Here is a 72,089-nt window from a genome sequence, read left to right as displayed (position 1 = left end):
TGAGTCAATGGATCCCTCATTAAGACGGAAACTTGCTGCCACCTACTGATGGCTTTAGTATCATATTTATTTATCCACACCACATTGCACACCCCTTAAATAACCTAGCATCATCTTTAAAAAAAGTTGTCCTAGAACTTTTTTGTTTGTATGGTTTATATTAATGGAATTGTGAGCAAACTAGGGTTTAACAAAATATAAAATATAATTTGGCCCACACAAGGGGACATTTTCTCTGATCTGGCCCTCAACCTTAAATGAGTTTGACACCCCTGTCCTAGGAGGATAGGAACACACCTACCCTCAATGGATTTACTTAAGAACTGTTACAAACACAAATTTGTTCTGTGCTTGACAACTGGTGGAGCAACTGCGGTCAAACCAACCCACCTTTAAAAACTTACTGCCAATCCACCCAACTCTCACCCCTACCTACTATCCCTGTGTGCTTTTTCTCCCCATGTGCTCCGTGACCTAGTTTTCCTTCTTGTTTGATTAGTCAGTGTATTCACCTGTGTCTAGTTAATTACCCTCGTTTAGTTGAGTACAGTGTGTCTGCCACATAATTCCTTTGTCCAGTTTTGAACGTCAATGTTGTGCTACATTTATGTTCCTGCCTGCCATGTGTTACCCTTGTTTGGACTAATATAGACTGTTGTTTGTCATTATCCTTGTCTCCTCATTCCTTGCTCCTCACAGTAGGCATTGCTGACACCTCCCTCGTTTTTTTTTTTTTTTTTTTTTGGTTTGTGTGTCTAATCATGCACTTACGATATGGGTGCTGGAAGCAGTCATAATGAATCTAGGTATCATTCGTTCATTTTTTTTTCTCTTGAAAGAAGAAAATTTAAGAGGAAAAAATGCCTTTTTCATTTTATTTTTTTTTTTTTTTACAAAAATTCAGCTTAAATTTTAATTTTTAAGTTCAGGGGTAGAAAAAAATGAATATCAATTTCTACATCTGAGCAGGAATTAATAATAATAATAATAATTATTATTCTACTTTAAATTTTTTGGGAAAAAAAAACAAAATGAAAAAGGAGCCGTTTTATCATTTTCTACTTTCACTAATTAAAAAAAAATTTAAATGTTATACTTTTGCTGATATTTTCAATGGATTACAGTTCACGGTCATCCAAAATATTACTGCATAAATTGTAATTTAACCCTAAAAAGACCATAAAGTGAATATTAAATTACTACTATTTTCCATCACGGCATAAATACAATTTCATATTTTAACATGACTTTTATTAATGTTTGTAAATTCAGTATTTTTTACATTAACGTCTGTATTGTTTATTGATTAATATACATGATTTATTAATGTTAATAATAATGTTAATTATTATACAAACCCGATTCCAAAAAAGTTGGGACACTGTACCAATTGTGAGTAAAAAAGGAATGCAATAATTTACAAATCACATAAACTTATATTTTATTCACAATAGAATATAGATAACATATCAAATGACATTTTGAAATGTCATGCCAAATATTGGCTCATTTTGGATTTCGTGAGAGCTACACATTCCAAAGAAGTTGGGACAGGTAGCAATAAGAGGCCGGAAAAGTTAAATGTGCATATAAGGAACAGCTGGAGGACCAATTTGCAACTTATTAGGTCAATTGGCAACATGATTGGGTATAAAAAGAGCCTCTCAGAGTGGCAGTGTCTCTCAGAAGTCAAGATGGACAGAGGATCACCAATTCCTCCAATGCTACGGCGAAAAATAGTGGAGCAATATCAGAAAGGAGTTTCCCAGAGAAAAATTGCAAAGAGTTTGAAGTTATCATCATCTACAGTGCATAATATCATCCAAAGATTCAGAGAATCTGGAACAATGTCTGTGCGTAAGGGTCAAGGCCGGAAAACCATACGGGATCCCCGTATCGATCTTCGGGCCCTTAGACGGCACTCCATCACATACAGGAATGCTACTGTAATGAAAATCACAACATGGGCTCAGGAATACTTCCAGAAAACATTGTCGGTGAACACAATCCACCATGCCATTCGCCGTTGCCGGCTAAAACTCTATAGGTCAAAAAAGAAGCCATATCTAAACATGATCCAGAAGCACAGGCGTTTTCTCTGGGCCAAGGCTCATTTAAAATGGACTGTGGCAAAGTGGAAAACTGTTCTGTGGTCAACAGACAAATCAAAATTTGAAGTTCTTTTTGGAAAACTGGGACGCCATTATTTTTCCCTTAAAATGATACATTTTCTCAGTTTAAACATTTGATTTGTCATCTATGTTGTATTCTGAATAAAATATTGAAATTTGAAACTTCCACATCATTGCATTCTGTTTTTATTCACAATTTGTACAGGTTCCCAACTTTTTTGGAATCGGGTTTGTACATCACATATTAGTGTTATTTATTTAATTTTTTTCATATTAATGTAAATGGCAAATATAACTGTACACACACACACACACACACACACACACACACACACACACAGATAGACTGATAGATCGATTGATCAATAGATAGATAGACAGACAGACAGACAGGCACTTGCACTTGTGGTTTATGGTGACTCTCCCAGTGGTATAGTCTAGTTTTGTTTTTTTTTTTTTGTTTTTTTGTAGTGGGTATACTTTGATTTTTCCCTCCCAACCTTTTACTCACCATCCCAAAATGACACCCCATAAGCACCACCAAACTCAATTCATACAATATGGATCTATGTAGAGCGCATTCTGAAAGACTGCTTGTGTGATATCAACATGTCAGTTTATTATACGCAACAGAATACTTTAAAGCTGCAGTCGGTAACTTTTGGGGCTCGCGTCTGGCGGAAGAACATTGTAGCCAGAGCTACTTCTCTCCAATATAAACAAAATCCACCGCTCCCGGCTCTTCTGGTCCAATCACCGCAGGGCTGTGCCACAGTGTTGTTTTGTGTTGAAAATGTAAAAAATATATATAATGAGCAAGTACATAATGAATCCATTTTCCAAACCATGTTTTTGTCTTATCCTAAATCACTACGGTACACCTATAATAAGTGTTTATATTCAGACTTTTTTCGTCTGGTTGGGGTCGGAAACGCTGCAGAGTAGCACAGTACCTGCGTGACTTGCCATAGATGTAAACAGAGAGAAGTAGCTCCGGCTACAATGTTCTTCCACCAGACGCGAGCCCCAAAAGTTAGCGACTGCAGCTTTAACCACCAATTACATTTACAACTGGGGAGACTGGAGTGATTTTCTACAGTTTAGTGTTAATCACTTAACTTTCAGACCACAAGGCTGGTCAGGAGTTCGCAACTCTCTCATCATCTGAAACAAGGAGATATAAACATTGTGTTCAGTTTTTATCAGACAGTATGTGTGTTATCAGGGGGGAAGTCATGCCCTAGTGGTTAGAGAATTTGACTGCTAAGGTTGTGGGTTCGAGTCAATATCATTGACCTCTTCCCAGAAGCCCTTCCCACTGGGGAAGAATTTTCCCTCTCTCTCAACCTGAATCTGACGCCATGAAAGCGTACATCGAGGAACAACTCTCAAAGGGATTCATTAGACCATCCACCTCCCCTGCTTCCGCAGGATTCTTCTTCGTGAAGAAAAAGGATGGAGGTCTATGTCCCTGTATCAGAGAACAGAGAACTCCTGGCCATGAAGGCCGCATTCAAAGAATGGCGGCATTGGTTGGAGGGAGCTCTCCTGCCCTTTGTGGTTCTGACAGACCACCGTAATTTAGAGTACATTAAGGCCGCTAAACGACTGAACCCCAGACAGGCTAGTTGGTCCCTCTTCTTTACCCGGTTCAACTTCAAAGTCACATATCGCACAGGCTCAAAGAACGGCAAGGCCAACACTCTGTCTCATCAGTTTGACATTTCTCCTAGTCCCCCCACGTCTGATCCAGTACTTCCTGTGACACTCATTCTAGCGCCGATACAGTGGGATATCATGACCGAGATTTCAGCAGCACAGAGGGGAGAGCAATAAATGCCTGAATGCCCCCCAGAACGCACATACGTGCCACTGTGCCTTCGCACACGCGTTTTACAATGGGTGCATAATACTCCCAGTGCAAGACATCCTGGGATCACTGCCACCACTCACCTCATGACGAACCGTTTCTGGTGGCCTATGCTCCAGGCAGATGTTATCACCTTCGTGCACCAATGCACCACTTGCAACATATCCAAATCATCCCATCAGAAACCAGACGGATTACTTCGGCCGCTACCTGTGCCATAACGTCCATGGTCCCATATTGCTATTGACTTAGTCACAGATCTGCTCCCTCCCAGAACTACACTAACATTCTGACGGTGGTTGATCGATTCTCAAAGGCTTGCATATTCATTCCCTTGGCCAAACTACCCACAGCTTTGCAGACAGAGGAGGCTTTAATACAGCAGATCTTCTGACTTTATGGGTTACTTGAGGATATTGTCTCGGATTGGGGTCCCCAATTCACCTCCCGGGTTTGGCAGGCGTTCTGTGGTCAACTCAATATCAATGTCAGTTTAACCTCTGGATACAGTATCATCCACAGGCTAATGGACAGGTGGAGAGGCTCAATCAGGAACTCACATGCTTTCTACGCAACTACTGTCATCAGAACCAGCAAGACTGGAGCCGTTTCCTCATGTGGGCGAATACGCCCAGAACTCATTACTCAAACCCTCTACTGGCCTCACCCCTTTCCAACTCTCTGTTTCCCTGGTCCGGGAAGCCTACAGATCTCCCGGCCATTAATGCATGGTTACAGAGAAGTGAGGAGACATGGAACAATGCTCACGTACACCTACAACGAGCGGTTTGCAGAGTCAGAGAACAGGCTGATCGTCATCGGAGAAGGGGACCCGAGTATGCTCCTGGACAGTGGGTGTGGCTATCATCCAAGGACCTAGATACGTGGGTCCTTTTAAGATTCCCAGACAAATAACCTGTTTCATATTGTCTACCCTTGCCATCCACTTATCGCATTTCTCCTACATTTCATGTTTCCTTGCTCAAACCTGCCGGTGGTCCGAGAGGAGAGAGGGACCAGGATGAGGTCACGGAAGAGAGCTCCCCTCCCATCATCATCGACGGCGAGGAGGCCTACCAAGTAAGAAAGATTCTAGACTCAAGACGCAGAGGCAGGGAGTTATAGTACTTGATCGACTGGGAGGGGTATGGTCCAGAGGAGAGATCCTGAGTGAGATCATAGGACATGCTGTTCTGAAAAAATGGTATCGTTGCATCCCTAATTTGCAGGTCTTGTCTTTTTCTCCTACAGATGACTTGCAGGACCCTATATGGTATGGTACTAAATTAGTTTAAATCGTTTAAGCACAGAGTCTTGTCTCCATTGGCAACACGCATGATTTGGGTCGATTGCAAGTGACGTCGCAGGTAGCGGAGAGTGCAAGTGACGATTACAAATGACTTTGTGATTCGGCTACTGTTTTGTAATTCGGCTTTGCTTACTGAAGGCCTTGTCTGAAACCCCACAGTATGCTACTGCCAATTAGCATGCTAAATTAACTAGCATAAATCAACAAGCACAGGCACGGTCTAATTTGAACAGGTATTCAAATAAAATAAAAATTAAATATATATAATAGTATATACAGTATATAAAATTATGTACAGTCTATTTCTTTGCTAGTAGCAGCAAAAAAAAAAAAAAAAAAAACTTTTTAATTTACTTCATTATGGCAGACAGGCACATTGATGAAAAATGACAAATTATATATTGTCAGAATTGGCAAAAGCCAGGCAATGAAAGGATACAAAAATAACAAAAGTTGGACAATGTTCTCAAAAGAATTTTTACAAAAATTGTTATATCTCTGGAATGCTAGCTGGCATTATGTTCAAACTTCTCAGGTACCTGTGGGACATGGTATCAATGGTCCCTACCGATTCTTGTGCATATTATATCAAATGGTTTAAAAAATATTGTGATTCATGACAAATTTCAAAATGGTAGACACATGGTCCAGCTGATCAAAAATATCCACAAATTTGGCATGACCCAAGGAATCCATAGACACAATATTGTAATTTTCTGACAAACTTTTCAAAAGTTATCAGTAAAAACATGCATCTCATGATCCATAGGTGGCACTGTTCTCACTGTTCTTTGACATATCTCCTCAGTTCATGGGGTCGATGAAGTTTACTAAGTTTCGTTTTGATTGATCAGCGTTTGGCTGAGATACAGCCTCAGAAACAATTTCGGATTGACCTCATTAACTTCACAACATAATAACTTTTTTTTTCACCAGTAGTTCAAAAAATTCTGTTCAGTCATCTCTGTGCGTCTTGTTCCAAAGATCATCTCTGCCAGTTTTAGAAAGAATTGGACAAATTTTGAAGGAGGAGCAGCAAAAAAAAAAATTAAAACTGTACTTTTCAAAATGGCTGCTACTGTAATGGGTGGAGTCTTAATGTAAGTTATTGTGATCAGCATGAAGAGAGTAATCAGGTGTATTAAGTTTCGTTTTTCTAGAACAAGGGGTTGACAAGAGCTATTACCATTTCAATGTTGAATATTTGAACTAGTGGTTGCACTATAGAGTTGGTTCTAGAGACCACCAAAGTTGGTCACATCACTACTAATGGCCATCACTAAACACGTGTGTTCCATTTTCATCATTTTCCCTATGTTCCATTCATAGGTCTGCCATAGACTCCCATTGGGGGGGGGGGGGGTTTCATCTGTTGGGTAGACATAATAATGATTAGCAGCAAACAGATGTTTTTGGTGTATTATTACAATATTGTATTCTACAGACTCAAACCCCAGCAGACCTTGTTTTTAGTTATGGAAGAAATGTGGTTTCATCTGTTGGGTAGACAGTTTGTGCTTTGAGAATGTGGCTATTACTGGACGTTTGCGGGTGTGTGCCTGTCATGATGCGTGAATAGTGTGAGTGTGTGTTTCTGTGAATCGCTTGAAGCTGGGGAACTTCCACGATTTCACTTCCTCTTTCTGAGAAACAAAGTTTTACTGCAAAGTAAAGAATGCCAAAAGTTTGTCAAAAACACTCTCTGTGAGATCTTACTGTGTAAACGTGAAATATTAAAAATATATCATATACTATGTGTATCTGAAATGTAAGACTGATATTTAGTGTCATACACATCGCTCTATATATTCATGACCTTATTAATACCAATGCAGTGACCCTGCAGATAAGAAGTGTTAGTTTTCAGTTAGTTATTTCCAGCTTTAGCAACACTTCTTTATTTCTAAGAAGTTTCCACTGATCTTGTGATCACAGATAGGTCAACATATCTGTTTTGTGAAGAGTGTCATGTTGGTCTCTCAGTTTCAAAGACAAAAACAAGTGAAGCATTTTAAAAATAAAAGCATTGCAATGCATGATTTAATGCTTGTTGTAATTTAATTTGTAAGTTGTACTTACTCAATAATAATGTACTACAATTGATGTTATGCATAAGTGATCTATTTTGGAAGTTATAATATTTTTAATCAATAGTTTTTTTAAAAGGAAAGATATTGGTTCTGTCTTCAAAATTGTATAATTAATAGTATCTGACCACAGAGGTTAACAAGGTCATGCTAACCAGCTGAACCCTGAGCCCCTGGAACTAGAGGGTCAAAATACCATTGGTTTACACTGTCTATACTAGCGCTTCCTAGTGTTCACAACAAGAAGATTTCTCTAGAATAACTCTGCAGTTAACTACGGAAGTTCTAAGCGGCCATCCATTATAATTTTTTTCCTTTTTGTTTTTCTCTCGTTATAACGACTTAATTTTCTCGTTATAACTCGACATAACGAAAGTCGTTTTCAACGAACTCAACTTTGACAGGCATCTGATGGACAGCCATGCAGGCGCTCTTTTTGTTTTCTCGTTATAACGACATGAAAGTTTTACTGTTGCTATAGTAACGAACTCAACTTTGACAGGCATCTGATGGACAGCCATGCAGGCGCTCTTACTGTAGCCTATATTTCAGCAAATTTTGCTTCGCCTAGGTAATAATAACGTCTACAATACTGTATTAATAAAGGCTGATCAATCACTGTTGATTTTTTCCAGAGACAGTACAAACGAACGTTTTGTTTTTGTAATTAACATGTTTAAATGGCAACACCGCGCCATTAGAGCTGCTTGGATTAAACTCACTTTTAATTTTCCCTTTATATGAAATAAAATTATATATAATTTGTAGTAGTCATTATGTGGCAGATATCATGTGTGTTACAAGCTTCTGTTTGAAAAGAGCGTTCATGTGTACGTGTAGTGTATGTGTGTGTGTGTAGAAAAAAACCATTACAACATTACAGAACAAAACTGAATTAAATTAGCCTATGGATTTTACATATACATCACAACAATTTCTCATCAAATATGGTTAAACAATAAAGATTAGTAATAAGGAAAAGAAGCACAGCCTACATCGTTAAATCCGTCCTACTGTAGATAAACAGAACATCTCCGCTTATTAACTACCTAATCATTAAATTAAAATTAAATTAAAATTATCATGAGCCTAAAAAGAAGCACAAATATAATATATATTGGTGCAAACAGAATACAGTGATGTCAACCTTGGTTTTGATAAGCAGTTATTGATGAAACAGAATGCGTTGGTGAAACTCATGCATCTAGCAGGAACTTAATACACAAAATATTCATATTGATTCAAGCATTTAACATTTATAAAATAAATGTCAGTAATAAACAAGACTGCACAAATTATAGCGATCACGAGGAAGGTCCGCGTACAGTAAAGTGGATAGTATACAACACCCCATCAGTTATATTCAGGTCTATAGTGCCACCTGCTGGCGCAGTTTTGTAAATTCTTAGAGAAAATTAAGGTCGTTATAACGAGAAAAACGAACTTCGTTATGTCGAGATAACGAGAAAATTAAGTCTTATAACGAGAAAACGAACTTCGTTATGTCGAGAAAACGAGAAAATTAAGTCGTTATAACGAGAAAAACGACCTTCGTTATGTCGAGATAACGAGGAAATTAAGTCGTTATAACGAGAAAACAAAGAAAAAAAATTATAATGCATGGCCGCTTAGAACTTCCGTAGTTAACAAATAGAGGGAGCTATAAATAGATCTCAGTAGAGCTGCCGATTAAAGTCTGAATATAAATGTAGGAAAAGGAATACAAATATTTAAAGGAAGGAAAATGGAAAAAGCTGATTAATCGCTATAAAATCCCTATTATTGTATACATTCAGAAAATTGTCTTATTCACAGTGAAATTTAATTAAAAAAAAAAATATATATTTTTTTTTTCACTGTCAGGCTCGGTTTCAAATGACTAGATAAGATATAATTTGTCCAGATCACTTTCGGTTCTGTATGTTCAATCACATTTCTAGGGAGAAACCGCTCCAAACGATTCAGTGCGTCAGAGCTCAGTGAATCATTCAGACTGAATCGCGAATTGATTCAAACCGTTCTGCTATTTGGCCAATTCATTGAAGAGAACCGACTCAAAAGAATGAATCATTCACGAATCTGTTCGGTTGTAATTCTTAACAGTCGACATTAAATACTGGACACATCATTTGATTGCAGAAATCCTATTAAATTAGTATATAAAGATTTATATAGAAATGAATGCTGGTGACAGACAGCATGTGATTTGCAGTCCAGTTTACAGTGCATTTTTTCAGAAAACATGAATAAAACCAGTTTATTGCTATCTACACAACAGTTTATAAATATATTCTTACATGAACTGCCTTCAATGATTTATGTAAGAACCGTTATAAAAAATTAAAATTTAGCAGCACACAGTATCGGGACAATGAAATATTGTTTAAAAAAAAAAAAAAGTTTGCTAAAGAAAATCTCACCTGGGATCCTGATGCCGTCATATTCCTGAAGGTCTGCTGAAGGTCTGCACCTGCTCCACCTGCTGAGGGTGCTGAGGTCTCAGTGGTGTCCCTCTGCGGTTACTATGATGCTCTGCGTGGTTGCTAGGTGCTTTACTAAAGGAGACACATCAATTAAGATATTGCTCGGGGTCAAGTCGAGACTGTGGGGAATGCTTTCACCTGTTTTATCGTCCACCAGGTGAAAAACGTAGGCTAAACAGGATCAGGTTGTACAATAAAAGCACATGCTATTATAACTGAAGTATTAATTACACATGTAATTTACGTTCTTCAGAAAGTGATACTTCCCAACGTTTACAAATGAAAAAGTGCAACAAAGCCCACTTAAATCGAATTTCCACCTCAAGCGGAAGTCCATAAACTTGACTGTTGTGTAGAGATGCGCATGCATGTGACATTGCGGAACATGGCGGCACGCAGCGAGATATGAAACTAAAAAATTCAGTTCTATAGTAAATATGACACTACATTATATTAAAACCTGCCAGTAAACGTTTTGCGCGGAATCAATTGTGTGAAGCGCTAAATGACCTCCTCTGTTCGTAACGGTTCACACAGATGCTAGGACACTTTTGTGTTTGACAGCGAAGAACTGTAAAGCTGGAATGTTTTTCATTATACGCCATCGGGAAAAGGACTCCTTTTTTTCGGAAGACGGAAATATCAAACTGAAATATCCCCTGCGTCTCAATGTGCCTATTTATACAACGCCCTTAAAAACTATGTTATCTTTTGGTGAAAAAAAAGCAACACACTTTTGAGTGTGTAGTAGAATAGTAGGGAAGCTTAGGGACATACTATCACGTCACACAATTGCATCTTTTTAAAGGACTGCTCTGTCGCACCTGTTACAAACACAATCCTGGTTGGCTGTTTGATTGGTTTTGGCTACAGAGGTCTACAGGTGTTGGTCATATAATCATAAAAAAATCAAAAAATTTAACTAATTCTCTACAGGTGTTGGTCATATAATTAGAATATCATCAAAAAGTTGATTTATTTCACTAATTCCGTTCAAAAAAATTAAACTTGTATATTATTCATTCATTTTACACAGACTGATATATTTCAAATGTTTTTTTCTTTTAATTTTGATGATTATATGACAACTAAGGAAAATCCCAAATTCAGTATCTCAGAAAATTAGAATATTACTTAAGACCAATACAAAGAAAGGATTTTTAGAATTCGTGGCCAACATGACAAGTATGAACATGTACAGCACTCAATACTTAGTTGGGGGCTCCTTTTGGCTGAATTACTGCAGCAATGTGGCGTGGCATGGAGTCGATCAGTCTGTGGCACTGCTCAGGTGTTATGAAAGCCCAGGTTGCTCTGATAGTGGCCTTCATCTCTTCTGCATTCTTGGGTCTGGCATATCGCATCTTCCTCTTCACAATACCCCATAGATTTTCTATGGGGTTAAGGTCAGGCGAGTTTGCTGGCCAATTAAGAACAGGGATACCATGGTCCTTAAACCAGGTACTGGTAGCTTTGGCACTGTGTTCAGGTGTCAAGTCCTGTTGGAAAATGAAATCTGCATCTCCATAAAGTTGGGCAGCAGCAGGAAGCATGAAGTGCTCTAAAGTGATCTGGTATACGGCTGCGTTGACCTTGGACCTCAGAAAAACACAGTGTGACCAACACCAGCAGATGACATGGCACCCCAAACCATCACTGACTGTGGAAACTTTACACTGGACCTCAAGCAACATGGATGGTGTGCCTCCTCATCTCTTCCTCCCAGACTCTGGGACCCTGATTTCCAAAGAAAATGCAAAATGTACTTTCATCAGAGAACATAACTTTGGACCACTCAGCAGCAGTCCAGTCGAGGACACTTCTGATGCTGTCTGTTGTTCAAGAGTGGCTTGACACAAAGGAATACGACAGCTGAAACCCATGTCTTGCATACGTCTGTGCGTAGTGGTTCTTGAAGCACTGACTCCAGCTGCAGTCCACTCTTTGTGAATCTCCCCCACATTTTTGAATGGGTTTTGTTTTTTTCTTCCACATCTTTTCCTTCCCTTCACCTCTCTATTAATGTGCTTGGACACAGAGCTCTGTGAACAGCAAGCCTCTTTTGCAATGACCTTTTATGTCTTGCCCTCCTTGTGCAAGGTGTCAATGGTCGTCTTTTGGACAACTGTCAAGTAATCAGTCTTCCCCATGATTGTGTAGCCTACAGAACTAGACTGAGAGCCCATTTAAAGGCCTTTGCAGGTGTTTTGAGTTAATTAGCTGATTAGAGTGTGACACCAGGTGTCTTCAATATTGAACCTTTTCACAATATTCTAATTTTCTGAGATACTGAATTTGGGATTTTCCTTAGTTGTCAGTTATAATCATCAAAATTAAAAGAAATAAACATTTGAAATATATCAGTCTGTGTGTAATGAATGAATATGATATACAAGTTTCACTTCTTGAATGGAATTAGTGAAATAAATCAACTTTTTGATGATATTCTAATTATATGACCAGCACCTGTAAGTAGCTTGTTGATCTGCCAGTCGCAGGTCTTTCATGCTGAGAATTCTGATGATATTTTTTTTGCATAATGATGCCATTTAAAAGTTAACGACCAAGATGTTTATAAAAGTTCACATTGTTGTTGCAGATGAAATAGAACACGGATAACAAAAAAAAAAGAAAAAAAAAAAAATATATATATTTTTTTTTTTTACCAGGTTAAATGTTTATTAGTAAACTCAAAACCTCTGAGAACTTGTAAAAACCTCTCTACCTAACCGTCGATCGCACATCCGCCACTTTTGTAGTTTTCCAACTCATTTTATTCGTGTTTTTAGTTCTGGACTGAATCCTTTTCCAAAGTGCAATGGATTGTGGGCAGTTTTAGCCATTAGAGTGTGCATTGATCCACACCTCAAAAATCGACCTGAAATAGTAGACCATCCGGGTACATTTGGCATACTCTTTTCAATGCTATATTTTGGGACACACTTATTCTAATCTCGTAAACTATTTAAGATGGATAGTATGAACATTGAGATGCAGGGATAGGCTTCCTCATCCAGCTCCACTGTCTCATGTGCTGGAGCCCAAAGAAAGGTAAACTCCCCCAGAAACTGAACTATATCATCACTTCTCACAAAAATAAACGATATCTGTAATGTACTATTTACACGGGCAGAAATTACTAATTAGTCATATTAGGGATAAAGTAGAGCATTCTTTTTTTTTAAAGCAAATTGCATTTTTAATCAATAAATAATTTATCATGGTATCCATAGTTTTATGGCATCTTAAATGCAAGACGGTTCACACATCTGATTCCACATTTTACCACACTTTTACAGTAAAAAAAATAAATAACTATGTTGTAAAACAGCATTTCCCATTGTAAATTTCAAGAACAAAACAAACCTTGTTTGTAATTGTTTGACCTAAATCATATTTTGAAATGTCTGTAAAGGTTACAATATGCGCAGAAATCTATAAATAAAGCAAAAGAAAAAAATGCCTGTGTGTTTATCTCATCTACTAAAAGCAGCATAAATACAGAACTATTGCCATCCACTGTTCTTAACCAGGAACTGGCTTTCCCAGCATTAGCTCCACCACCCAATATAAATAAACAAAAAAAGTTTATAGACACTAATTTCAGTTTATTTTGAGTTGAAGAGCTAGTCAGCGTCAGTTAAGGTCAAAAGCGGAATCATAATATGTTAAAGGTGAAAGTTTAGTGCAGTGTTAGATATACAGAGACACTCGATTAAATGACAGCATAGCTTAGTTCAGCCAATTAACATTTATACATTTAGCATGTCTAAGATAATAAACTACAAACCCGATTCCAAAAAAGTTGGGACACTGAACAAAATGTGAATAAAAACAGAATGCAATGATATGGAAGTTTCAAATTTCAATATTTTATTCAGAATACATCATAGATGACATATCAAATGTTTAAACTGAGAAAATGTATAATTTTAAGGGAAAAATAAGTTGATTTTAAATTTCATGCATCAGCACATCTCAAAAAAGTTGGGACAAGCCCATGTTTACCACTGTGTGGCATCCCCTCTTCTTTTTATAACAGTCTGCGAACGTCTGGGGACTGAGGAGACAAGTTGCTCAAGTTTAGGAATAGGAATGTTGTCCCATTCTTGTCTAATACAGGCTTCTAGTTGCTCAACTGTCTTAGGTCTTCTTTGTCACATCTTCCTCTTTATGATGCGGCAAATGTTTTCTATGGTGAAAGATCTGGACTGCAGTCTGGCCAGTTCAGTATCCTTCTTCTACGCAGCCATGATGTTGTAATCGATGCAGTATGTGGTCTGGCATTGTCATGTGGAACAATGCAAGTCCTTCCCTGAAAGAGACGACGTCTGGATGGGAGCATATGTTGTTCTAGAACTTAGATATACCTTACAGCATTTATGCTGCCTTTCCAGATGTGTAAGCTGCCCATGCCACACGCACTCATGCAACCCCATACCATCAGAGATGCAGGCTTCTGAACTGAGCGCTGATAACAAACTTGGGTTGTCCTTGTCCTCTTTAGTCCGGATGACATGGCTTCCCAGTTTTCCAAAAAGAACTTCAAATTTTGATTCGCCTGACCACAGAACAGTTTTCCACTTTGCCACAGTCCATTTTAAATGAGCCTTGGCCAGAGAAAACACCTGCGCTTCTGGATCATGTTTAGATATGGCTTCTTTTGACCTATTGAGTTTTAGCCAGCAACGGTGAATGGCACGGTGGATTGTGTTTCAGGACAATGTTTTTCTGGAAGTATTCCTGAACCCATGTTGTGATTTCCATTACAGTAGCATTCCTGTATGTGATGCAGTGCCGTCTAAGGGCCCGAAGATCACGGGGATCCAGTATGGTTTTCCGGCCTTGACCCTTACGCACAGAGATTGTTCCCCGATTCTCTGAATCTTTGGATGATATTATGCACTGTAGATGATGATAACTTCAAACCTCTTTGCAATTTTTCTCTGAGAAACTCCTTTCTGATATTGCTCCACTATTTTTCGCCACAGCATTGGGGGAATTGGTGATCCTCTACCCATCTTGACTTCTGAGAGACACTGCCACTCTGAGAGGCTCTTTTTTATACCCAATTTTATATATATTGTCATCAACCCATCTGTATTGCTTATAAACTTTACCATTAATAATTATTTTTTTCCACTGCAGGGTAGAAGACTCCAGCCCAGGAAATTGACTAGTTCAGGCCCGTTGTTGAAGAAAAATATAGTTCTGGGAGAAAAAAAACACATTCAGGGACCAAATTCTACTGTTTGAAATCCTGCTGTTTTTAAATCATTTAATTTGTCTTTTAGACATTCTAATTTTTAACCAAACATTTTTAATACATTTTTTTGCTATGCTATTTTTATTTTATGAATTTAGAAATTTAAAGTGTGAAAAGTTGTCAATAAAGGGCATTTTTCAGTATTAAAGTTACTGCAATTAAGTTTACAATAAGCATACTGTGAAATGAACTACAGCAACTTACTTGCTAATTGCTGCCAGCAAGTTACTGTAAATTTCACAATATTCTTTTTTACAGTGTACAACAAACTGTTTTTCATATTGACGTAGAATTCGGCAGTTTCGGCAGTTTCCGAAGATGGTAACGTTAGGCCTATATGGATATTATTTGTAATCTGCTCTGCCTTAACTGCATCAGAATCATACCGAATGGACAGAAAGAATCACTGACTGAAAAAACTAACTAAAAATCAACAAAGAGACTTTATATCGACTGAAAATGTACTGATTCAATTTCATAATGACCATTTCTACTGCAGAAAGAGTTCACGGGTCCATGTAATGCTTCACAATTAAATTTTCAGACCATACGGTGCAAATGCAAAAATAAAAAAAAATAAACCAAACATTAATTTTTTTCAGTAACTTCATAAATGAATAATCAACATTTTCTCTCAATTTTCAATTTTAGTTTTGCTAAATTGTGACTTCAGAAATGATTATTTGAATAAATAAAATCTAAACGATTTTCTAATTTTCCATTTTTTTATCTTACAATTTCTACTGTGGGCTGTACCATTAGTGCGGGGGTGTTAAAAGAAATGTTTAAAAGTATGTTATGAGTACAACTTACCGAGTACAACTTAATCAAGCTTTTAATCATTTTAATCATCTGTTTAAATCATTTGTAGATCTTCAATAAGTGCTTGATCATATGGAACTGAAAGTTTCATTACATTTGTAAGCATTTTAACTTACATTAAATAATGATTTGTTTGAAACATTATCTAATGTTTAATACGTTTATTAGTAAACATTAAAAAAGCACATTATCTCACGTTTCTAACTCTTGAATATATATTAACTAATGATCCATTTAGCATTATATAATGTCTGTTAATGATTTATTAATGAAAGTTATTATAAAGCATTACCGATTTTTTTTGTCCTTGAGAAAATTTGCCACCTGATATATATCCAAAGTAATAAGTATCAAATTGAACTGGAATCGAAATCTAATCAAATGAGGAAATTTGTCTCAATACCCAGGACATTGTGTCTCCAGACACAGATGATGCACCCTCTCCACCTCCTTGTAGCCCGTTATAGCTAGGGCATCCACTCCAACAAGATTAACTGACCAACACTGTGACATGATGTCTTCAAAATACTGTGCAAATGAGCAACAGAAAACCAATTGCACAAATTACCATGCTGATGGTATTTTTATTTATGGCAGGCCATGTATAAACTGTCTCTCTCTTCTTTTCTGCATTTCACATCTAAACTCCTTTATTAACCTATTTGAGTAAAATTTGGTATTGCATATTATCAATATTGACCAAAGCGACAACCTCCCGCTCTCCCTCATGAAGCCAACAGGAAGTGACTAAAACTGTAATTCATCAACGGGCCCGCTAGAGGCTGATTGCAAAAGGGAGTCAATCCCATAGACTCCCCATGTTAAAAATTTTCATGTTTTAAAACTTTACAGGAGAGAAAAAACATGTTAACAGTCTGATTCATAAAATGATTTTGGTCTATATAGCTAATTTTGCCCTTCAGGACAACTGTGAGGGTGTGATTTATTTTTTTTAACAACTAATCCGTTTAAATTATATTAAGCCTTAAAGTTCTGCATAATTAAGGGTGTGGCCACTTGAGTGACAGGTTACCCCAGAGTGGCACGCTGCCAAGATGGTGATGTCGGCTTCGCCCACTTTAGGCTTCAAAAACGCTCTTCGGAAACCTACGGATGACGTCACAGACACTACCTCCATGTTTACAAACAGCCCAACATATTGACACAGTATGTTTTGTTTTTGTGTTTTCTTTCAGAGTGTTAAACAGGAGGATGATGTGGTGTACGCATGGGTCGTCACTAGATGCTAATTATATTCTCTGTCCTTATTAATGATATTCTGATTTACACTAGAAAGTCGGTTATTCCAATAAAGCTTTTTCAGATTTAAATGAGGTTTTCTTGCTTACATGCACTGCATGCAAAAAAAAAAAAAAAAAAAATATCCTTTACTAAACCATTTACAACATTTAGATCATCAGCACTTGTGGAAGATGCCTGATGAAGACCTGATGGTCGAAACGTCGTACTTGTTTTAATAAAGTTTTTAAGCTGCATCAGTGTGTGGACATTTCGTTTTTTTGGCCTATTTTTATTTTTTATTTTTTGTTATTTGCCCCATTTTTGTCCTGCAGCTGAGCCCTTATTGGGTTTTTGCAATGCGCACACCTTTTTTATATTTTTTATTCTGATGTGAGAGCTCACATGGGATTGGCTGAGATATTTTTCCACAGGTATTTATGTTTAGTCGGTTGTTTCTTAGTTTTAGTCTGTGTATGTTCAGGAAATCCCAGTTGACTTATAACAGCCATTTTGTATGTTCTCGCAGCTCATTCTCCTCAATGCATTACAAATCACTGGTCGATACATATAAAACTTGAGAAGTAAAATCTACAGAGTGACAATACACATTTCATTTCATTATAAATATTAGCAGCAAACATGTTTTTGGTGTATTTTTACAATATTGTATTCTACAGACTCAAACCCCAGAAGGCCTTGTTTTTAGTCATGGAAAGAAATGTGGTTTCATCTGTTGAGTAGACAGTTTGTGCTTGAGAATGTGACTATTACTGGACGTTTGTCAGTGTGTGCATATCTTGAGGTGTGAATAGTGTGTGTATGTTTCTGTGAATCGGTTGAGGCTGAAGAACTTCTACAATTTCACTTCCTCTTTCTGAGAAACAAAGTCTTACTGCAAAATAAAGAATGCCAAATGTTTGACAAAAAACACTCTCTGTGAGATCTTACTGTGTAAATGTGAAATATTAGAAATATATCATATACTATGTGTATATGAAATATAAGATTGATATTTAGTGGCATACAAATCTCTCCATATATTCATGACCATATTAATACTAATGCAGTGACCCTGCAGATAAGAAGTGTTAGTTTCAGCAGAAGTTATTTCCAGCAACACTTAGTTATTTCTGAGAAGTTTCCACTGATCTTGCTATCACACATATGTCCACATATCGCTTTTGTGAAGAACTTTATGTTGTTCTGTCAGTTTCAAGGACAAAAACAAGTAAAGCATTAAAAAAAAAAATCAAGCACTGCAATGCATGGTTTATGGCAAGCTGTAAATATGTAGTAATAATTTACTGCAATTTATGTTATGCATAAGTGATCTATTTTGGGAAGTTATAGCATTTTTTAATCAATAGGTTTCTTTTGCGTTGGTTTTTTAAAAAATTTTTTATTTATTTATTTTTTTTTAAACAGGAACTTTTCTAGCAACAATATTTTTTATTTATTTATTTTTTTTTTTAACAATCACTAGCAGTGCAGCATGACAAACAGCAACCACCATCATCATGTTATGTGACAGACCTCTCTATCTTAAAACTTACGTCAGCGGTCAGTGAAAAACACACGTCTAACTGACATTATAAAGAGCCTTCTATTATTAAACATCCATAAAAGGAAAGAGATGGTTTCTGACTGCAAAATGGTATAATTATAGTATCTGACCACAGAGGTTAACAAGGTCATGCTAACCAGCTGAACCCTGAGCCCCTGGAACTAGAGGGTCAAAATACCATTGGTTTACACTTTATACTAGCGCTCCCTAGTGTTCACAACAAGATTTCTCTAGAATAATACTGCAGTTAACAAATAGAGGGAGCTATAAATAGATCTCACAGTAGACCTGCCGATTAATGACAGTCTGAATATAACTGTAGGAAAATTAATAAAAATATTTAAAGGAAGGAAGAAAAAGCTGATTAATCGCTATAAATAATTTCTTGTATATATTCAAAAAAATTGTTTTATCTGCAGTAAAGGGTCTTTAACAAATATTCTCAACTCAATAAAAAAACTTATTTTCCTTCAGGCTCGGTTTCAAATGACTAGATAAAGATAGAATTCGTCCAGGTCACTTTCGGTTCTGTATGTTCTATCCACTGATCTATAACAGATATATAGATCAGTGGTTCAATCACATTTCTAGTGAGAAACTGCTCCAAACGATTCAGTGCGTCAGAGCTCAATGAATCATTCAGACTGAATCGCGAATTGATTCAAACCGTTCTGCTATTTGGCCAATACATTGAAGAGAACCGACTCAAAAGAATGAATCATTCACGAATCTGTTCGCTTCTAATTCTAAACAGTCGACATTAAATACTGGACCCATCATTTGATTGCAGAAATCCTATTTAATTTTTTTCAGAAAGCATGAATAAAACCAGTTTATTGCTATTTACACAACAGTTTATAAATCTATTCTTACATGAACTGCCTTCAGATGATTTACGTAAGAACCGTTATAAAATATTTAAATTCTGCGCTTCACAAGGCCAAAAAAGATAATGCAATTAAACGCATATTCAAATATAATTCAAACATCAATTAAAAATAACCCAATTTTAGCACCTCACAGTATCGGGACAATGAAATATTGTTTAAAAAAAAAAAAAAAAAAAAAAAAAAAAAAAAAAAGGTTTGCTAAAGAAAATCTCACCTGGGATCCTGATGCCGTCATATTCCTGACTCTGATTTGTGAAGGTCTGGTTAAGATCTGCACCTGCTCCACCTGCTGAGGTCCCAGTGGTGTCCTCTGCGGTTACTATGATGCTCTGATGATAGACACCTCAATTATGATATTGCTCGGGGTCCAAGTCAATGCGAGACTGTGGGGATTCTTCATCTGTTTTATAGTCCAGGTGAAAAACGTAAACAGGATCAGGTTGTACAATAAAATAACATAATTTACGTTCCTCAGAAAGTGATACTTCCAATCTTCTACAAAGAAAAAGTGCAACACTTAAATCATATTTTCAACTCAAGCGGAAGTCCATAACTTCAATGTTGCAGAGATGCGCGTGACGTCACGCCAAACATGGCGGCACGCAGAGAGATGTGAAACACATGAGAAACATTCACTTCTAAACTAGTAAATATGACAGTACATTATATTAAAACCTCCCAGTAAACGTTTGCGGAATCAACTGTGTGAAAACGCTAAATGACCTCCTCTGTTGGTAACGGTTCACACAGTTCACACAGTTTCTAGGACACTATTTGGTGTTTGAATAACTGTAAAGCTGGCGTGTTTCTCATTATACGTCATCGGGAAAAGGACTCCTTTTTTTTCGGAAGACGGAAATATCAAACCGATATAATTTGCTGTTTACACGGGCAGAAATTACTATTTCGTCATATTAGGGATAAAGTAGAGCACTTTTTTTTAAAGTAAAGCATTTAAAATCAATAAATAATTTATCATGGTATGATTCCACATTTTTTGCAGTTGAAAAAATAACATTGTTGTAAAACGGATTTCCCATTGCAAATTTCAAGGGCAAAACAAACCTTTTTTTGGAATTGTCTGACATGAATCATATTTTGAAATGTCGGTAAAGTTTCTATGCGCAGAAATCTAAAAAAAAAAAAAAAAGCCTGTGTTTATCTCATCTACGACAAGCAGCATAAATACAGCACTATAGCGTCATCTACTAACCATAACCAATAAATATAAATATATATATATTTATTCTTATTGCTTGTTTTGCATCAGGCTCAAAATGGTAACAGTTCAATATTCTTACTCTTTTTTTAATTTTAACAAACAGATGAAAAGATTCACTTCAGATAATACAGAACATAAATAGATACATGCCAGTGCAATTAAGTGCAATGAATTTTTATAGCATAAAAATAAGGCACGGTTCATAAGAAAAGCAAATTGAAAGGTAAAATAATATAAAAATGCAATAAAGCATCACATAATTTTTCATCTGGAGATTAACAATCAACTGGTTCTTGAATTAAAACACAGCCCACATTTCTAAAAAACTCCTAGTAGTGAAGAAAAATGTCACATGACACTGAAGATGAAATATGCTTATGAAAGTGAAAGTGACGTGACATACAGTCTGCTTTTAACCCATCCAAAGTGCAAACACACAGCAGTGAACACACACACACCGTGAACACACACCCAGAGCAGTAGCCATCTATGCTGCGGTGCCCGGGGAGCAGTTGGGGGTTCGGTGCCTTGCTCAAGGGAGTATTGAGGTATTGAGGGTAGAGAGAGCGCTGTACATTCACCCACACTACAATCACTTCCGGCATGAGACTCAAACCCGCAACCTTGGGATTACGAGTCTGAATCTCTAACCATTCGGCCATGACTTCCCCTTTCTTATGTTATATTAAAAAACACTTTGGTCAGAGGATCTCATGTGATACTTTGCTAATAATTAATTCATGAAAGATCAATTAGTTTATCTAATATGCATTATAGGCAATGACTAATATTTATGGCATGTGAAGTGTTGATTAAATTTATCTGCCCACAGAGGATTTTAAAGGCTCACATGAGGAGAAATATGACTGATTTATTTAAATTATTATAATGTTAAAACAGGTTCACAATGAAGCTGCCGGAAACATCTCAGGACTGTGTTCTCTGGCGTACTATTTCTCCAGGAATCTGACCAAAAAAAAAAAAAAAAACACAACACAAAAATCAGATATAAATAGACAGTTACAATAAAAATAAATATATAAATAAAAATAAAATTATCTTGCATAAAAGTGTTTTTCATTGAATTAATGGGATGTTCTCTGGATATAATAGACAACAGAATATCAATACAATATTATTAATGTGAAGAACACTTTTTCCTGTAAATATTTCAAGTTTGCATTTTTAAGGTGAGATTTCATTTCATTTAGACATTATTCACTTAAAAAACAAAACAAAGAAACAAACAAACATGATATAAAACAGACCAAGTCTCTTTTAACAGAAATCAGGAAGTGCTTTCTTGTCACACATTTCCAAGGAGAACTATTGACAATGGCCTGATTAATCTAGGGTGACCAAACATGCCATTTTCCCAGGACACGTCCAGGATTTCTATATTGCCTAAAATATCCAGGTTTTGGCTTTGGTTTCCTGTTTTCATACTTAATGAAGGTAATAATTGTTTGAACAATAACATGTAGACAATCAACCAAACCAACCAATCGAGAAGATCTACAAAAAACGGTCAAAGCGATGCAAATACGTGTACAAATTAGTGTTGGACTTGAAGCAGCACTGAGCAGACCGATCAGTGTATGACATCAGAGTACTGTGAGAGCGATTCAAAAGCACAAGAAGCCGTCTGCTCTCTAGAGCTCTCATCGTACTTTGTCATACAACAATTGGTCTGCGCAGCGCAAACAAAGCCAAAGTGTGGATATTTTAGTCAATATAGAAATCCTGGCCAGGACGTGTCCTGGGAAAATGGCACGTTTGGTCACCCTAGATTAATCTGTCGAGTCATTCAAACTCACAATCCTTCATTCAAACTATTCAACACATTGCTAAAATAATAAATGTTAATGATGATAAATTTATTTATTACACCGAAAGACTTGAGTTTCTTACCAGAGTCAGTCATCATCATCTGTGACAGAAGCTCATACTGTAGAAACAGAGAAATACAGAACAAAGATCAAAAATAGAAATCAACAAAAGAAACATTTGTTCCAGATCTGCCTCCTGCTTTCTGTCACATGACTAGCATCTTTAATATTTGAAAATAAATTATATTTCTTACTAATGCTGCAAGAAAAAGAACAGCTTGAATAAAACCATGTCACAAACATACAATAACAAAACGGTTTAAACCTGACTAAACATCACCTGCTACACCTTCACTATCCACAGCACAATGTTTTCTCTCATTGTATCACTGTAATACTTACTGTACTTGTAGCAAATCCCACCACCGACAGCTACAGCCACCAGCAGAACAAGAACACCAACAGCAATCGCTGCTATTTTACCTGAAGACAGACCTGAGTAACCTAAAGAGAGACATTCATTAGCGTAAAACCACAATAACACTGACAGTGATGGAGATCACAGAGCTGCTGGTTTACAGTAGATGATTATTGGAGGATGCTTTACAAGAAAAAGCTTTTTCAGATTTTCTACTTCAAAATTTCACAATTAAAGGGATACTCCACCCCAAAATGAAAATTTTGTCATTAATCATGACGTTCCAAACCCATATAAAAGCTTTGTTCGTCTTCAGAACACAATTTAAGATATTTTGGATGAAAACCGGGAGGCCTGTGACTGTCCCATAGACTGGCAAATAAATAACAGTGTCAAGGTCTATAAAAAAGGTATTAAAGTTGTCGTCAGAATACTCCATCTGCCATCAGACGTGCAATCTGGGTTATATGAAGCCACAGGAACACTTTTTGTAAGAGAAGAAAACAAAAAAAAAACGACTTTATTCAATAATTCCTTTGTCAGCGGTCTCCTCTGTGTCTCTCCATATCACCGTGCTGCGTGTTGACAAAGGAATTGTTGAATAAAGTCATTATTTTTGTTTTCTTTGCTTAAAAAAGTATTCTGAGTGGCTTCATATAACCCAGATTGCACGTCTGATGGCAGATGGAGTATTCTGATGACGACTTTAATATACTTTTATTGACCTTCACACTGTTAATTATTTGGCAGTCTATGGGACAGTCTCAAGCCTACCGGTTTTCATCCAAATATTTTAAATTGTGTTCTGAAGACGAACAAAGCTTTTACGGGTTTGGAACGACATGGGGGTAAGTGATTAATGACAAAATTTTTATTTTGGGGTTTAATTCAATATGTTGCCATTTCTTTGTAAAGTTACTGTAACTAAGTGGGAATTGTTTTTACAATATTTTTTTTCTTAATACTGTAATAGTGTGTTTTTTAATAGGGAATCAGTCAGATCTCTTTCTGCATTCTCATTGGCAGCCAGAACATCCCTTCACTGCTCATTTGCATAAAGTTCAACTTTCACCAGCTTTCATTTGATTCATCTCAGCTGGCAGCGTGAACCTGTCAGGCGAATATATACAATCTATAATAAACACTATAAAGCAGTGATCCTCAAATCTGGCTTTCCGGGAGAGTTTAGCTCTAACCCTAATCAAACACACCTGAGCATGCTAATCAATGTCTTCAGGATCATTAGAATATCACAGGTAAGTTTGTTTGATTAGATTGGAGCTAAACTCTGCAGGAAAGTGGATCTCGCGAGCCAGATTTGAGGATCACTGCTATAAAGTATAAACCATCAGAAAAGACAAAAACACATAAAATATAAATCTGATTTTGATAAAATAGTGATTTACAATAAACTATTGTTGATGCTGTTTTTACTGAGTTACAGCAGAAGTTTGATGTGAACACAAGATTGAAATCAATTAGAACATTGTGAGTAGTAAATAATGCAGATTTAACAGTTAAAAATACTCTGTAAACATGACAACAGTTGTTATGCTGTTAGACTGACAGAAGTCAGTCATGTCTTTAGCCCTATTCGCACGGGATTAGTATTATCTTGGGACCTTGAGTGATTTTGAAATTACCCCCCCCCACCACATCTGGATTTCACGTGGTGCATTATCCCGTGTGATAAGCAAAGCCTCGAATTTACTGACTTATCCCCCGGATACCTGAATGTCAAGGCTTTGACAGTCCCGTTCTATGATCCGGTTAGATGGATTTAAAAAAAAAAAAAACTAATATGGTCTCGTGTGCTGTGTCATTTACATTTCACCAGGTTAAAATAATATCTCAAGCTTTATGCTTGATTTATTTGTAATACATTAACCTCAAAACCTGCAAATTGTATGGTGTAGCAATATGACAGCACCCAAAATACTATTAAACACTACAACGCAGCTTCATTCTTCGCGAAAGATGGAAAAAAGGCGCACAGGAAACAAAAACCTCAAAAAATTATATACGACCTGCCAAATACTGGCCAAATCACAGAGATGCAGAGTCGCACGGGACTAATATTATCACAGGAACTTGGTGTTCGGTGAAAAAAATGGTAGGTCATTTGTGGGGGAATTTTTACTTTACAAATTACAGACATGGCCGATTCACACAGGAATAAGATCACAGACAACCTCTGCAATTATTACAAATGACTGGAGGTCACCAGCTAATACTAATCCCATGCGAATATGGCTTTAGTCTCTTATTCACTCACTCTCAAGTTGATCCAAGCTGTTAGGATTTTTTTTTTTTTTTTTTTGATCAACACAAAAATAAAATTCTAAAAACAAATAAAAATTAACAGTTGCTTGTAGCCATTGACTTCCACAGTATTTGATTTATTCCCCAATAATGGAATTCAATGGAGACCAGCAACTGTTTGGTTACATTCTTTAAACAAATCTAGCTTTTTGTTTAACAGAAGAAAGTTTTGGAACAATTTGAAAGTGAGTAAGTGATTAAAGGATCATTTTTGGCTGAACTATTCCTTTTAACACTGAAGAAATTTATTTTGGAACATTTGGTGTTACTCTATGGCTAAACTATGGTTTGCAAAACCACTGTTCGTATTTAGAGGTTCATTTTAGGGTTCTGAGTTTGTAAAAGTGTATTTTCTTAAATATGATGTTGACTTGTCAGTGATCACATGACTTGTTTTGTGAGATTTTTTTATTTTTATTTTTATTTTTTTTAGGAAAAGGGCATATGAGACCATTTTTGGAGGTAATTTGATGGTAAAATTAGCTTGGCAAATTTCTAGATTCATCAAGACACATGGACAAGTTGTGCATCTTGCATGTTTAAACAGTTACATTTCAGATAATTAAGATTAAATAAGAATTCTGAAACTATGTAAATGAGCTAATAATAACACTGACATGCATCAGACACTCACCAGTGACACTGAATTTCTTCCTAAAGGTGTTGATGCTGTTGGTTACTTCATAATCTCCAGTGTCAGTGTTTCTGAAGTTAGTGATGGTGAGATCTCCAGTCTGACCGTCCAGCTTCAGTCTGCCTCTGAATTTCCCATCAAGAGCATCCTCGTACACTGAGGGATTATTATTATTTCTTACTCTAGCTATGAGAATGTCTCCAATCCTCCAATCTATCACATCGTCTTTCTTTATTTCAGTAAGCTGAGGAGACAGAGTGACAGACATCTCCCTCCTTCACTGACAATGACATTGTTTCACTAAACACCACCTAAAAAACAAAAAAGAAACAGTTACACAGACAGAAAATGAAATTAAAATCTTGTGTGACTTCATGTGCTGCATTTGAAGTCTGGTAAATATATATATATATTTTTAGGCTGCGTACTGAGGCACCAAAGCATATTTGACTGCTGTGATATGATTATGCTACATTCTTCATCTGAACACATTTTGGAGGCAGCTTAGTTACATTTCTACTAATTCCTACCAATAAATCAGCATTTGTAATTAACTATTTGCCTGGTTTTCACCAAAGTCTATGGCTTGTTGTAGATCATTAGAGCTTTTGCTGCCTCAGAAGTCTGTCTGAAATCTGTTTTGTGAGGCACCTTTGTATGCAAAAGCTGTAGGTCATATCAAATTTCAGCATACATAAGTAAAATAAAAATTATCTTAACAGTTTAAAGTTTTGGTTTTCCCATCCTCATCTCAATATTAAAAACCAAAAAATTAAAAAAAAAAATAAACACCAATATAAACACCAAAAAATTAAACACCAAAAAAAAAAACAAAAAAATAAAAACAAAAAAAAATATAACTATCGGCATCTGCATTTTAAATCCCAAAAAATTAAACACTAGGATAAACACCTAAAAAATTGTACTAATAGTATATAGGCTTTAAAACACAGAATTAAAACTATAATAGATATATTTTAAGAATGTGTGTACTACACTTGAATAGTTACGTAATATAGTTACAATAAATACAGATCAGTCTTTTTTTTTAATATATACTGTTATCACATTTAACACAACACCGTGAATGAGATAAGCTACAGACAAACTACGGATTTTACAAAGAGAAAAACGAAAGTGTTTAAGAAAGAGAGATAAACATTACCTTCCATAAAAATATAAACGCATAAAGTAAAACAAACAGTTTTTTCATATTGCCGTAGAATTCGACAAAAAATCGAGTTTCCGAATATAGTAGGCCTACATGGATATTATTTCTAATCTGGCTCCGCCTTACCGCATCAGAATCAAACGAATCACTGACTGCATTCACATTTCGAACATTCACTCTCGTTATGTGTATGGGAAATCTCCTTTTTCCATTATGCTGAAGCTTAATTTGTTCACGGTTGTGTAGCTGCACCAACCAATGGTGCTTCGACCCGCACATAAGTCGGCCTGCAGCGCCTATGTAAGTGTGCCGGGCAAACTGAACCTGGGAGTGGACATGCTGTCGAGAGGCAAAGTAGCCCCAGGCGACTGGGCACTACATCATCAGACGGTACAGCAAATTTGGGTGGTCTTTGGGAAGGCAGAGCACGACCTCTTCGCCTCAGAAGACAACTCTCATTGCTCAACATTTTTCTCGATACAGTGAGATGCCCTCGCCCACGTCTGGCCAGGGCTTGCCTGTATGTGTTTCCTCCTATTGCCCTGATTCCCAAAGTCATCAGGCGAGTCAGTGAAACCAAATGCTCCCTCCTCTTAGTAGCTCTGCTCTGGAGGAAACAGACTTGGTTTCCAGAGCTGATGCAGCTCATAACGATGGCCCCTTGGCCCATTCCGTTGAGGAGGGACTTTCTCTCGCAGACAAAAGGCACGATTGGGCATCCCCACCCAGAGCTGTGGAGCCTTCATGTCTGGTGCCTGGACGGGAGTCTGATTGGCTCCCAGCGAGAGTAAGTAACACCATTCTTGAGGCAAGAGCACCATCTACGAGATGGCTCTAAGGCCAGAAATGGTCAGTATTCCTCAATTGGCGCTCTGCATGGCAACTGGACCAGTTTTCATGTGATGTGTCCTACGTGCTAACTTTTCTGCAGAAGCTGCTGGATAAGGGATGCGCCCCATCCATGCTTAAAGTATATGTGGCAGCCATTGCGGCAAATCATTCTCTCGAGGCCGGCCATTCGATGGGCAGGAAAGACTTGGTCGTTACATTTCAGAAGGGCGCGAGGAGAACCCTCCTCACCCTCAGACAGTGCCATGCTAGGACTTATCCATGGTCCAAAGGGCCCTAAAAAGGCCCCCGTGTGAGCTGCTCAGTTCAGCAGCGTGGAACGTTCTAAACTGTTCAGGCAGTCTAAACAATTGTTTGTTTGCTTTGGAGGCCACCAGAAGGGTCTGTCTCGCTGAATTGTTGATGCAATAGCTTTGGCTTACGCATCTGAAGGATTGGAATGCCCAATTGGTGTGAGAGCCCACTCCACAATGAGAATGGCCTCCTCATGGGCGTGGTCCAGTGGGATATCAATTAGTGAGATCTGTGCGGCCGCCGGCTGGTTGTCACCATCCACTTTTGCCAGATTCTATAACTTAGACATCCCCGCACTGCAGGGAGAAACGAGAGTGAACGTTCGAAAGGGAACGCTTTCGGTTACTTGGCGTAACCTCGGTTCCCTAAGATAATGGAACGAGTGTTATGTCACTTGCCGCACTACAAGCTGCGCGAATCGATGACTGTCGCTTCAGTTGAATGATCTGATGAATGGCGCTACGGGCCAACTTATAAAGCGGTTGGCCCCGCCCCTTCTGGTGGGTCAAAGCTCCATTGGTTTGTGCAGCTACACAAACGTGAACAAATCAGGTTTCAGCAGAATGGAAAAAGGAGATTTCCCATACACATAACACTCAAACCATTTCTGACACTGCCTCTTCTTCTTTTGATATGATTGCTTGTATTTATGCAATAAAACCATTATTTTAGTTTTACTTGGCGGTTGGCAACCAGCATATAGATGTATTACTGGCACCTACTGGACTGAAGTGTCGGTGCAAGTTTTAGCTTTGGCAGCGGCTATTTAAACTAAGTGAAAATAGCATAATTTGTTAGCAATAGATTCTATTTACACTATGTAAAAGTAGCAGGATTTTCTGCTATTTGTACTACTTGCACCTCAGTACTATCTACCTTTTCCCTGATGTAAAAATGGGTGCCGCCATTTGTAAATTCTATGGGTCTAGCTTCCGGTCTCATTTGCCTCCAGCTATTTTAAGCTGTACAAAACAGTTCGTTTTGCTGCTTGATACTGACAATTGATGTGTCCTATCATATTATTTTAATCTGTTATCATAATTAAGAACACACTGGTTTGTACTGCAAACAGTTTTACAGTTTACTGCACATTGTTATTCTCCTCGTTATTTACCAATAGCGGCTAATGAAATGGAAGTCTCACCCATAGGCTTCCTTCCGCGTTGAGGAAAAAGATGGATAATACATTATAAAACGGTATGCAATAATAACTCATTGAGTGTAAATTTCAAATTGAATTATTAAATGGATGCCACCTTAATCGGGACAATAAAGCCCTCCCTACACCTAACCTAATCCTATCATATATAATGCTACCTTTATTTTCAACCTTTTTATTATTTCCTTAATTTTCATTGAAAATAAATGCTTTTCTGATGTGATTTCAAAATTTGAAAAGGGAGAAAAAAGTTTGCCAAAAGGTGGATTCGAACCCAGCTCGATCGTGTCAAAATGAGTATGACACAGTCTTTACCTTCTGCACAGCTGGAACTGACAATTGTTAACTGTCTCTTGTAATCCTGACTAGCGAATCATGTTGGTAGGCGGAGTTAATGTAAATATCCTCTGCCAACAAGGCGGGCTATTTTCACTTAGTGTTTCACCTTTTAGTTTTTTGTAAAAATTTCTTGGAAAGAGACAGATGGTTCACTTTGTGAGGAAAGCATGAAGTGATAAGCACTTCCGCAACTTTCTGATTGGTGGAATTTTCTGCACAGCATCATGGGTAATGCAGTTTTTCACCAATAATTTAGCCATTAAACAAAAATGAATTGAATTAATGCAAACTGATGGCTTCAGTAAATGCATAAACAATCGATTAACAACCTCTGAGCTCACAACTGGTCCATTTATAAAGGTTTATCGGTAAAAAAAAAAAAAAACGTTTTATGTTATTTTTTTGTTTATTATGTAATTGTTTTCAGTATATCTGTTATTAACCTCTTTTTTTAAAGATATATACTACTATATAGATATATATAGCATTTTTAAGATATATACTACTTCCTTTTGCTTCATTGTTTTCAGTATATAAATTGTATGTAAACTACCTTAGCATTTGCTTTGAATGGGAACTTCATTTAGTTCTACCTGAATTTCAGCATAAATAGTGATAGAATTTATATTAAACAGAAACAATGTATGTTTTTATGACTGGAGAAGTTGCTGAGTTCAGTTTCAGGTTTGTTGATTTGAATAAAGTAGGAAGTAATTTTCTGTAAAAATAAATTCTCTTGAAGTACCTTGCTGTTGATCAGTCCACTGCTCCGTCTATAAATGGAGAAAGTTCAGTGATGCTTCTGCTGCTCTGAATGTTAAGAAGAATCTTAGCTCAAGTGTCAGTGAAAGGCTTTTTCTCTGAAAGAAAAATTTGGTTGTTTCTAAAGAAAAAACAGCATGGAAGGACCAAAAACAGAAAAAGCCATATTCCATAGACAGACAAAGCACATGAGTAAATGATCTTTTACATTTAACAGAAGACAATACTTCTTCTGAAGTTGACCAAAAGAAGAATGCTTAAATGTAACAATATTTTTTTCAAAGAGAGAAATGGTGCAAGATTCCACCTGACCACTGTGTTGCAATGACAGGAAATGTTTGGTGGAAGTTACTGCAGCCAAAGCAGAAACAACCACTTTAAAAGTCATTTTCTCAAAACCATGACTTCTCAAAGTCATTAAAACATACATTGTTTGTGTTTAATTTAAATTCTATCACTAGTCTTTGAATTGCCTAATTTAAATTGCCTCTAGCAGTGTTGCTATAGTACTATAGTAAGCTATAGTACTTGTTTTTAAACTAGATTACTAAATTAATCTACTCCAAACAAGAGTGGGAGAGGTCATAAATCAATAAAGTATCATTAATATGATGCTAGACAGCTCTGCATAAAACATGAGAGACTGTGGTTTAGAAAACAAAAAAAGACCAGCTGATTAGAAGTACAACCCACAACAGACGCGTACTAACACAGACTTCAGCAGTTTTCATCTCCGTGATCATACACTCACTACAGGACTTTAATTTCTCCTTTTCTGAGCTGCTGAAGGAAATGTTTTGCTTGTCTGCTTTTTGCTGTTTGTGCTTTTGGCATCAGGTTGGTAAGTCTGAAACATTTTTTTTATAGTGTCAGTTGTACAAGAATCATAAATCCAAACTAGCATTTCACTGTGTTTGGTCTCACATTCAGTGAATTTTCTATTGACATCTTAAAATGATGAAATCAGAATTTGTAGTGTTTTAAATATTGGTTTTTTTTTTTCTGTCTGACGATACAAGTATCTGCAATATAAATAAAGCTTATATCCAATCAGAATTTCAGACCAGAAAGGGCATAAATCTGTTTAAAAATGTTAAAACAAAACAACTTACTTTCCTACGTTCTGAAAGCCGAATGTACAGATAATGAAGTTTTACTGATTTATGTCAGTCTGTGTGTTTGTAATGGGACTGTATATTCAGATCATCTAGAGATTCTGTACTTTGTTTGCTACTGAAATTACTAATCATTATTAATACCAGTCTGAAAGAAGATCATACTGTAGTGTTTTTGATGAACACTGAAGAAGGCTGTTAGCCAAGTATTATATTACGCACTCTTGTGATTTACTAGAAAGCTAAAGAACTAGTTTGTTGTACTTTTAGAGTTTTAAAAAGTGGCCCCTTGAAAAAAAATAGAGCAATATAAAGGTGAAATTGAGAGATCTGTGTGTTTCATTCATAGATGTTTTTGGGAAACAACCACAAAATGGTGTTCACACATGACTGATGATTAGGATCCTTTATATCTTTGCAATGCTATGCTCCACATTAAACTTCATATACAGTATGTTGTTGTCACAATGCCCTGACCTAATGGTTATAAGTTTTGTTTTCTGTAATTCTACTCGCCTAAAATCATCACCAGAGATGCTGATGTCCAGTTAAATGTACTCAGAACAGATCAGTCTCTGTGGTGGTTTGCCATGTAACGGCTGCTGCAGTTTTATTTCACTTCTGATACTTCAGTCCAATGACAGCCAGTGCTGAAGGTCCTTCACAAACAGTCTGGCCTGAGCTGACTAAAATCAGCTCAGATAGTCACTTTTCTGAAAAAAAAAAAGAAAAGAAAAAAAGCTCACTTCACTGCAGTGTTCAGAATCTCAAGAAAGTTTGTGATCATTTTAAAGCTACAAGCTTTAAGATAAACCTAGATTAAACTAATGTTAATATTTTTATATTTACATTAACAAGAACTGTAATGTGTAACTGTGAATTCTCCATATCTCCGTGTTTTTGCTGGTACAGATGCAGTGAAGTCAGTTACAGAGGGAGAATCAGTCACTCTACAGACTAATGTTACTAAAATACAGAATACAACTCTAATAACATGGACATTTGGACATTCAACGACTCTTATAGCTCAAATCAATAAAAGAGGACAATATCTTCTCCACATATGATGATGTTCTTGATGGGAGATTCAGAGGCAGACTGAAACTGGACGATCAGACTGGATCTCTGACCATCAGAGACACCAGAACCACAGACTCTGGAAATTATACAGTACACATCAAAGAGAACACAAATCAGACCACATACAGATTCAATCTTACTGTCTATGGTGAGTCACAATTGCACGTACGCTTGTTCTGTCTATTATTTATTAGAAAAATAATATTAAAATGGACACTTACCAGTGTCTTAACATTTGACATACATTTCTTAGACATTTGATGGTCCTCCATCATTCCCACAGCTTACAAGAACAAACTATATCTCTTTACCCTTTATTTAAACGACAAAAGTACAAAGAACAGATTTCCAATTATTTCTCCGGCCAAATTAACTGTATTTTGTAAAGGCTGAAGAGGATTAGCAAATCACTGATTATTGATTTTACTTCATTTTGCAAAATGTCCCAAATGTGACATTGTAATTTTGGGTTTACAAAAGCAAACTGGTGTTTTTTTTTTTTTTTAACATACTAAAAGTTCAGTGTTTTTGTTGTCTGTCCTTATATAACACAAATTTCACAAAATACCTCATTCTATTTAGTTTTTATGAAATGTTAAATCCTGTTTAGGCTACATTTAGGTTAATAATATTTTCTGTAGCATTTTTCACAGACTTCACACTCTTCTTCACATTCTCCAGGCTCTGCATCTCAGAAAATGCAGATCTCTGCAGCTGTTGCTGGATCTCTGTTGACTGCAGCTGCTATTGGGATCTTTTGCATCTACAGGAAACACAGAAAAAAAGAACAAGAAGGCAAGTGTTACCAACTGCTGACACATCTGTAAAAGTATAAAAAAGAATTATAAAACATTAAAAAAAAAAAAAAAAAAAAAAAAAAAAAAAAATAAGTAGTTTAAAAAAAGAAAGGAAAAGAAACAAATTTAAAATATTTTTTTTTTTTTTTTTTTTTTGATTGAATTATTATTTGTAGGAACAGATCAGACTGGTAATGAAGAGATCACATACGCTGAAGCAACATTCTACAAACAAAAAGGACGGAAACCGGTAAGAGAATTTATAACTGTGTCATTAATGCATATTTATTAAACTATATTTTTATGTCCCATTATCATCCATCCCTTCTTTCTTCTGTAATAATAAAAACAACATTAATAACAATAATTCTGATTAATACTACTATTACTATTACTACAACTACTACTAAATATTTATAAAAAACAATAATAATTAGTTTTATCAGTAGTACTATTTGTAATTATGAATTATTATTATTATTTTTATTAAGTAAACAGTTTAATAAATATTAAGTATTTAATTAATAATTTATTTGAAAATAATGCATCTGAGAAGAACTGACTTCATACATAAAAATGCCTCAACAGTATCAAAATCCATCTGAAAAAGAAGTTAGTTCTGAGAAAAGATCCTGAAGCAAAGATGGTTAACATGAAGACATGGAGTCCATTGGACCTCAGCCTGATAAAAAAAAAAAAAAATGAAGATGCTGAGCTAAATAAATGTGCAAACTTAGTGCAAAATGTGCAAACAAGTTACTACATTATAGTAATCAGTGTATGGCTTAAAGTTACTGACATATTAGAGCAACAAAGAAAAATGGAAAATAAAGAGCACTATTAAAGGTGATGCTATTCATGGCAAGAATTCACATGAACACGGTTGGTTATTTTTTAGTGAATGTAAACATTTGGGAGAAAATCGAACAAGTGTAAATTCATTTGATCAATGCATTAGGTCTTAAAGTGACAGCAGCCTAGCATTCACTGCTCTTGACTCACTGAGTAACTCCAGTTACATTCTGTAAGATTTTATTTCTTAACAACCTTATTTCCAGTATATGGTCCACCCCTAACTTCAATAGTTAATAAATAAGTTTAGATTTCAAAACAGCTGCTTCATTAGAGAAATTACCAAACAGGGGAAGGAACACATGGCCAGGGTCAGATACAGATCTCTCTTCCTCATAAAAACAACTGTAAAAACACTTCTAACATGATTCAGTCCAGCATGTTTTTGCTAAACAAGCACTGTTATACTGTCTCATGGGAAACTGGGGCCTTCAGAAAGCCCATGTGAGAAAAAAGTAGCACATTTCTGCTGATTTATGCATGAATGTGTGTAATACAGAAAACATGAAAACATAAATGTCACTGCTATGACATTACAATATATGTGATGCAATAAGAATCTTAAAAAAGTGGTCAAACTGCTCAGCACATCTTAGCATGCTGAAGACTACCACACTGAATGTTTAATATATTAGTAAACAATATATTTTTGTAAGTGGTTTTGAAAAATGAACAGATCTGAGATGTGTCTCTTTCTATCTTCTATCTTTGTTTTTCAGGGAGCCAAAAAGGAGGATGAGGTGGTGTATGCAGACGTCGTCACGAGAAATGGATCAAATCCCTAATCAATAATGTTAGTAAAGCGCGCTAAAAAAGATGGCTAAAGTGACGAAGCAGATTATAAAGCTGTCTTTCTGCCCAAAAATATTTTCATATTGTTGCGATCAAAATAAATGAAAAGACTCACTTGATGATACTAGGCTTTGCTTTTATCAACGTAAACGCTTGTGAAAACCACAGCATGGACTCCAAAAAAAACTGAAACACTTCTCAAACTTTTCCCCCAAAAACTCCACCCACACACGAGTGCGCAGACTTGTTCTTCAGAAGAACACCCACCCCTTAAAGCCCCTTTCAAAAAGAACACACACACACACACACACACACACACACACACACACGATTTAGCGTTTGTATAACATACATGGCTTAAATCACACCTGACAGAACAGAACACACTATTCAGACTTGCTACAATATGATTTTATTTGTACAGAAAGTATGCCTGCACATATATTTATGTTGTTACAGAGCAATACATTGTTAGCATTCATCTTGAAACTCTTATTTATGTATGCTAAATTTTGGGGTAAAACCAGACCCTAGGTTATATATTTTACTCAGTACTCATCAATTAATATTTCAGATTCAATGACTTGCTTTGTGGCTACTAGTGTGTTCTGTGTGGTAATCTAAGGAGCCAAATCAACAATAATAATGCTCAGGTCCCTCGATGGCAAGTATGTAGGAATTTTGCACCTTATTTATATTCCACCAGGTGAAAATTGTGAAGTAAAATACATAAATATGCATAAAAAATAACTCAAAACTACTTTTTATTATTAAGCAAAACAACATTAAACTGCACATTTAATATGTATATAAAAAACTTAAAACATTAATAAAAGACTACTAAGAAAAAAAAAAAAAAAAAAAAAAAAAAAAAAAAAACCTTCCCAGCTATCTAAACTTAAAATTTATCATGGAATATTTTCATTAAAATCTTTTGCATTGTGTGACTCCATTTCTTTTTCATAAGAAATCATATATATATATATATATATATATATATATATATATATATATATATATATATTTCTTTTTCATAAGAAATCCATATATATATATATTTTGCATTGTGTGACTCCATTTCTTTTTCATAAGAAATCCATAATATGCAGTGGTGGAAATGGCCAAGACTGACTGGGGGGACCCTAGTTCGGGACATATTTTATATTTTTAAAACAGTGATGCAGAAAATTCCAGTATTTTATGTATGGCGTGCATGACGTTTGGAGGTTATTGTGAAGATAAATGATGGAAGTCCTGAAACATTAAAACAAACATTACAACAATAAAAACATTTTTGAAACATTAAAAAAATATATATGCTCTAGTGTGTTTGCTCTTTGACTTTGAATATGAACTTCTTTACTATTACTTCAGTATTTTGCTACTCAACTCCCAAAGGATCATTCATTGTATCTAGTTTACTATGAGTTTAGAGCACGAGCTTTGTCGACGCGCCCAGAGACTTTTTTTTTTTTTCAAGTTAAAGATCTACCCGAAATGTTGCAGATCGACGGAACAAGATGATTTGTTCTAGGCCTAGGCCAAGAGTGTCCAAACTCGGTCCTGTAGGGCCACTGTCCTGCAGAGTGTAGCTCCAACTTAACACACTTGCCTGGAAGTTGTTGTTGATGTTGTTGTTGTTCTTCTTTTAGTTTTATAGCGGGTTACAATAATGACTTATCAGGTGCATACCGCCACCAACTGTAACGGGAGTATGTAGCATCAATTATGTTCGATAAAGCTTCTTTACATAATATATATATATATATATATATAGATATATATATAACTAAATGCTTTAATATATTCCTATATCTTTCAGATATTCCACAACAGCTTTCTGTGCATCCTTTACCTCTTCTCGTATTGTTCCATTTTCTTCCAGCCTAACTAATCTCCTTTCTTCCCTATATTTCCTACAATTTAATAGTATATGTGCTGCACTTTCTATGATTTAACATTCCAAATATTCATCTGACACAAACAATGTTCAAACCACAACCTTGTTAAAAAACCTCACCCTCTTTAAAACTTACTCCTCCCTTCTGTTCCTTCTAATCACACCCTGTGCATTGAATTGATAGGCTGTTACATCTGCTTTAACCGAAGGAAAGCAGATGTAAACTTTAAAATAATTTGTATGTTGGTATATATTCCTATGCCTACCCTATCTTCTTCAACTTTCGACCCATCTGTATGAATATCTAAATAACTGTAAAATTTGCTTCTTATGTGGGTCTACTGACTTGTCCCAATAATACAGGTGTCTTTTTTCACTCTCTTCCTATTTTCCTTTAGTTTCATTATATTTAAATATACCCCAGTTTTTTGGAAACAGCAAAATAGGGATATTTCCGCAGGAGCAGGATTGGACACCCCTGCCCTATAGGCAATCGCCAGCCCTGCTGTTACATCTGCTTTAACCGAAGGAAAGCAGATGTAAACTTTAAAATAATTTGACCACTAGAGGGAGAAATCATTTTCTCTCCGAGTAAATGACGCATGAAATCTGCTATTTACAGGAAAGAATGACCATTTCTTCATATTAAGGATATAAAGTATGCATTTCACAAATTCATAACTAATTACTTGTTTGACATCGGATACCACATTATTACATTTAAAGTCATAAAAACCACTATAGGCTAATAACAATGTTTGAAAGGCATTTTCTCTATTGTAAATTATACTGAGGACCTTGTTTGGAATTGCCTGACACCAATCTTATTTTGAAATGTCAAGAAAGTTTACAATATGTGCATAAATCTACAAAGTGAAAGAATAGAAATGCATCATTCATAAAGTGTGTAGACATTTTTATTTAAATAAAATAAAAACTACATTATTACATATTTCAGGCTAGAGCACAATTAAATAAAACATTAAAGGTTTCATGTAAAATATTAAAATTGCCTGATATTTGTATTTTACAAATTTCTTTTTCATGACTGTGTATTCATTTATCAGTGGTTTGAGTTCTTTGACTAGAGGCTAGAGCACAACTGTGAGAGAACATAATCTAGCAGGGCATTGGACATTAATTTGTTTATATATACATATATATGTGTGTGTATGTATTTAATAATTCAAGCTGAAGTTTCTCTAATAAAATAAAACCGAAACAATCCAAAATTAAATCAATAAACTCACACAATAGTAAACAATAACTCAACACCAGTATCAGATAGTTTTACATTAAAGTGCAGTGAAGTGAATGTAGTATAGCATGAAAGTAAAGCACAGTTATAATACTGTATAAGCAAACACAAAAGCAAAATAATTTAACAGTAAATGAATATGCAAGTAATTCCAGCAATTAAAGCGTCACAAGTTTTTACATTAAACAGCTCAGGTGTTTCTAGAAACTTCTGGGAGAGAAGAGAGTGATAACATTTCATACATCACATGCTTGTTTCATTTAAAAAAAAACAAAAAAAAAAAACCCACATTCGATAAATTCAGTTTCTTATACATGTCATTTCACATCAGATATTTTAGCTAATAATTGCAGAAAAAGCAAGTATGCATTATGTGCAAAGAGCAAAAGGTATGAAACATCAGAATTAGATTTTATATGCACACAGAGGATTTTAAAAGGCTCCCAGGAGGAGAAATCAGATTTATATTTATTTAGAAATTTGATCATGTTACAATGAGCTCATAATGAAGCTGTTGAAAGTGTTATCTTTTAACAAAGGCAGGTCTGTGTCCTCTGGCTCATTTCTTCAGTATGTAGAATCTGAAAAAATACAAGATATTAAGAGACAGAATTAAAAAAAAAGGGAGTAAAGATTTTTGACCAAAGTCTTTGTTCATAAGTGAAGAATCCACTCAGACAGAAAGATATCTGGATACATTAGATAAACACAATCAATATATTACTCATGATGGGAGAAGGGCAAATACAACTCTGCAGATGGACACAACATGATCATTTGTTTACATTTCCTGATTAACAGAAATCAGGAAGTACTTTTTTGTCACACATTTCCAAAGAGAACCACTGACGATGACATGATTAATCTGTCCAGTCAAACTCACAATCCTTCATCCAAACTATTCACACATTCCTAAAAACCAGAATAAATGTTAGTAGTATTGATAATAAATGGATTTATTACACTACAAGATTCAAGTCACACACAAGAGACAGCCAATATCTGTCACAGAAGCTCACACTGTAGAAGCAAAGTCATATCACCGCCATATTTTATTATGGTTTAATAATACTTCTTTCTAATGCTGCTAGATAAAGAACTACCTGAGCAAAAGACATAAAATCACAAACATAAAAGCCACAAAAAGGTTTAAACATCACCTGCTACATCTTTAGATTCTAAAGCACAATAAAGCTCAATATTATTTAAATATACTAATTGTTTATTAACTGTTTAATAGTTCCCATAATTATCACCATGGTTTTGCAGACTGGAAGTGGTTATCGTGAACAAAAGTGTGTTTTCCTGAATATCATCATAATTGCAAGTGTGATATTGAACAGTTGAGTAAGTAAGAACGTATTGTTAATGACATACATTGTTGACAGAATATTGTCTGTTTTTCCTATTTCACCAACGAAAATAGTTCTGAACAAAGCCACATCAGAATTAATCAGCGTTTCTGAATGAATCAGCTGAATGAATGATTCAAGTGACTCATTTAGACAGTGTAAAACAAATAACAGAAAGCATAACCCCCCGATGTTCAGAAAATCCACGCCCTTGGCTATAATACTTACACATTTTTTTATCCCGTAGCGATCACAGCAGCAGCTGCAGCCACCAGCAGCACAACACCACCAACAATCACTGTGGCAGCACCTGAAGGCGGGACCTGGGAGTACTAAAGACAGCCAGCCATTCAGTGTAACAACCACATTAAACATTGACAGTTAACCAATAACTGTTGGTTTTTACTAGCCTGCCCCTCTGTTTCACGCGAACCACATAAACATAATTCTACTAGATACGCTCTGAGGCACTTCATGCAGGGCATTGGACTATTTGAGAAACTATCGTCTATCAAATACAAAGAGGAAACAAAGGTTTCAGGAGTTTAGTACCCAGATAGACGTAGACTAGTAGATAACTGAGTTGAGTTGAGGATATGCTTTTATGATTATTATTTTTTAATTAATATTTTTTTGCCCAAACCAGTGTTAGATGCAGTGTTTATGCAAAGATTTGGTTTCAACGAACAAGTATCAGTAAACAATTCTTAGAGTTTAAATCTAATTGATCTTCAGATCAATCTCAAAGTAAAAGGGCAGTAAAGTCTGATTTGTGGTGGATGGTGCAAATGTGATCATCTTTATTCAGGTGATGAGGATTGTGAAAGTCTGACAGTGTTGTAAGGTTAACCCTGCGTGGTGCTAAATGTTTGAAAACTAAATTAACAGCGAAAATAAACATTAAGTAGAGATTTCAGAAAAGTAATCATAAAAGTTATCAAAAGTAATCGTTACTTTACTTCAATAAAAGTACTTGAGAAAAAGTTACACTCACTGTTACATTTTAAATAGGTCTCAATTGTAATCTGCTGGCCTATTACATTTCCAAAGTAACCTTCACCCAACACTGCGGTCAGCATATCTATTCACTGCTCATTTGCATTTAAAAGTTCAACTTTCAGTCGTTGCTGGAAATCACCAGCTTTGATTTGCTTTGTCTATGGCAGTGTGAACCCATCATTCAATTAGAATATTATAAGAACAACATAATGCAGATTTAAAAAATAAAAAAAACATATACATCATATCATACTATACTATTCCTTTTATACCAAAACAACACGTGCGAGTCATGTCATTGTCTCTTAACTTACATTATCAGTGCATTAAAGGGATAGTTCTCCTAGATATGAAAACTGTCATCATTTACTCAGCCCAGAGTTGTTCCAAACCTGTATTTCTTTCTTTCTTGTGCTGAACACAAAAGAAGATATTTTAAAGAATGGAGGGAGGAGACCAAAAACTGATCCAACATTGACTCCTATAGTATTGTTTTTTTACTGCTGTGCAAAGTCTATGGGGACCGGCATCCGTTTGGTGACCTACCACTCTTCAAAAAAATAACTTCCATTACGTTTAACAGAACTTCATGCAGGTTTAGAACAACTTAAAAAAAAAAAAAAAAAAAAAAAAAAACTACTAGTTTAAAACAACTACTAGATGATGATGACAGAATTTTAATTTCAGATTTGAATGTTCTGGTAGGACTCTGTCAATGAATGTGGAGCACCAGTGAATCCACAGTTATTTAGAAATTAGATTGTGTCGGTTTGAATTGAGATCTTTTTATGATTCATTGTGGGGATGGCCAATACTTAGCCGAGCGATGCTGATCACATGCGCATCTACGTCCACCCCGTAAAAGCGGTTCCATATGATTAGAGGCTTAAATCCCCATCACCTGCCAGTCAAATGGAGCTGCGAAGTTAAGTACACACAGAGCCGTGGTTCACTGAGAAGCTTCAGCTATATCGAGTTCATTATTGAAGATGAATGCGTAGCTTTGATAATGAACTGGAGTATGGCATCAGCTTGTCAGTGAAACTACGACTCTGGTATTAAACTGCAGCTCCAGTTGAAGGAGGTGATGGAGATTTACCGTAATCAGGAAACAGCCTTTACGGCCTAGATGCGCAGATCATATCGTTTTCGATATATTGTCAGCCCTAATTCGTGATGCGAATTGTATACTCACCACCACTTGTTGTAGGTTTTTCTTCCTTTAATCACTGTAAAATTATGTGAAATATGCGGTTTAATTCTCAGACAGAAAAAACTTTGTAAATAAGCCGGTTATAACATTTAAATGGATTAGCACACACCGATGACAGTGCGGGTCTTCCCTAAAGGTGTTGATTGCTGTTGGTTACTTCATAATCTCCTTGGTCTGTGGTTTTGATGTTTTCAAACCTTACATCTCCAGTCTGCCTCTGAATTTCCCATCAAGAGCATCCTCATACACTGAGGGGTTATTATTATATCTTACTCTCTGTGGTATTTCTTACTACAGCTATGGAGAAGGGCCCCAAACCTCCAATCCTATCCACCATAAGTCTTTCTTTATTTCAGTGAGACCAGAGCGTTAGCGTAATAGAAATTTCCCTCTTTCTCTGGGGACGATTCTCCAAACACACCGGCAAAACAAAAAAGAACAGTTACACGGACAGAAAGGGAGGTTAAGAATCCTCTTGTGACTTTACTGGCTACATCTATAGCTGTAACATGCTTTCATAGGCTGCATAGTACTGAGTCACCAATGCACAACTGAATCCTAAGTTTATGTTACATTCCTTCCACTGATGATAGCATCCCAAAGGCAGTAATGTTATATCTGTAATTGTATTAGATACTGTGACTGCAATTGTTTGTTCACCAGAGAACCTATATTTGAACTTTTAACTCAATTTCTACAAATAAATCAGCATTTTAGTAATTAAATATTGAATTGGTTTTCAACAAATCACTTGTTGTATATCATTATCCTCAGAAGCTGTTTCTGAAATCAGTTTTTTTGAGAGAGGTAGCCTGGTATACAAACGCACTGACTGCAAAGTCATTACCTGATGGGACAGAGAAGGCAGCAGTCTTAGATTTTAGGACATAGTTATAATCTTCTATTTAAGTAAATATTTAAATTAAATTATAATAATAGTATAAAGGTCTGGGATTCATCTCATCCTGTGCTCATGAATTTAAACTAGCACGGCTCCAAAAGAAAGATACAAATGTACTTCATAAGGGGACTGTAACAACGGATCAACATTTCTGTGTTGATTGCAAGATTACAAACTATCAGCATCGTTCCTTCCCAATGTCAAAAAACAAACACCCGGTAATCACCCGTGAGAAATTATTAAAATAGCATACAGGTAGATTAAAAATAAAGAAATGAATTTAACACTAAACAACCAATTTCTGCCAATTCAAGAAAAACTGTTTAATCGGCTGGTTGTCTTTTAAAAAGTGCAACGCGGATAGTTACACTTTTTAAAAAACAGAAAACTTCTGCCTACATGATACAGTTATATATGCCGATTAAATTACCAAACAGATGTGAAACAAATAGACACTTTAGCAATCGGAAGAGAAAACAAAAGGTGTTGTTTAAGGAAGAACATCATATTACTTCCGCAGATCCAGACCAAAACGACCCAATGAGATGTTTTTCATATTGCCGTAGATCTGAGTAAAACAGAAGTTTCCGAGAAACTGAAGATTGTCAGTGAATATTATTTGTAATCTGCTCCGGTGTGTTTGTCGGTGCGCCATTCACCAGCATGGAACCGATCGACAGAATCAATGACTGACCTGAGAAATCAGACTGAAATAGCGGAAGAGACTTTATATCGACTGAGAACGTACTGATGAATTGTCTTGATTATATCTGAGTTTAAAGAGTCTTTATCTTCTATTACTGTTAAAGTAAAAAGGCGCAATGAGTATCTCACGCGACCGCCTCTTCTGTTGATATGCTTCTTCTTCTTCTTCTTCTTTCTGTTTATTGGCGGTTGGCAGACTAGCTTATTAGTGCATTACCGCGGCCGACACGCATCTGAGCTGAGTGTGGAATCATCGATGAATGTCTATGTATTTTTGGTAATGCCGTGTATGTATACTCATACTAAATACTACCAACTAATAGTCACAAAATAAATAAATAATATAAACAATTAAATAAATAAATAACCATGCAGTTATATTCTTATATAATTTCGCGTGTATCTTTACAGATATTTGCAATCAAAGGCAAATCTAATCGTGCTTATTCGCTTTTTATTCTAGCTTAATATATCTAGCTAGTGCATCATGCTTGGCCACCTTTGCTGCTAGGTTACTTTAGCGTTCTAGGCATTTGTCGTTCGTTGATTATAATGCGCGTACAATGCAAGCAGGTACATGCTCTAGCAGTTTCACAAATCCCAAACAATGGCATTACATAGATCCATTCAGGGATGTTGTCTTAATTCTATTTAAAATTACATTCGAGATGCAGTAGTGTCCTATTTTAAGTCATTGACTTATTACTGATTCTATCTAGTCTGTGCTATTGCCCCCTGTCATTGTTAGTGCGATAAGTCCCTAAATTCGCGCTAATTGAATCCTAGATAGATGTACGTCCAGTCTTCTCTTTCCTCGCCCAAATTTCTGGCCACGCATTTATAAGAGCGTATATCGCTTAATGATTCGTTTTTTTCGGGCTTCAATGGCCTTTAATATTAATAGTTATGTCAAAGTCCTATCTGATTCAAGTTGGCAAATGAATTCTTAGCCTGATTATCTGGCCATTCTGCATTTGCTTCAACTCAACATGTGTCTAGGAAGCCCAAATAAATGAACTAAAAATGCGGGCCCTAGAGGTTCCATTCTAGAAAATAATGAGCTTGCAGTAGTTTCAAGGATAGAAGGGACATCTTGTCTGGCAGTTAGACCTGGCTCTGATTGGATGCTCTTTACAAAGCCGGCAGAGGTGCGCTCCCAAAAAAAAGCTCTATGAATCTGAACCTATCTCCCTGTTTTTTTTATTCGATTCTCCTCTGAATCCGCACTGGAGTAGCCAGAACAATAGCTAGCCCAACTGCTGGCTGTAACTAGCAGATCGAAAAAATTCTGGGGTCTTTTCTACTAACTAGTTCATAATGTGGAAATAATCTAGTCTGCTATTCCCGTTTTCATAGTTTCTGATTCATTTTGAACGCATCAGTAAAGATCTGTATCCTATAATCATACTTCTGATACGCACATATTTGAAATATAACTCTTATTTTTATTGAGCTCACACTATCGCTGTTTGTCTCACTATCATCTGTTAAATAAAGATATACTATAGGATTTACCAACATTTTCACGGTGGGAGCTCGCTGACATGGTGTACTGTCTATTACTGGGAATTTTATCTTTTTTACAAGCATATATTGATTCTGCTATGTCCTCCATTCTGGACCAATAACACTCTTAATAGTAGGCTTTTTGCGCCATGTTTCACGGGGAACTTTATATAAACAATATTGCATTGTGTTAAGTAGGCGTGTTCATGGTGTTTTGGGCCCGGCGATCAAGAGAGTGCCGCAATTATACTGACCATTTCAGTTGTTTACTTTACGCTTATTTCCAACGCCGATTTCTATTTTCTCGTCATTTCATATGCCTGGAAGCTCTTAGGTCGGAAGTTTTAAATGCCGGCCATCAGGCAGTGCCACAAGCATATTCTCAAAGCCCTGCGTTTGTAGCAGCATCTACTTTTTTTAGTAGGAGAACTTACGTCGCCCGACACTCCTAAAATCCTACTACCATAATGCTTGATTGGGCTGATCGTATGGATAGGCCATATATATAATTTCCGTAAGAGAACTTCTACTTGCACCGCCTAATTCACATACCTGCTGACACATACGCATAAACATTCAGTGCCATTTTTGGGCACTTTGGTCAGGCAAGTTCTCTTACTTGTGTCATTAAAAGTTCAATGAGCGTGCGAGTACATCTAAATCACAGCACTCCTACAGAAATTATTTAGCGGCACCTGACACCCTGTTCCAGAAGCTTGTCCATATAATGACTAAATTAATATTAAATATTCTCTTTTTTGTTAAAACCAAAGTGATTTGTGTTTGTGGCTACTGATATTCGAAAACTATCCATTTCAGTGGCCGCACAGATTCTTCAAACTTTATTTATTGGCATCCCTGAGCTTTCTTAAAAAAAAAACTGGAGTATGATACATTTCGGCCTCTTTTTCCAAACGTGCCCCATCATCCCGCCATATAAAGATCTACCCACATCCTGGCTGTAAACCACTCGAATATATGCAGTTATCATTATAATTGAATAGAAGAGGGCTACACACCTCTCGCACCTTGAGGGGGGGGGTTCTAAGTGAGTGGTCCAGATTTTTCAACTGCATAAACAGTAGAACAAGATGTTCCCACTCTTAGGACCCTGAATTTTCCGCTCTCAAACCAAAAAATCCAACACCCAGTTATAAATTTCTTTCCTCTAATTCCCATATTCTTGAGTTTTATAAGTAGCCCTTCTTTCCATAACATGTCATAAGCTTTTTCCACAAATTCAATAAAAAACTGCAATCCCACCAAACTTCTTTATTTATCTGTGCCTTTCTTATTTCTGATTCTAAACGAATAATGATCCATTGTTGTTCTACCCCTTTCCGAAAGCCACGTTGATGAGGAGTAAAAAGACCTCTGTTTTTCTATTTCATATGTAAACACTACTTGTAATCATTCTCTCCATAATTTTGCACATGTTCGATGTTATTGCTATCGGCCTGTAATTTGTTGCTTCTGACCTATCTTTGCCAGGCTTTCCTACAGGGATAACTATTGAATGGTTTCCATGCTGAAGGAAGTTTGCCCTTTGCCCAGTATTTTGTTGTTATAACTTCATTAATTTAAAAAAGTGCTACATCTGATAATTTTCCTATCATACTATAACATATCTCGTCCTGCCCCGGAGAAGTGGTCTTTTACTTTAGCAATTGCTCTTTTTAATTCATAAAGTTGTAAAATCTGCATCTAGTGGGTTTTCCACTTGCTTCAACACTTATTCAAAATATCAGGATTTTCTCTTCTAACTCTTTCCATCTACACTCTTAAGCCTCTTCAGTCAAATTACTACTACAATTTACTTTTGCAAATACTTTAACTAGCATCTCTGCCTTCCTTTATTTGAAACTGCAATTTTCATTTCCATTCTTTTAATTACTGGCATGTTAAAAAGTCTTGCAAATACCTCCCAGCCTTCTAATCATACTCCAAATAATCTGAAATCTGTATTGTATTTCCCATCCACTATTATTACAGTAACTTTCTCCAATAATTTCTTTTAGCTGTTTTAAAATAGTTTTCCTTACTATAGCTTGTTGCTTTCTATACTTTATAAGGTCCGAGTATAAATACGATGATTTAACTTTCCTTAAATGCTTTATTCCTTTGTTGTATAACTTCTTCACACTTTTTATTCCACCTGGTACTTGACTTCCTTTTCCTAACCTGCTGTTTTTCTTTCCTAGGATCCTCTGTCGCCGTTTTATTTATAATTATTACTATATTTTTCCATTATATTCTTCTATTCCATCTTCCTGATCATACCGATTTCAATAATTCTATTACTACAAATATAACTGAATACTTCCCATCCCTTCCTGCATTCTTTAATTTCCATCTTTCTAGGTTTCCCTTGTTCTGCCTTTTGTATTTTAACACCCAATTCTGCTTTTAACTGGATAATGATCACTCCCTACTGTTGTTTCCTTCAAAACTTTCCATGTACAAATGCTTGCCATATTTTCTGATACCAATGTAAGATCTAGTACTGACTCCTGGCCATTTACAATGTTCACCCTAGTTCCTGATCCATCATTAATACACACCAGTCCTTTTCATCCAATAATTCCTCAATTACTTTACCATTAAAATTAGAATCTGTATTTTTACTACCCCCATAAACAGTGCTGTGACTATTAAAGTCACCACACCACACCACTTTATCCCCGTACTTAATTCCCACCATTTCTTCTAATTTTTCTTTTTGTAATTTTTACATGGGTTATATAAGTTGATCACCCTGACGCTACCTTTAATCAGTCCAGATTTCTACCATAACAACCTCTTTTTTCATTATTACTAATCTCTCTATACCTCACTCCTTGTTCAATAAAAGTTAATTACACCTCCACCTGTTCCTATTTCCCCATGTCTTTCCTTACACTTTCATAGCCTTCAATTCTAAAATCAAGATGAGCGTTTTAACCACGTTTCTTGTACACAAATAACCTTTGGTTTCTGTTGTAAATCTTCAATCTTCAATATACTTTTTAAAATTCCTGCCCATTTGCTAAAAAAAGCACTCCTTGCATTCCACTGAATTATCTCAAAATACATTATGTACCTACCCCATTAGTAGCCTGCGAACCTTGGGGACCACCTAACAAGTGCTTCTTTTAACTGACTCTACTGTTGTTTATCTCTTATGTCCAAATATTTCTCAGCTGCCCTAATTATTATCTTAATTCTTTCTGTTCTACTTGTCGTTTGAGCCGAGCAATTAATCACTCTCTGCCACGAATGTTACAAATTTTAATTTTTATCAACCACTAACGAATCCTTGTTGATTCTGCACTGATTCTTTTTGATTTTGGGTTTTCACACTTGTGGATTCATTTATTTTTGGTGCTTCACCACACTTTTCACTCTTTCTAATAGCATCAGCATATGATATTATTCCTTCTGTCATCTTGACATTTTGGACTTTTATTGCCCCTTTTCCTGACTTCACATCCTCCATATGCGGAGCTGTGTTCTCCCCCACAGTTACAGCATTGCAGTTTTAACATTTTCTCCACACTCCCCATATTGATGTTCTCCTGCACATTTACCACACCTTTGCCTACCTTTACATATAGCAGCCACATGCCCATATCTTTGGCATTTAAAGCATCTCAACGGCGGTGCTACATATTCCCTTACATTGTAGCTCATAAACCCAACCATCCACTCTTGTTGGCAATACTTCTTCTTCGAACTGGATCATTACAGACAAACTGTCTTTCCTCACCCCCATCCCTTGTATACCTGCATCCGTTTAACTTTGCAAACCTTTGCTCCAGTTAAACTCTTTTTAATCTCATCCTCTGACACTTCTGTTGGAATTCCATATATGACACCTTTAGTAGTTTTCCTCTCTTCCCATTTTGAGGCATTTTACTGAATTACTTGCCAGTGTTTTTTAATCGCAATGCTTTTTCTCTCTGCTTTTCATCATCTGCATATTAGCATTATATTTCCGTCACGTAATGTTTTTTGCATACTTAATGTTTCCCTAGCTTCATTTTAAGTGCTTCCGTTATCTTTAAATGGGTTCTTTGATCCAGGCACTTCAAATTGAATTGATAACCTTATGTTCTTCCTTCCTTTCCACAATTCTTCGATTACTTTCCTCATTATCACTATCCGTATTATGTTGATGTACTTTCTTCTTCCTTTTCCTATTTACTAGGTTCCACTCCATTTCATTCCTACCTCCCTCACCAGCTTCTTCCATCCATGTCCTCCTGTTCACTTCCTGATCCATCGTCACTTCCTACCATCTCTACTCCAGTCACAGTTCAGTGCTACCAACCGCCCTGACACCTCTCTGGCTGAAGCATCTCATATGCTTCTTCTTCTTCTTCTTTGAACTTTTATGGCGGTTGGCAAACCAGCTTTAGGTGCATTTACCGCCACCTACCGGACTGGAGCGTGAACATGCAAGAAATAATCCTCTCTTTTAACCGACACTTCAGATATCAAAGTGTTAGTTAACCCAAAAATGAAAATGCTGTCATTAATTACTCATCCTCATGTCGTTCCAAAACAGACCTCCGTTCATCTTCAGAACACAAATTAAGATATTTCTGATGAGTTCTGAGAGCTCTCTGACCCTCCCATAGACAGCACTGTAATTACCTTTACATTTACATTTACATTTATCATTTAGCAGACGCTTTTAATCCAAAGCGACTTACAAATGAGAACCGTAGAAACAATCAGATCAACGAGAACAACACGCTGGGTATACAAGTGCTATGACAAGTCCTCAGTTAGTGTAGTACAGAACACGTAGCCAGGGGTTTTTTTTTTTTTTTTTTTTTTTTTTTTTTGGGAATATGATACGAAAAGAAAAAAGGTAGTACTAGTATTAGTTTTTGGTTAGTGCAGGCGAAAACGATGAGTCTTTAGATGTTTTTTGAAAATGAGTACAGAATCAGCTGTTCGAACATTGAGATCGGAGGTCATTCCACCAGCTGGGAGCAGTCCAGGAAAAAGTCCGTGAGAGTGATTTTGAACCTCTTTGGGATGGCAACACAAGGCGTCGTTCACTTGGCAGAGCGCAAACTTCTGGAGGGTGCATAAGATTGAACTAGTGAGTTTAGGTAAGTTGGCGCCGTGCCAGTGGTCGTTTTGTAGGCAAGCCTCAGTACCTTGAATTTGATGCGAGCGGCTACTGGTAGCCAGGGTAACCTGATGAGGAGAGGAGAGTAACAATGGGCTGTTTTTTTTGCTCACTTGAAGACAACCCTCGCTGCCTGCATTCTGGATCAGTTGTAGAGGCTTGATAGTACAATGCAGGAGGCCCGCCAGTAGAGCATTGCAATAGTCCAGTCGGAGAGAACAAGAGCTTGGACAAGAAGTTGGGTGGATTGCTCTGACAGGAAGGGTCCTAATCTTTCGGAATGTTTGAATAAGGCAAATTCTACAGGAGCGGGGTCTTTGTAGCAAATATGGTCTGTGAAGCTTAACTGATGATCCATCACAACTCCTAGGTTTTTTTGCATGGCTGTCCTGGAAGGAGTTATGGTTGGAACGAACCCCGCTGTTCTAGAGAAGTTGTGATGAAACGATGGGTTAGCTGGAACCACACCAGCAGTTCAGTCTTAGTAAGGTGGAGCTGAAGGTGATGGTCATTCATCCAGCTAGAAATGTAACAACTCAGACAGGCTGAAATGCGAGCACTACCGTCGGGTCATCTGGTTGGAATGAGAAGTAGGAGTTGAGTGTCATCAGCATAGCAGTGATAGGAAAAGCCATGCTTCTGAATGACATGATCCTAATGACGTCATGTAGATGGAGAAGAGAAGCGGTCCAAAGTACTGGGCCTTGAGGAACCCCAGTAGCAAGTTGTTGTGACTTAGAAACTTCACCCCTCCAAGACACCATGAAAGGATCTATCAGACAGGTAGGAGTTAAGCCACTGGAGAGCGGTTCCAGAGATGCCCATCTTTCTGAGGGTGGGACAGGAGAATCTGGTGATTAACGGGGTCAAAAGCAGCAGACAGGTCCAGCAAAATGAGTGCTGAGGATTTTGAAGCTGCTCTTGCCAGGTCGCAGGGCTTCAGTAACCGAGAGCAGGGCAGTCTCGTTGAGTGGCCACTTTTGAAGCCAGATTGATTGCTGTCTCAGGAGGTTGTTCTGTACAAGAAACATAGAGAGCTGGTTGAACACAGCTCGGTTCGAGTGTCTTTGCAATGAATGGAAGAAGGGATACCGGTCTGTAGTTTTTCTCTGAAGTGCTGGATTTAGAGATGGTTTCTTCACAGTGGGCTTACCCGAGCCTGCTGAAATGCTGAGGGAATGTTCCAGAGTGAAGGAGAGGAGTTTGATAATGTGAGTAAGTGAGGTATGACTGAAGAAGAAATCGCTTGAAGGAGGTGAAGTGGGGATCGGATCCAGAGGGCAAGTAGTTAGGCATGACTGGACATGCTATAAGGTTTGGAAACGTCCGTCTCTGAGAGTGGAGAGAAGGAGGAGAACGAGTGAGCATTAGTCCGTTGTGAAGTTATCCTCAGTCTGCGGCGTGGAGAATTGGTCACTGATGGTTCATTGTCTTATTTTGTGAAGAAAACTGCAAAGTCATCAGCTGTAAGAGTCGATTGAGGAGGAGGTGGAGGCGGATTAAGAAGAGAAGAGAAGGTTTTGAAGAGTGTCCGAGCGTCACAACAGTTGTTAATCTTGTCGTGGTAATATGGATGTTTTAGCAGTGAAGACGTTTGCAGAGAAGGAGGAGAGGAGAGACTGATACAACACTGAGGTCGGTAGAGTTTCTTGATTTAAGCCATTTCCTCTCTGCAGCCCTGAGTTTAGAGCGATGTTTCACGGAGTACATCGGACAGCCAGGGGGCAGATGGGGTGGTGCTTGCTGGTCTAGCGACAGTGGGCAAAAGTTGTCCAAGCAGGAGGTCAGAGTGGAACAAAAAGTGTCCCGTAGCACTGTTCGTGTCCAGAGCTGAAAACTGCGAGAGTGAAGGAAGTGAGGATGCAACCACAGAGGATAGGCGAGATGGAGAGAGTGAGCGTAGGTTTCCGTCTGGACTTCAAACACGTTTTAGCATCAAAACCATCAACAGAAAATATAAAATCAAAAATAAAGAGGAAGTGATCCTATGTGTGCAGTGGAGTAACTAAAGTGTTGTCCACTGAGCAACAGCGCATGTAGATGAGGTCCAGTTGGTTGCCCGATTTTGTGAGTGGCCGTAGTAGAGACTCGCTTGAGATCAAATGAGGCGAGCAGAGTGTTTTGAAGTCAGCAGCCTGGGGTTTATCTAGGTGGATGTTGAAGTCACCAAGCAGTACCAGAGGAGTACCATCTTCAGGATAATTGATGATAGCAGCACGTCCAACTCCTCCAAGACAGTTTTCCCCAATTGACCTGGGGGACGATAAATGACCACAAAGTGGATTTTAACAGGTGGGTTACAGTAACAGCATTTGATTCAAATGAACCGTGGACCTGTAGGTGGTGGTTTTGAAGATAAATTTCCAAATCTTTCGATATAAGGAGACCCAGTATACCAGTTCTACTCCACCCCTCCCAGTCGTACGAGGGGTGGTGGAACAAGTGAAATGAGTGGAGAGGGCTGCGGGAGTGGCAGTGTCCTCAGGTTTGATCCAGGTCTCAGTCAGTGCCATGAGGCTGAGACCAACGAATGATAGCAATAGAAGAAATGAAGTCTGCTTTGTTAACAGCGGACTGGCAGTTCCAGAGACCAAGTGGAATAGAGAGCGTCGGAGTAGAGGTCAGAGGGACAGGCCTTAGATTTGTCAAGGCAGGCCTTCCTTTCGACGTACATAGCGTGCTCTCCGAGTGTTTAGTAGTGATAGTAGAGATCTGAAAGCACATAGTGACTACAAGTGACCAAAATAAGTATGTTTTGCGGAAGAGCTGTACAAAAATTGAAGGGGAGAAAAAAGCAATACTCAAGTGCCCTGTCGGTTGTCCCCTGCTCGCGGTGGAGTCGCGCAGGTAGAGTCGATGGTCTTTACACTCGTTTTCGGTCCTTCACACGAGGAGGAGCTTCACAACGAGGGCTGCCGCGCCCACCGCTGCCGCGGTGACACCTACCACTTATATATTTGCCTGATTACCTGTGATTGAAGTCAGCTTGTCACGCCTCTCTATTTAACACAACAGACCGAAACTGTCCAGTCCCCGCGATAGTCAAACGCAAAACCAAACGCCACAATTCACACGTAAGACACACAGTGATTAAAGCAACGTTTCCCTAGCACCGATAATCACGCAGTACTCTAATGAGAAAACGAGGCAAAAACACTTACAAACTGCTGTCCTTCTCTGTCGCTCGACTGTTTCTTTCTGATAGTAGGCGTTTACAAAACAGCTCTTTAAGTACTTTTTACCGGCTTACTGGCTATTGTCACGCCTCTCTATATAAAACAAAGAAACTCCACATTCAATACATATAAAATAGCGGCCTTAATGTTTACAATTCACACGTAAGACACACAGTGATTAAATCAAAGTTTCCCTAGCAACGATAATCACGCAGTACTCTAATGAGAAAACGAGGCAAAAACACTTACAAACTGCTGTCCTTCTCTGTCGCTCGACTGTTTTAACTTCTGACAGGCGTTTACAAACAGCTTACAACAGTTTACAAAACAGCTCTTTAAATTACAGTTGAGTCCCTGATGACACGTGGATTATTTTACCGATGTCCTTGCTACGTTTCTACACCTTGATCGTGGTAATTACATTGCTGTCTATGGGAGGGTCAGAGAGCTCTCAGAATGCATCAAAAATATCTTAATTTGTGTTCTGAAGGTGAACGGAGGTCTTACGGTTTTAGAACGACACAAGGATGAGTAATTAATGACAGCATTTTCATTTTTGGGTGAACTATCCCTTTAATTAAACTGCAAATATTCCAAGGCCAACCAATATATATAAACACAAAGCATAAAGAAATAGAATGGTGAAAGGAGTGAAATTATTTCCTTATGAAATGAATTCTTTGTGAAGCCAAACATTAAGGAACTCTCGCAATGCAAATGTAAATGCAACAAAACAATGGACTTTGATCTCCTCGTGGAGCCAAACACTCAAGAACTCTCGCAATGATTTGATCAGATAGGAAGATCTAGAAGAAAGACCATTTACTCTCTGGTCCCTTCACCCATCCTTTCTCCCTGGGTACATGGTCCAGGTCAAATGTTGACAGAGAAATGCCAAGAACTCAAGTTGTTTTGGCACATTCAGTTACATAAATCATGTAAATACTAGCCTGGGTGCCAGCCCGAACCCAGCCCACAGCATTTTTTTCTGCCTAGAATATGAGTATGATGAAGTCAGGCTATGTAAATACCATATTTTCAATGAAAAAAGCCCATATATTTGAGAAAAAAAAAAACTTGACTACTACAGAATTTGGAATGGTTTTACTGGTTATGATGGGAACTGTACTGGTTTCAATGGAAACTGTAATCGTCCCCGTTGGTCTCTACTGGTAATTTGTTGCCTTTTATTGGTGGCTTGTTAAAACCAGTAAATCCTAATCAGAATCAGAATCAGAATCAGAAAGAGCTTTATTGCCAAGTATGCTTGCGCATACAAGGAATTTGTTTTAGTGACATAAGCTTCCAGTACACAAAAGACAACAACACACAGTCACAAAAAATACAAAAATAAAAACCCTTTGCAGATAAATAAGTGTAAAAACAATTGTGCTATAAATGATAATGGAATTGGATTGAGTAAGATGCAGGGATTTACTAGATGAAGGGGTTAACAAATAAATATAAGGATATTGCACATATGGAATATCCAAAACACACTTAGCTACAGGAAAGCATTTTTAATGATTTTAATGGTAAATAGTTGATGGTTTGTAATGGTATTTGTAGTGGAACCCATTAAACTGATGCTCCACGCTGTCTCTGTGAATGGTAAACCACTTTGACTGGCCATATCACTCATTTTGACATTGATGAGCACCGTCAGACCACTGAGGCATAATGTAACCTTTAAAGGGGTCACGGATGCCCATTTTTTACAAGTTGATATGATTTTTTAGGGTCTTAATTAATAATATCCTTTGGTTATGTTGTTTGCTCATGGGAGTGGTTGGAGCTAAAGACAGATTGTCTTTATTTTCTGTTGTCTTACCATTGGAAAAAGCGTAAAGGCTAACTCGAACCACATGAAGCACCTCAGCCAATCATATAATGGCAGTGTCTTCATTGGTCAGTTACAGTTTACGCTGCAGAGTAAAAGAAGAGCGGAAATTGCTGGTTACTGCAAAAAGATAAGGGTTTTATTGTATTCGTTAAAAAACAGCATGATTTGGCGTACATAACACTGATACTACTCACTAAAAAGGCAATTTATTTGTTCCAATCTGGAAGCCAAGAATACCTTTATATAAAAGTAATTCAAATTAACACAGATGGCTTCAACAAAATGCCTATTCAACTGATTAACAACCTCAGAGCTCACAACAGGTCTGTCTATAAAGGTTTTTCAGTTGTTGATAAAAATCTATTTCCTTATGGAAAATGAATGGTGCTTTTACTTCCGGAATCCGACTGTTGTGCTCTATTCTATTCATAGACTATATTTGCATATGATGTCATAAGTTCTTTGAGCATTTTTACATAATATGAATCCGTTAACTGTTGAATGCAGCGCACTGTTCGCTCAAATACAAAAAAAAAAAAAGGTTTTACACCACCAGCAACACGCACTGACAACGCAATCTCATTCATGTCAGTGGAGAGTTGGGGATTTCTGACAACACAAGCGACACTGAGCTTTGGCAACAGGATGTAGCTGTGTACAGCGATGTGATAAAGTTAAGATAGCCCATGTTTGTCTTTATGTACATGAAGAGCAATTTACAGTTTAATTATTACAAACGTCTACTGAAATTGAGGAAGCAAAAAGAACTAGTAGCTTATAGCATGTCTTAAAAATGCGAAAGAGGTATTAAACTAAGAAATAACTGAGAAATTATACACTTTTGCATAATAGCAAATCACCCAATAGACAAACACATACAAAATATACATTTTCAGTGTGTTTTTATTATTATTATTATTATTTGGTTGTTTCTGCTCTGGCTGCAGTAACTTCCACCAAGTGTTTCCTGTATTTGCAACACAGTGGTCAGGAGTAATCTTACACCATTTCTCTTTGAAAAACTTAATTTCAGTTTAGCAATATTCTTATACATGCACAGCCTCAGATGGTGTATTATCTTATTTTAATGTAAAAGTTAAATTACACCTGTGCTTCATCTGTCCTTGGAATATACAGTCAAACCAAAATTTATTCAAACACCTTCAACAGTTCACACATTATCACAGTTTATTCTCTATAGTTTGGAAAATGGTGATAAAATATGACAAGAAATCAAGAGTTAAACTCTGTCAGGACAAAATCATCTTGATAATGTCAGATAACTTTGATAGAAAGGAATGTAAGGTCAAAGTGTAAAAAACAAATTTTTGGTCCCTAATTTTTTATCAGCTTTACTGGTCGTCCCACTGTATGAAGAATTTTTGTGTATAATATGTCACAGTTTTACTTTATTTTGCTATCCTCACTTACATAAATGAACTATAGTGTTCTGCACCCACTAGTAAAAAAAATACCAAAAATGGTTTATTTTTGGTTTGACTGGCTTCTTTTGTGGTGTCATCCCATGCTGATTTTGTTTAGAAATAATCATTCACTGGCACTTTAGCTCAACATTGAGCATTTGTCACTATTTCAGCACAAGAACATGTATAGACAAAGATGAACTTTCTCCATGTCATAAATGAAGCATTACAATGGACTGATCAACATCAAGGCTTTAAGAGCAAGTTAGAAATTATTTCCAGTTTTTTTAACTCCTGAGTCCAGTTAACTTTTTTCTATAATGTACTGTAAACAATGTGTTCAGTAAAGTCATTAAAACTTTTTTTTTGTTTGTTTGATTTGAGCATGCAGATTAGATTAAATTCTGTTACAGTTAAATTTAGGTAAAAGTAAATGAGGTTCCCATTCTGAGTTCCCTTTCTTTCTTTGAAATTGCTTAGCAGTCTAAGTCATCTTTTTTTTTTTTTTTTTTTTTTTTTTTTTTTGTTGAAAACAGACAAATAAGCTATAGTAGTTGTTTCTAGACTAGATTAATAAATTAAATTAGTCATTACAAGAGTGAGACAGGTCATTATCATTAATGTGATGGCATGTAGCTCTACAAAAACATGAGAGACTGTGGTTTAGAAAAAAAAACAGCTGACTAGAAGTACAACAGACACGTACTAACACAAACAGGAACAGTTTTCATTTCAAGTAATTACAGAGTTCTCTACAGGACTAATACATTTCTCCTTTTCTGAGCTGCTGAAGAAAATGTTTTGCTTGTATGTTTTTTGCTGTTTGTGCTTTTGGCATCTGGTTGGTAAGTTTGAAATATTTTTATACTTTTGATTGTACCAGAACTAGCATTTCACTCTGAGATCTACTCTGCTTTTGGTCTCACACTCATTTTAGTGCATTTATTACAGATAATGCAGCTTCACTGATTTATGTCAGTCTGTGTGTTATTAATGGGACTGTAATACTGTTCATTCAGATCATCTAGAGATTCTGTACAATAAGTGTCTTTGTTTGCTACCAGTTGTACGAAAAGATGATCATACTGAACACTGAATACTATAATTTGTTGAACATGAAATAGAACACTAAAGGCTATTAGCTGAAATATTTGTATTATTGGATTTTGTTGAACATGAAATAATCTCGGATAGATAAAACAAATAGGAAAAAAAAAACATTAATTAAATGACAACAGCAGAAGCGTTTAAAAAAAAACTGCCCCTTGTGAAAATAGAGCAATAGAAAGGTGAAATTGAGAGATGTGTTTCTCGTTCATAGATTTTTGGGGAACTACCACAAATGGTGTTCACACAGACTGTAAAATCATGACTGATGAGGAGGATCATGTATATCTTTGCTAAGGTCCACATAAAACTTCATATAAAGCATGCAAAACAGATCAGTCTCTGTGGTTTTTCCTTGTAACGGCTGCTGCAGCTTTATTTCACTTCTGATGTTTAAGTTCAACAAGGGCTGGAGATAAAGGTCTTTCACACACAGTCTGGCCTGAGCTCAACTAGATGAAAATCAGCTCACATTTCACTTTTCTGAAGAAAAAAAAAAAAGAGTTCACTTTACCACAGTGTTCAGAGACTCAATTTAATTTCAAAGCCAAGAAGAAAGCATGTGATCATTTCAAAACTACAAGATTAAAGATAATCCTTGATTAAACCAAAGTCATTTATTTTAACTTTAACAAGAACTTTAATAAGTGAATCAAAAACAAAACATATCTGTTCTCCAGTGTTTGCTGATCCGGAGTCAGTGTCAGTGACGGAGGGAGAATCAGTCACTCTACAGACTCGTGTTACTGAAATACAGACAGATGATCTGATAACATGGACATTTGGACATTCAACGACTCTTATAGCTCAAATCAATAAAGTGGAGGGAATTGTCTCCACATATGATGATGTTCTTGATGGGAGATTCAGAAACAGACTGAAGCTGGACGATCAGACTGGATCTCTGATCATCACAAACACCAGAACCACAGACTCTGGAAATTACACAGTAAACATCAAAGGCACAAATAAGACCACATACAGATTCAATCTTACTGTCTATGGTAAGTCACAGCTTCAGTTGTGCTTGTTTTGTCTATACTATTTATTAGAAAATCTAATCTTAATATGGGCTTCTTACCAGTGGCTTAACTTTCATGATTTGGAATTCATTTCTTAAACATTTGATGGTCCTCTGTCACTCCCACAGTTTACAAGAATGCATTCAAATACATAAGAATATAATTATAGCAATTACAATTACAATCTGAAGGTCTCTAAAGCATTGTTTCACAAAATATGAAAAGTTCATTGTTTGTTGTCTGCCCTTATATACTACTATCCCTCAGGAAATTTCACAAAATACCTTATTCTATTTACTTTTAATGAAAAGTGAAATTTGGGTTAATTTCATTTGCATAGCATTTTTCACAATACCCATTGTTTCACAGCAGCTTTACAGAAAGTCACGTGAACATGTACAAAGTAATAAATGTTTGCAGTGTCTCAGACTCTTGATTGGTTGAATATACTTCAGAGAAGTAAATATTAACAGTTTAATGTTTAAATATATTTCTTATGGCAACCAACCCATAGAACCGTGGGAGTGAGTTTTGCACAGACACTCAAAATATAGTTCACTTTAATATATTTTAAAATAAGCAAGTATTTCTGTAAGTTGTGCAGTGTTAGAATTATTATATTATACAATGTATTATATAAAGTTCATAACTTTAAGATATAAAGAAGTCACAATTTATAGCAAGACATTAACTATAAATACAAAATAGTTGAGCATGATAAAAGAAGAAGTGACCCTAGAGACAGATTACTGAACAATATATCAAGAAGCATTTCAAGAAGTCAGCAATGTCTTGTCAATTACTCCCTAAATTATTCTCTTTTTTCCAGCTCGTCTGTCTGTTCCTGTCATCAGCAGAAACTCTCCACAATGTTCATCATCATCATCATCATCATCTTCATCATCATCACAGCAGAATTGTTCATTGGTGTGTTCAGTGGTGAATGTGAGTCATGTGACTCTCTCCTGGTACAAAGGAAACAGTTTATTGTCCAGCATCAGTGTGTCTGATCTCAGCATCAGTCTCTCTCTACCTCTGGAGGTGGAATATCAGGATAAAAACAGCTACAGCTGTGTGATCAACAATCCCATCAGCAACCAGACCACATATCTGACCATCACTCAACTCTGTCACACATGTCCAGGTATATGAATGCTAAAATATCTTGTGACTGTAAAAGCCTCATCTGAAGAAGCATATACATTTATTACAAACAGAGCTATGTGCTGCTCTTTATAGTGTTTATCATAGATCAGACATATTTACTCACACTACTGACTCTCTTTAGCCGCTGCAACACCAGGTCCACAGTCTACTTCAAACTCTACTTCATATTCTCCAGGCTCTGAATCTCAGATAGTGTTGATTTCTGCTGCTGTTGCTGCTGGATTTCTGTTGATTGTAGCAGCAGTCGGGATCTACTGGATCTACAGGAGACACAGAAAAACAGACCAAGAAGGTAAGAGTATCCTATTGCTGACACATCTGTAAAAGTATTAAAATAATAATAAAACAATAATGTTGTTGATTTTGTGTTGATTTAATGATTGTTGTAGGAACAGATCAAACTCGTAATGAAGAGGTCACTTACGCTGATCCAATATTCTACAAACAAAAAGCACAGAAACCGGTAAGAGAATTTAGAACTGCCATTAATGCATATGTCCCATAACCATCCATCCCCTCTTCCTTCTGTTATAATACAAACAATGACAATAATTCAAAATAATAATAATAATAATACATATTATTATTATTATTATTATTATTATTATTATTATTATAAAAAGCTATAATAATTATTTTTAGTAGTAGTTGTACTAATATTTGTTTAAATTACATATGCATGAATTATTATTATTATTATTATTAAGTAAATACGTAATTAAATATGAATGAACTATTTACTTAATAATACATTTAAAACTATTGCACATAATACATAATAATCTAAATGTATTGTGACACGTCCTACAAGAAGCGCAGTGTTAATCCGGGTAATTTACTTATTTCTGGCGAAATTACTTCATATATCCACTGAAAAATGTCTAAACAGTATAAATGTCAACCAGGAAAAGATGTTAGTTCAAAAAAAAAAAAAAAAAAAAGATCCTGAAGCAAAGTTAACATGAAAACAGTGAGTTCAATGGACCTCAGACGGATTACAAAAAAAGGAGATACTGAGTTAAATTAATGTGCAAACTTTTTGGCCAAGTCAGTCCAGTATACTCAACACAGGTCTATGTCTGATTTTAATCATGCAGACATTTATTCATACTCACAAATGCTGACAAATAATCAATTTTTACACTAGCGGTTTAAACTAGAACTGCACAACAAGATCTTTTTGAATCTGTGAGAAGAAGCTGTTAAGCAAAGACCATTTCGACAGCCCTGACTGTGACACAGAGTGTCAGTTAAGAGATTTTGCTATATTGTTTATATTCACATAACACTGTAAATATATCCACTTAGCACAGTACAGCTTAAATTTACTGACATGTTAGAGTGACAAAAACACATGGTAGATAAAGAGAGGCATTAAAGGCACACACACACACACACACACACACACAAAAAAAAAAAACACAAGAAAAGAAGTCAAATCGGTAGGCTACATGCACCTGAAGTGCATGCACATAGTTTCAGTCATAATTTAATTCATGGCAAGTATTCAAGTGAACACAGCAGGTTATTTTTTTTTAGCAAATGTAAACAGTTGGGAGAAAATCAAATGTGTATTAATGTATCTGATCCATGCATTAGGTCTTAAAGTGACAGCAGCCTAGCATTCACTGCTCTTGACTGAATGATTCTAGTAGCTTTAATAAGCATTAATCTGTATTTTATACAGTGAAGACTATGCAGCATTTTAGATTCTGTAGCATTATTATTTCTTCTTTATTTTGATATTATAACAACCTTATTTTCAGCATAAAAAGTAATATGGCCGACCCTTAGCTTCAGTTGTTAATAAGTTTTGATTTGAAGTTTAGATTTGAAAACAGTTATTTCATAAGAGAAATTACCAAAAAAAATGGAGGGGAAATATACATGGTCAGGGTCAGATACAGATCTCTCAACTTCATAAAACAGCTGCAAAAACACTTCTTATAATTAACATGGTATAGTTCAGTGTGTTAAACTGTCTCACCGGAAACTGAGGCCTTCAGAAAACCAATGTGACAGAAGAAAGTCACACATCCACAACAGGAACAGGGGTAAACACATGTAATCCAACTTGTAGAACTGACAAACACAGACTGGGGCTTAAATACACAGGATAACGAGGGAATTGGGAGGAACACAGTTAAACAGAATGGTTAAATAGACAGGGGAGAAACTGGGTCACGGAGCACATGGGGAGGGAAAACACAACAAAGACAGTCCAGGGGCGTGAAATTACTCCCCCCTTCCAGAAGAAGCGTCCCGCACCGTAACAAAAACCAGAAGGAGGGACGGGTGGGAACTTGGGAGGAGTCTCAGGAGGAGGACAGACACCTGGGAGGGGGCCAGCAGACAGAGTCCAGGGAGGTGACAATGGAAGGAGGAGCCAAGGAGGAAACAGGAGGAATCAAAACCTATCCCTAACACTAACCCTAAACCTACCCTAATAGTCTGAGAGTTAGTAGACATGTAGTTGCAAATTAATGAGAATTAGTTGACATGTAGTTACAAAGTTTCTTAGTAGAATGTCTAAAGTGATCATACCGCCCAGAACAACTTAGCATCCTGAAGACTTGCACACCAAATGTTTGATATGTTAGCAAATAATGCACTTTGGCAGCAGTTTTAAAAACAAATGAGCAGATCTGACATGTGTCTCTTGCTATCTTTGTGTCTTTCAGGGAGTCAAACAGGAGGATGAGGTGGTGTATGCAGGCGTTGTCACAAAAACATGATCAAATTCCTTATTAATGTTGCAATCACAGTCAGTACAGTTTCCATGCAAGCTAGAAAGACAACCAACTATAAAGCTGTCTTTGTGCCAAATTTTTTTCAATGTTTTCACATGCTGCATGCTATGTTAGTCTTCAGCTGAAATGTGTTATGCAAGTTAAATTTGGGGATATAATCAGTTAAATATGTACTTACTCTTATATTCCATGCAACTGTATAATGTTTTTGAACATGTTTTAGAAAACGCTTCCCCCTAAAGACGAGATTTTACAGCTTTCCGTGTTTTCACTGTTATATGCTTGGGGGCGCTATTACACGCTTCTGAATGAGACCAGAATCTTCCGATCAAAAACACAGACGAGGAAGACACACAAACAAGCGTTCTAATATGTAAGCATATGCGTATGAAAAATAATACGATTTTCAATAATAAACAGCATATAAATCAAAACTGTCTAATGTTAACGAAATATCAATCCAGGAAGTGGTAAAGGTCGTGCAAGATTTGGGGGTGCTGATGGACGCGATCTACTGCATCTATGTTTTGATTATTCCACTGAATATAATCCAGTTGTACTCTTTGATAAAAAACATGGTTTTCTTTTTGTTCAAAATATTATGGGGGCTACAAAAAAATAGATTACAAAATATTACAAAAAAACGCTGCCAGTGGCTGGCAACTTTTTTCAGAAACGCTGGCGGGGGAAGAGTTAATCACTTAATTTGGTCAATAATAGATTCCACATGCTGAAAAACTAATGAAGCTCGAGCCGCATTCAAAGCTGTTGTAAATTATTATACAAACATACACCTTTGTTTACGCGACTGTGTGTTGCTCGGCAACCACTCCGCTTCATGTCCCTAGTAACAACGCCCCTTAGCTGTTATAAATTCACTGTAAACCACGGCTTCTTGGGGCTTATTGCTTTAATACATTCAAATATGTAAACATGAATTATTTACATTGGCAAATGAATGACGATATAATGCAGCGTTGTTCGCACCAAGATGATGGCCATCATTCTGAGGGTGTAAATGCAAATTAAAAATACAGAAACAACAATAATACAGTCTGCAAAATGATGATTTTGTCACAAATATTATCAGCAAACAGACGATTTGGGTGTTTTTATTGCCGTGTGTAATGAATGTTCAATGAATGCATCTGACACTTGAGCAGCTGCAGTCACAATAAAACCTGCTGTGGTTGGATTTCTTTGGCTTTGGAAAGAAAAGGGCTTTCATCTTCTGGTGGACAAAACAGCTTATGCATGCAAATCTATAACTGGACATTTGTGGTGAGTGCCAGCATGTGAATGTGTGTGTGTGTGTGTGTGTGGGGCGGGATGGGGGGTATACCTTTGCACTGCACTTTAACGCAATTTAACTTCCTTGTTTGTAATCTGAAATAAACTACTGAATCTATAAATGCAGATGCTTAAACAAAAACAATTGTCAAATCAAGCTGTTACATTAGATAAAATATGAAAATAGCCCTATGTAAGTGAAATATTAAGAATGATATTCTATGGCATATGCATCTGTCTCTCTCTCTAAATAGATCAGCAGAATCAGCATATTTTTCAAAACAAGTTAGTCTAACTAGCAACATTCTTTTTTCTTTTTTCTGAAGAACTTTTCACCTGTCAACATCAAGGACAAAAACAAAAAACACCTGACTCAATGCAAGTTGTAAAAATTTATGGTATGCTATAAAAGGTTTTTTTTTGTTGTTGTTGTTAAATTTTTGTTTTTGTTTAACCACTACTGTTAATGCAACATGAGTTACACTCAACCACATGAGTCCATCAGACACACGTAATTTTAGCCTTATGAAAAAAGGACTGCATTATTGAATCGCCATAAATGGAAAGAAGTGTTTTTTTTTGTCTGCAAAACTTTTAGAATTACAGCATCTTTGCTAACAAGCACTTCCTGATTTTGTTGAGTTAGATGTGTTCCTAGGTCAACATATTTTGTTGACCCTGGAACATTTTAATCCAAAAATGTAGTATTTACCATACACCTAAACCTAAACCTAACCCTAACCATGAATAATCTCTAAAATCAGAGGAAATGATAGATAAATGACATTGACGTACTAGCACCAAACACTGATTGTAAACCTGAACTTCACCAAAACTATAAACTGGTTCTTCAAATCTGATTGGTTAATCACAATGTTGTTCCAGGGTCAACAAAGATGTTGAGCCAGGAATGTTGCACTTGGTAAAATCAGGTCCTGCTTGCTAACAAGGCCATGCTAAGCCAGCTAAACCCTGATATAATATCATGAGTTACACTGTTAGACCAGCGCTCTCTAGTGTTCACAACAAGAATTCAACTCTACAGAAGTGGGCGTTCATACCTCTCACAATATATACCGTTTAAGAGGGGTGTGGTTTACTCTCCTCAGGCCACAAGAGGGCGCATCGAGCAAAATATTACTAATGCACGTTTATTCAAAGCATAAGATAACAAGACTATCTGTGGAAAAAGTGCATAATGTTTAAAATAATAATAATAAGCCAATTATAATTAATTAAGTTGCTTAAACAACTATAAACAAAACAGCATCATGTATGTATTCAAAGTTTAATACAAAGGGCGGAAAGCCAATCACAGAGTACATTTTTAATTTAAAAACACAAATAGCAGTGGGATGAAAAAAAAAAAGAAAAAAAACCATTAAGTCTCGAGATGTGCTTTTTTTTCAAAGTTGAACTTGCATTAATTTTACATGGCTTTCTAAACATGCGGCTCTCACGAGTGTAACGGTAGATGATCCTCTGGAAAATGCATGAGAAAATGGAGAAAATCTCACCCAACACAAGAATGCTTTACTTGGAGTAATACTCGTTTATCTAGTCAGTCCAGCATTGATTATTGGCTTACATCTAAGGATTTAGATAATATTGTTACTGATATAATACTGTCCCCATTCTCGGATTATAAGGCTATTTCAATAAGTATTCTCTTTATATCTTTAAATATTATCTTACAAATTCTTCATCTCTCTGGAATATAATTCGGTTTATTTTTTCTCATTTGGGTGTCTTAGAATTTATTTTGATGTTTAATTATAAAATTGAAAAACTTCCAATATAACTTTCTCAATTTTACCAACGAGTGCTTGCTATTTGGAGTTGTTAAAAAAAAAAAAAAAAAAACTTTAGGATTATGGGTAGTGTAGTTCCTCATGTAGAATTTGTTGATGTTGAAGTAAAGCTGACTAGCGTGTACAACAGAAGCATATACCACTCACTAATAACCTCCAAGCTCATGTTTGGCCACTTTCTAGACACTTCACCCATTCGGTTACACTGTGGTGGAAGCAGGAGCAGATTAAACAGAATAATGTTTTCTCAAATTTTCTTAAGCATGAATTATGCTGCTTTTGCTACACCCAGATGCTGATTTCTTAGATCACGTGAACTCTGTCTTACTCCATCTGTAAAAAAAAAACAAACCACACAAGTTAAAGTTGAGGCAGCTACAGAAACTTAGGAAATCTGCAAATGTGTCATCTGTCAATGTGTTTGTTTCCCATTACAAGTGAAATCAACAGATATAAATGTGATATATTCACATGATGTACGACAGCAGTCCAGTATTTTATCTCATACTTGCACTTTTCAGCGCAATCAATCACTTGTTTTGCAAAATACAAATGTTATAATCTCACTGTAGTATCTGTAGGTGGTACTTGCCCTTTCCGGAGCTCCTATATAGCGAGAGTAAATCACAGCAACAGTAACCAGCAGAAGAACAACAGCAAGACATGTTCTGCTACAACACCTAAAGACAGACCTGAATCTGAAACAGATAAAGACAGACAGTCATTAGTGTGAGTGAATCTGACACTGTGTTTGTATCATATTCATTGGACAAATCTGAACATATTACTGACAGAGATCAGTGGAGGAATATACAGGATGTTGCCCTTTAGAGCAATGCGCATTTAGAAATAATCTAATATATGGAGTTCAGTCTTTTATAAATAGATGCGAAAAGAAAACATACTCATGCCGGAGTCTTAACGCATGAAAACCTGTAAAAGCAGGGAACAAACTCCCTGCAGCATTTCTAATATCAGTTGCACAATGAAACATAACCAGTCTGAGTGACATGTTATGGGGGTGCTTTGCTTGTGTGGCAGGAAGTGAAAATCTTTCATGTATGAAGAACATCATGAATTAAGGACAGTATCAGGACATTTTGGCAAAGAATCGTGATGTCTTCGGTGCGTAGATTCAAGCTTATGATCAATAACTTTCCTACAGGACAATCATCCCAAAGTATACATTCAAATCTACTGTAGCTTGGCTTAGGGACTGTTGGTAGAATGCTCTTGACCCAGCTTGTTTAGTCTCCAGACTTAAATCTCATTAAAAATATTTGGTTGAAGTTGAAGAAAGCAGTGGTAATGTGAAAACCAAAGATTATCTAGTGATCTGGAAGCTTTTTCTAGTAAGGAATGGGGCAAGATTGCAGTAAAGAGGTGAACTTTACTTTAAATTCTCAGAATCACTCAAATGTATTAATACACTTCCTCTAATAGATTACTTAAGGTTTGAATTGGTGTCATAAAATGTTCCTTACGGCAGTAAAATATGTCTTGCAAGTCAAGGGGTTTGAATAATTTTGATAGCAAATGTGTTGTGTATATATATTTACTTTATTACAGTACAAACATTAGGGCTACCTTGAATTATACATGGCAGCTGGACACCCCTTGTGTGTGTGTGTGTGGACTACATATATAGGCCTAGGCTGTGTATAAACATAAATTTAGTACCCAAATGACAAAATAAAAATGGCTCTCGAATGGCATTGTTGTGCTTACTAAAATAACTAATAACATTACTGTCATCCACTCCAGTCAAATGCCCCCAGGAAACAGCAAGCACACAGATAACAGAAATGGGGTCATTTTCACTATGTAGTGGTCTACAGAACGCAAGGCTGTGTAGTTTTTTTATTATTATTTATTTAAAATTACACATTTTAAATTAAACAGAAGAAGGAAAATTATACATTTACATGCTTAAGGGTTATTTCAACCAAACATGAAGTGTTGCCTGTGTGGAAAGTGACTGTGCATGGTCCTTCTTGGGGTCCTTCACAAAAACGAGTGAGCGCCATTTAAAAAATGAAAATAGGCCCTATATAATATGCACTGTTGCTTAGTATTAAATTATAGCTTCAGTTACATGATATTTGTAGGGCCTAAGTAGCCTTAGTTTTATTTTTTCAAAATTAGCCTACGTTTTTATTTTATTTTATTTTTCTGGATTCAGTTTATTTGATCTCTCTAGATGATTATATTAAATTTTAACAAACAATAATTAATTAAAATCATGAAACTTGTTTAATTTAACTGCAATTTAGAGCCAATTAAAAGTTTAAAAAAAATGTAATTGTTAAGGCCCAACTTTTGCGCTTTTCATTTGAATTTTTCTCTATTCCCTTTTAATGGTTTAATCAAAAACATATCCAATTAATTGAATTCGTAAAAACTAATTTATAATTTTTTTATACACAAATAGGTCCCTATGAAATGTTATTTTTATTTTTTAATTTTATTTACTTTTTTTTCCTGTGTTGTGTATTTACATTTTTTTCAGGTAATCAAATGAAGGCAAAAACATTAATATTTTATTCCAATGAATTAAACAACCCCTTTTAATTTTTGTACATTCAAAGTGCTACACAAAAGAAGTATTAATCTCTTATTTACACGTGCTATTCTTTGTTTGTTATGAGAGGACTCACGAGCGTGCATTCGCCAATATGCTATTATTTTGCAGTTTGTAGGCCTACATGTCAGAAAATCCCTTGCTCACAAATATTTCAATGCAAATACTGCATAACCATGCCACGGCGGGCCTGTCTAAAAACTAACCATATGACTGATATCTGTTCTAAAAAAAAGTTTGGTAAAACAGGAAACACAGGAAAACTTAGCTTATTTCATGCAATTTACATTTGTTTAAAAGTGAATGTTTATATACAGTAAAAGGAAAAACAATAATAATGATTATCTTAGAATGATTTGCCAAATTTTCAGTGTTCCTTTAACCATTGGTTTTTGGAGAGATCACAGTTTCAAGATGTCAGCTGGAAAGAGACCTTTAAGATCTCCAGACATTTTGTGTATCACTAATAAATTTAGAAAGGTATCCTTTAAGATTGTTCATCATATGTATGAGTCTCTTATTGCTTTCCTTATTTCATTTTATTTTTTGTTTGTTTATTATTGTATTTGTTTTGATGTAATTAATATTTTATTGCATTTGTATGTTCTTTGTTCTAAAAAACGTGTAACGATCAGTCCACCAAAGGCGAGCGTAGATGAACCCAAGTGCAGTTTATTTACAAGGTGATAATCCAAACATAATCCAAACAAGATATACAGATTTGACTTGACAAGGCACGAAACAGACTAGACTCACCAACAGCAGGTTACAACGTTAATACACGACAAGCGACAATGGCAAAAACATGACTACTTATAGTAAACAATGAGGGTAACATGACAAGAACAAACCAATGGGAACAAGACACATGACTAAAGCAACCAATGAGTAAACAGAACTGATAAATCACATGACAAGAAAAAAACAATCAGAACATGACACAAAGAAAAAGAGGAACCAATAGCAGGAATACACAAGGGCAAGGGAAGCATGACACAAACAGCATAAATCAAATTACAAAATAAAAGACATGACAACAAGAACATGAAACAAACCCCAAAACAGACATTTACAAACTACAATAAAAAAGACCTTTGTGGTGACAACGACTTTCTTCTCCTTCTTCTTCTTTTGTTTATTGGTGGTTGGCATACCAGCATTTAGGTGCATTACCGCCAACAGCAACGCAGAAGGACTACTCTTACTAACTAAAAAAATTTAGATAAAAAAATACTTACATAAATACATACAGTACATAAATAAATACAAACTATTATAACTAAATACATAAAACTCGTATTAATTAATTACTTAATTATATTCTCAAATATAATGTTGTTGCTTTTATATACTGCAACACCTCATCTTTAACACCTTGTTTTCTTGCCAACAGGATTTTTTAATGACATGTCTTGGATTCCTTTTTCCTGCAATTTTATGAACAACAACATTTGCCTTTCATTTTCATAATCTGTACAATATAATTCCACGCATACCCTACCACATTGTTTTTTCACTGTTTCGTGCTGGAACTTCAAGAAAGCAGATGTAAAGTCTTTCAGAAATTAAAGCAATAGACGCCAACATAATTTGACCTCTAGAAGAAAGATTCATATTTTCACAAATTACTTAATAAGCTATTCATCTTATTTTGAAATGTTCGGGGAAAGTATACAAAATTAGCAGAAATGCAAAAACCAAAAGAAGGGGAAAAAATTGATTGCCTGATATATATTTAATAAAGTTTGAACACTACACTCCACAGCAATAAAGGTAATGTAGCTGTCCACTGGGGCGGTACCTTTTTTATGTACCTTTACAATTAAGGTAACAATATGGACTCTTTAGGTACAAAAGAGCGACATCTGGTGTGTGTAACACAACCTCAATAGCAAGATAGCTCCACTTTTCCAAAATGAATTACAGTTTGATTTGACACTGTGTTCAGGATTGAGTTGATTAAAGGAAAAGTTAAAGTTTCGTGTTTCAGAGTTTTAAACAGAGTTTTGAACTCGAATGAACAGAAACAATGATTACTATAAATGGCATTTATTTACATTTAGCCTAGTGTTTATGACACACTCACTAAAACCATTTAATGACAAACAAACACACAAATACCAGCCCATTATGAGTCAGGTCTATGTTAATGACATTTATTACATGCATATTAAAAGATCTTTTAAGATTGTTGTTTCAGAAAAGAAAACATATTGTTCATTATGTGGATCAAAATTTAAGGCACTTTCTTTTGTCAAAGTTTCAGTATAATAATTCCCCTAATAAAATCTGTGATAGGCTATACATTTTTTTTTTTTTTTTTAGAATTTTGCCATATAATTTTAGCATTTTAGCTCTGATATTAAAATACCTTTTATGAAAAACATTTGTAACAATAACCAACTTGTCTTTTTCGCATCACATTAAAACAATGGTATTGTCTATATAAGAAATCTCACTTGGATTAGGAGACTTCGGCACCACTACACCCATTCCTCTTTGAAGACAACACAAATTCACAGAAGATAAAAACAATTGGACACTGATATTATTTAAGGACCAGCAGCTAAAGGCTTTATAGCACTGTGAGCTCAACCACAGAATCCTATTGATGCTTGTTTCTTCTAGAATCACATAACAGTACACAAACAGTCATATATAATACTGGCTTGTAAAATATGGCAAACACTGAATCTGTCACCGTCTAACATCTGGGGGAAACGTGTAAAGCTATCAAGTTAACACAAGTCTCCAGATGATACAACGCTGGAACTGTTGTATAAATTGTAAGCATTGTTACTCCACGCAACCGATTGCAACAATTGCATTTGCTCTGGCACTTGTCCTCTGAATTCAGCAGATTCTGAAAGGGAAATGTTGATTTGTGTGACATAAAAGATATTTTTTAAAAGATGTGATTGAGTAATGAAATGAGTGTCAAACAGATATATTTATATAACACAATAAGCCATTTAAAATCAGTGGTGCTTTTTGTTAGGAAACTAATTTTAAATCAGAGATCCATGAACCAGGAATGAGCACTCCTTCACAATGTTGATATAAAATAAGATCATTATTAAACAAAAAGATTTGGCCTACTCACCAGAGACAATAACATAAATCTCATGAATGAGGTTTTTCTACTTCCAATGATCTTTAGCTTATAGAGTCCAGCGTGTTGAGTTGTGATGTTTGTGATGGTCAGATCCAGTTTGTTGATCCACATTCAGTCTGTCTCTGAAATCAACATCAGGAACATCATACATAGTGATCTCGGTCTCCTTAAATTTCCCTATAGGAGACTTTTCCTTTCCAAACTTCCATACGATTGCATCATTTGTCTGTATTTTAGTATCAGACTTTAGAGTGACAGAACCCCCCTCGATCACTACCACTGACTTTCACTTCATCTGTATCAGCAGCACAGAGAAATACAGAAATTAGGACAAGAGGAAAACAAACAGTAAACAGAAATGAACAAAATCAGGTTAATTCGCTCCAAATCTGTGTAAGTGAACTTCTAAGTTCATAATATGTGTAAAATTCTGTTTACGTTCTTTTATCTAATCAGGACACTGTTTTGTTTTTTGAGCGCTGCCTGTGCAATCACATCTTCATTTTTTGGTTTTGCCCTCCCTCTACACTCATAAAAATTTAACAGT

The 72,089-nt window shown here is 36.2% G+C and overlaps 1 protein-coding gene and 3 long non-coding RNA genes across 4 annotated transcripts in view; 1 reads left to right on the top strand and 3 right to left on the bottom strand.

Annotated features, from left to right (window-relative positions):
- Positions 1–31,000: 31,000 nt before the first annotated feature.
- LOC122141445 (SLAM family member 5-like) lies at positions 31,001–59,719 on the top strand (the record flags this gene model as incomplete). The annotated part of the gene is made up of 3 exons (XM_042748922.1): positions 31,001–31,505; positions 58,487–58,810; positions 59,658–59,719. Coding segments are annotated over exons 1-3 (435 nt in total), but the record flags the coding sequence as incomplete, so codon positions are not given.
- On the bottom strand, positions 33,366–37,277 carry LOC122141672. Its single transcript, XR_006157993.1, has 3 exons — positions 36,793–37,277; positions 35,416–35,579; positions 33,366–33,622 (listed from the first exon to the last, which is right to left on the bottom strand). It is a non-coding gene; the product is annotated as an uncharacterized LOC122141672 (long non-coding RNA).
- On the bottom strand, positions 38,479–42,024 carry LOC122141665. The gene is made up of 3 exons (XR_006157984.1): positions 42,008–42,024; positions 40,039–40,142; positions 38,479–39,039 (listed from the first exon to the last, which is right to left on the bottom strand). It is a non-coding gene; the product is annotated as an uncharacterized LOC122141665 (long non-coding RNA).
- Positions 59,720–69,447: 9,728 nt separating the features above from the next.
- LOC122141671 overlaps positions 69,448–72,089 on the bottom strand; it is a 3,291-nt gene continuing 649 nt past the window's right edge. The window contains exons 2-3 of the long non-coding RNA XR_006157992.1: positions 71,531–71,837; positions 69,448–71,290 (exon numbers count right to left, since the gene is read on the bottom strand). This is a non-coding gene — a long non-coding RNA (uncharacterized LOC122141671). The remainder of the gene's footprint in view (positions 71,291–71,530; positions 71,838–72,089) is intronic.

This window comes from Cyprinus carpio, chromosome B22, assembly GCF_018340385.1.
Source record: "Cyprinus carpio isolate SPL01 chromosome B22, ASM1834038v1, whole genome shotgun sequence".
NCBI classification, from domain to species: Eukaryota; Metazoa; Chordata; class Actinopteri; order Cypriniformes; family Cyprinidae; genus Cyprinus; species Cyprinus carpio.
The sequence above is the reverse complement of the archived record's forward strand: the minus strand, read 5'-3'. Positions and strand labels throughout refer to the sequence as shown.